Source organism: Mytilus edulis, chromosome 10 (assembly GCF_963676685.1).
Source record: "Mytilus edulis chromosome 10, xbMytEdul2.2, whole genome shotgun sequence".
NCBI lineage: Eukaryota > Metazoa > Mollusca > Bivalvia > Mytilida > Mytilidae > Mytilus > Mytilus edulis.
In genome coordinates, this window is record NC_092353.1 from 108,864 (window position 1) to 180,952 (window position 72,089).

General features: G+C 35.8%; 4 protein-coding genes and 2 long non-coding RNA genes across 6 annotated transcripts; 2 read left to right on the top strand and 4 right to left on the bottom strand.

Annotated features, from left to right (window-relative positions):
• Window positions 1-6,346: 6,346 nt before the first annotated feature.
• On the bottom strand, window positions 6,347-7,327 carry LOC139492303 (uncharacterized). The gene is made up of 3 exons (XR_011656782.1): window positions 7,244-7,327; window positions 6,724-6,768; window positions 6,347-6,386 (listed from the first exon to the last, which is right to left on the bottom strand). It is a non-coding gene; the product is annotated as an uncharacterized lncRNA (long non-coding RNA).
• A 6,161-nt stretch (window positions 7,328-13,488) lies between these two features.
• Window positions 13,489-15,207, bottom strand: LOC139492304 (uncharacterized). The gene is made up of 3 exons (XR_011656783.1): window positions 15,048-15,207; window positions 14,372-14,493; window positions 13,489-13,571 (listed from the first exon to the last, which is right to left on the bottom strand). It is a non-coding gene; the product is annotated as an uncharacterized lncRNA (long non-coding RNA).
• Window positions 15,208-36,516: 21,309 nt separating this feature from the next.
• On the bottom strand, window positions 36,517-38,941 carry LOC139492128 (piggyBac transposable element-derived protein 4-like). The gene is made up of 5 exons (XM_071280266.1): window positions 38,921-38,941; window positions 38,473-38,690; window positions 37,706-37,987; window positions 37,253-37,434; window positions 36,517-36,861 (listed from the first exon to the last, which is right to left on the bottom strand). The coding sequence occupies exons 1-5, from the start codon at window positions 38,939-38,941 to the stop codon at window positions 36,527-36,529; spliced, it is 1,038 nt and encodes a 345-aa protein (XP_071136367.1). The 3' UTR covers window positions 36,517-36,526.
• LOC139492129 (piggyBac transposable element-derived protein 4-like) lies at window positions 38,811-39,968 on the bottom strand. Its single transcript, XM_071280267.1, has 2 exons — window positions 39,688-39,968; window positions 38,811-39,342 (listed from the first exon to the last, which is right to left on the bottom strand). The coding sequence occupies exons 1-2, from the start codon at window positions 39,966-39,968 to the stop codon at window positions 38,994-38,996; spliced, it is 630 nt and encodes a 209-aa protein (XP_071136368.1). The 3' UTR covers window positions 38,811-38,993.
• Window positions 39,969-47,020: 7,052 nt separating this feature from the next.
• On the top strand, window positions 47,021-48,161 carry LOC139492130 (uncharacterized). The gene is made up of 3 exons (XM_071280268.1): window positions 47,021-47,151; window positions 47,413-47,839; window positions 47,998-48,161. The coding sequence occupies exons 1-3, from the start codon at window positions 47,149-47,151 to the stop codon at window positions 48,159-48,161; spliced, it is 594 nt and encodes a 197-aa protein (XP_071136369.1). The 5' UTR covers window positions 47,021-47,148.
• An 81-nt stretch (window positions 48,162-48,242) lies between these two features.
• LOC139492131 (uncharacterized) lies at window positions 48,243-53,589 on the top strand. Its single transcript, XM_071280269.1, has 12 exons — window positions 48,243-48,462; window positions 48,628-48,870; window positions 49,129-49,215; window positions 49,335-49,412; window positions 49,631-49,935; window positions 50,116-50,433; window positions 50,732-50,874; window positions 51,186-51,621; window positions 51,762-51,935; window positions 52,071-52,328; window positions 52,436-52,558; window positions 52,776-53,589. The coding sequence occupies exons 1-12, from the start codon at window positions 48,243-48,245 to the stop codon at window positions 52,869-52,871; spliced, it is 2,481 nt and encodes an 826-aa protein (XP_071136370.1). The 3' UTR covers window positions 52,872-53,589.
• Window positions 53,590-72,089: the final 18,500 nt, after the last annotated feature.

A 72,089-nucleotide genomic window follows, 5' to 3' on the forward strand; every position in this document is an offset into this window, starting at 1 on the left:
ATTTGAAGGTGACGTGACTTCTAATCCAAATGACCAAACAAATATGTGTTTATACACCCGACGTGTGTTTCTACGAGTGACGTGTGATTGGTGTTATTTTCGTCCGGTACTTTAAAGGTATTAAAATTTGTATAAGAAATGAACGAAACATCCCAGAACAAGGTGATAAACCCAGTGGTTGTAAATAATAATCGATAAAAAAGACATTTGGTGTGGACACATGTTCAAGGATGTGACTTCCTATAAATGTTTAATGTAATTTGTATCGTATTCTTACCAGTTATACTGGTGAAGGGTCGGGTAAAAAGGGTGATTAAGTAATTCTCTTAAAACCCGTAAGATATAGAGTGTAGAATTGTACCTTTCCACTAGTCTTTTATTGATGTCCTCTTTGAGAGACTTGCCCATATTTTTGATTTTGTTCACTAGTGTCAGGAGCTGGATGGGCGTATATTGTATATGCCGCATGAAGGTAGGCCTTCATGCTCTCTGGTTGGATTCTGAAAAAATGAAACATTTATATGAATTAATTCAAAAAAACCCACATAGAATGAATATATCTTTAATGCGTACCAACAAATAACAGCACTACCCCCTAGTACAGGGGATATGTACACTTGTTAGATCAATTGTACTGTATTTTTGTTATGTTCTAATTCTTTGCAATCAATAGTTATTACAGGTACCTGATTAATAATTTAATACGCCAGCCGCGCGTTTCGTCTACATAAGAGTCGTCAGTGACGATGAAATCAAAATAGTTATCCCACGAAAACATGTAGTTGAAGTTGAAGATCAGCCAGGACTTAAAAATGACACACAGTGGTGGCCAATACGGGTAAGATTATCTATTCCTCGGATAAAATGTGATTTAAGTGTAATATGATTTGTACATTTACTGTTGAAATTGCTTATATAAGGATAATTACTTTTTAGCCTGTAGCTGCTGGTCAATGAGACCATTGGCTTCACCAATCCTTTCCAAAGCATCAATAGCTCCTTTGGACAAGGTGTCCATGAAAAAGTGGATGGCACAGGTGTGCGATTGGGTGGTCCCAAGCGACTTTTTCGATCCCGTAGATCGATCAGAGAGAGATTTTCTGAATAAAAGAAAAATATAATCAGATATTATGGTCACCTGTTACAATACAACTTCAGAGGAATTTAATAACTTTCAGTGCTATAAGGTTTACCAGGTACAGGTGTGAAAGAACCCAATGTTGGGTCATTTGAACACTAATGCACACAATACAGATAGAAACACTGTGTAATAGTATTTCAGTTAATATCTTAATCATACCAGTACATATGAGTTCTGCATGTCTATTTTAGGGTTCAATAGTGATGATATTCGGTAGGTTCATACGATGTCGGTGATGATTAATATGTTAATGATATCAGTAAATAGCAGTCATGCATGTATATTTCACTATCAAATCGTAAATAAGGATGTCCATGCAACAATATGTATTACTTACTGTCTCTCCTGTCCTCTGTTTAGTGTGGGCGGCTCTCTTCAGGTGCTGTTTCTCGGTCACCACTTCCATCACTTCCACCAACTCCACATCATCAACAACCTGTGCAGGTGCAGGTGCAGGTGCAGGCACAGTTTTGAATGAGAATGTGGTCTGTTTCAATTTCTTTTGGGTCATTAAAAAAGTATAAATAACACTGATATGTAGTTCAACAGAACAAAAACAAATATTTATACGCAACAATAGGTACATGCAAGATACGATGTGTGTCATATGGCAACATTCCTTTCTGGAGATGTTTGTATTCATTTTGTGACGATGTTGTTTTTTTTTATTTTCCTTTGGTTCATTTTCGTTATATTTACATATCATACTTTCTTTGTGATTCCCTTCAGTGATTATGGTCATTACAAGTTGTTAGGACTGTTTGCTATTTATAATATATCTAGCTGTTATACAAGTGTGGGGTTACAAACAAAATAACTGTTTTAGTTCTGGAAATTTACGCTCGTATCCAACGTTTGAACGTTTGGTTTGTCTATTATGGATGTCGCCACCCTTTTTAGCTCACCTGTCCCGAAGGGACAAGTGAGCTTATGCCATCACTTGGCGTCCGTCGTCGTCCGTCGTCTGTCGTCGTCGTAAATTATTTCAAGAATCTTCTCCTCTGAAACTACTGGGCCAAATACTTTCAAACTTTAACTGAATGTTCCTTAGGGTATCTAATTTATAAATTGTATCCGAAGTTTTGATCTATCAACAAACATGGTCGCCATTGCTAAAAATAGAATATAGGGGTCAAATGCAGTTTTTGGCTTATAACTCAAAAACCAAAGCATTTAGAGCAAATCTGACATGGGGTAATATTGTTTATCAGGTCAAGATCTATCTGCCCTGAAACTTTCAGATGAATCAGACAACCCGTTGTTGGGTTGCTGCCCCTGAATTGGTAATTTTAAGGAAATTTTGCCGTTTTTGGTTATTATCTTGAATATTATTATAGATAGAGATAAACTGTAAACAGGAATTATGTTCAGCAAAGTAAGATTTACAAATAAGTCAACATGACGGAAATGGTCAGTTGACCCCTTTAGGAGTTATTGCCCTTTATAGTCAATTTTTAACCATTTTTCGTAAATCTTAGTAATCTTTTACAAAAATCTTCTCCTCTGAAACTACTGGGCCAAATACTTCCAAACTTTAATTGAATGTTCCTTAGGGTATCTAGTTTGTAAATTGTATCCGAAGTTATGATCTATTAACAAACATGGTCGCCATTGCTAAAAATAGAACATAGGGGTCAAATGCAGTTTTTGGCTTATAACTCAAAAACCAAAGCATTTAGAGCAAATCTGACATGGGGTAATATTGTATATCAGGTCAAGATCTATCTGCCCTGAAATTTTCAGATGAATCAGACAACCCGTTGTTGGGTTGCTGCCCCTGAATTGGTAATTTTAAGGAAATTTTGCTGTTTTTGGTTATTATCTTGAATATTATTATAGATAGAGATAAACTGTAAACAGGAATAATGTTCAGCAACGTAAGATTTACAAATAAGTCAACATGACGGAAATGGTCAGTTGACCCCTTTAGGAGTTATTGCCCTTTATAGTCAATTTTTAACCATTTTTCGTAAATCTTAGTAATCTTTTACAAAAATCTTCTCCTCTGAAACTACTGGGCCAAATACTTCCAAACTTTAATTGAATGTTCCTTAGGGTATCTAGTTTGTAAATTGTATCCGAAGTTATGATCTATTAACAAACATGGTCGCCATTGCTAAAAATAGAACATAGGGGTCAAATGCAGTTTTTGGCTTATAACTCAAAAACCAAAGCATTTAGAGCAAATCTGACATGGGGTAATATTGTATATCAGGTCAAGATCTATCTGCCCTGAAATTTTCAGATGAATCAGACAACCCGTTGTTGGGTTGCTGCCCCTGAATTGGTAATTTTAAGGAAATTTTGCTGTTTTTGGTTATTATCTTGAATATTATTATAGATAGAGATAAACTGTAAACAGGAATAATGTTCAGCAACGTAAGATTTACAAATAAGTCAACATGACGGAAATGGTCAGTTGACCCCTTTAGGAGTTATTGCCCTTTATAGTCAATTTTTAACCATTTTTCGTAAATCTTAGTAATCTTTTACAAAAATCTTCTCCTCTGAAACTACTGGGCCAAATACTTTCAAACTTTAACTGAATGTTCCTTAGGGTATCTAGTTTGTAAATTGTATCCGAAGTTATGATCTATCAACAAGCATGGTCGCCATTGCTAAAAATAGAACATAGGGGTCAAATGCAGTTTTTGGCTTATAACTCAAAAACCAAAGCATTTAGAGCAAATCTGACATGGGGGTAATATTGTTTATCAGGTCAAGATCTATCTGCCCTGAAATTTTCAGATGAATCAGACAACCCGTTGTTGGGTTGCTGCCCCTGAATTGGTAATTTTAAGGAAATTTTGCTGTTTTTGGTTATTATCTTGAATATTATTATAGATAGAGATAAACTGTAAACAGGAATAATGTTCAGCAACGTAAGATTTACAAATAAGTCAACATGACGGAAATGGTCAGTTGACCCCTTTAGGAGTTATTGCCCTTTATAGTCAATTTTTAACCATTTTTCGTAAATCTTAGTAATCTTTTACAAAAATCTTCTCCTCTGAAACTACTGGGCCAAATACTTTCAAACTTTAACTGAATGTTCCTTAGGGTATCTAGTTTGTAAATTGTATCCGAAGTTATGATCTATCAACAAACATGGTCGCCATTGCTGAAAATAGAACATAGGGGTCAAATGCAGTTTTTGGCTTATAACTCAAAAACCAAAGCATTTAGAGCAAATCTGACGTTGGGTAATATTGTTTATCAGGTCAAGATCTATCTGCCCTGAAATTTTCAGATGAATCAGACAACCTGTTGTTGGGTTACTGCCCCTGAATTGGTAATTTTAAAGAAATTTTGCTGTTTTTGGTTATTATCTTGAATATTATTATAGATAGAGATAAACTGTAAACAGCAATAATGTTCAGTAAAGTAAGATTTACAAATAAGTCAACATGACGGAAATGGTCAGTTGACCCCTTTAGGAGTTATTGCCATTTATAGTCAATTTTTAACCATTTTTCGTAAATCTTAGTAATATTTTACAAAAATCTTCTCCTCTGAAACTACTGGGCCAAATACTTTCAAACTTTAACTGAATGTTCCTTAGGGTATCTAGTTTGTAAATTGTATCCGAAGTTATGATCTATCAACAAACATGGTCGCCATTGCTAAAAATAGAACATAGGGGTCAAATGCAGTTTTTGGCTTATAACTCAAAAACCAAAGCATTTAGAGCAAATCTGACGTTGGGTAATATTGTTTATCAGGTCAAGATCTATCTGCCCTGAAATTTTCAGATGAATCAGACCACCTGTTGTTGGGTTCTGCCCCTGAATTGATAATTTTAAGGAAATTTTGCTGTTTTTGTTTATTATCTTGAATACATGTATAATTATAGATAGCAATAAACTGTAAACAGCAATAATGTTCAGCAAAGTAAGATCTTCAATTAAGTCAATTTGACCAAAATTGTCAATTGACCCCTTAAGGAGTTATTGCCCTTTAAAGACTTTTTTCACAATTTGTTCATCATGTTGACTTACTTTAAAAAATCTTCTCCTTTGAAACTGCTGTATCAATTTTAGCCAAACTTAGGCTAAATGAGTTTCAGAGTATCTAGTATAAATTTTATATTTTATTTCCTTGTATGTCAAGAAACATAGCTCCTATGGCTAAAATAAAACATAGGAGAAAATGATTATTTTTTTTGGCTTTTGAAGAAAATAGGACGATCCAAAAAACATTTAAATAAATTGAAAAGCCAAAATAATCATTGATGAGAGATTTAACCAAAAGAATTAAGGTGAGCGATTCAGGCTCTTGAGAGCCTCTTGTTTTATTTGTTCATGTTGTGTTTTTAGTTTTCTTTTCGGTCTTTCTGTTATATACGTTTATTCATTCTTACCTGGGAAGGGCGCTGTGACAGCTTTGAAGGGCTCTGTGACGACTGCTTTGAAGGGCGCTTGGAACGGCGGGAGGACCGCTGTGGAGGGCGCTGGGTTATATCCTCCCGCCGATCCTCCTTCAATTGGCGAAGGTGCTACTTTGTCACCAGGAATTCGTCCCCGGATGCTGTAAAAAAAATAGTTTACATTAGTCACAGTTCATGCTCTGTGAGATGAATATGCATATACGTATTTTATGTTCATTTGTGTTGTACATCATTTACTATCATTTATTCCAGTGAAGCAAAATAAGTGGTAATTCATGATATTCTGGTATTTACCGAGTGTCAATAGTGATAAGAAAACATGTGTTTATGCTTCAAAGGAATATGGTGTCGTCCTTTTATCATGGTTATGGCACTGGGTCTACAACACCCATTTCATAATTCCTTTTATGATGGACTAATCAGTAGTTTGCGAAAGTATTCATCCTTTTCAGATTCAGCATTACTACTGTTTCAGACAGTATGGTCATTAGTATTAGCGCAGGTGCCGACATCTCCTCATTTGCAGAGGAAAGAATTAAGGTGTTTACTTACAAAGTATCTCTATTCGGTCGTCGTCCTCGGAATCCAAATGAACTGAAAAATATAAAATGATGCTCTGTCATAATGCACTTTCAACACTGTGCACAACTTTAAATTTTACTATCACCACACTGTTACCATAGTCTTTATATGAATTTAAAAAGGATTGGTATTAATTGTACTATCACCACACTGTTATTATCGTCGCTATATGAATTTAAAAAGGATTGGTATAGTTATATGTATGATTGCATTTTCATTACGATGTAATATTATATTTACCTATTCTGTCCGAGTCCGGAATTGGGAGGGTTGGTCCTGAAGAAGAAAATGTGTTTTTTTTTTATTATTAATAACCTGAGTCATAAGAAGCATCACTAAACATTATGTACATGATGTATCACCGTTGCAAAATCTCTCTCTATTGGAAAGAACATGACAAACGTTTGTGATCATTGCCCATCCTTTTAATTTGTTTTGAATTTGATATTATAGTTTATGTATGAGTGAATTGATAACACATGAGTTAATCATTGTATTTTATGAAAATCCACAACATCAATTGCTCTTTATTGCACCTGAATTTTCGGTATTTCAATGCCAGTTTCATGACCAATACACCTATCGATAATTGTTTAGCGCATAATTTACTTACTAGTCCTTTGGAACCTTGACGGCCGTATTAGCACCTGCTCTTTTCCTGTTAACATAGAAAAAGGTTAGTTTAATTTAAAGTAGATGATGACGTTTCGTTGAAATTTAACCGTATATGTATCAAATTGGCGGATATCATTAAATTGTAGTTGATATAATATTGAGGTTTTGGTGATCTTTAAATTCCTCTACTACACCAACAATAAGTCCTTTGTGACCAGCTACCCTTTTTGTAGTCTCGATTTGTTGAAAATACTCTTCCACTTTAACACATAATTGATCAATAATGACCCAAATAAAGGCAACAGGAGTATACCGCTGTTCGAAAGTCATAAATCGGTTGAGAGTCCAAACATTCAGATGCGGGTTACAAATTAAAATTGAGGGAAACGCATCAGATATAGGAGTAGAACAACGACACAAAAGAAACACAACATTAAAATGTAACACACACAGAATAGACAATGGCCATTTTCATTACTGGGTACAGGACATGTTAAGAAGAATTGTTGTTTACTCACTTTTCAAAGACTTATCCGAGCTATGATGGTGTAGCTCGGCTGTAACCACTACTGTGTTGTTGTTGGTGGTGTTGGCCTTCTCATCTATTCAATAAAGATATTTGAAAGTTTTCATTTATATATATATATATATATGTTTATTATGAATATGACGGAAAAGTACAACAACCCAAAACTAATACGTTTTTCACACGCTAGACGGTTGGTGTAAATGCAATATTCAATTGATCGGTCTTTCCCCAGCGTTGATAGTAGATTGAGAAAACATGTGATCGTATACATGTAATAAAAGGCAACACCAATTTGCACACACCTGCTATTAGAGTTTCGCGTTTTTTTTAGCTCATTTAGGAATTGACATAAACTTACCAATATGACACTCCGTTGTGTCTTCTGCCGCAGGCGTTGGCAGGGTCTTATCCTCTGCAATTAATAGTTTAATAGTTTATTTCAAACCAAAAGCAATACAGCTTATAGGTATATCATAAATATGTACATGTATATCATAACAGAACATTTTAAATACAATAGGAGGCAAGACTACATAGTATAAATCATTCAGAAGATTGTCATGAAAATTTTATATCTGTGGCGTATTTCAGATATTTTCCTAAATTAGATAATTCCGAAACATTCTTTGTTGACAATAATTGAACTAATTTAAAAACAGATGCATTTGTATAATAATACCTTTTTATATACATTTTTCTAATATTTTCATATTTTGGACATTTTAAAATAAAATGAAACTCATCCTCGATGTCACCCTGGTTACATAAGATACATAATCTTTCATTTTTTGCTTTTTTAATGAATCTACCATATTCAATATTCAATTTGTGAGAACACAGTCTATACTTAGTTAAAAATCTAATACATTGTGGACTTAAATTTTTTGTCAAATAAAACTGCAATTGAACATTATCCACAAGGTGTTTATAGATAGTACATTTTGATGATGAATCGAAAAACATATTTCTTTCTTGAAGAAAATGGTCAATAAGCCTTTGTTTGAATAAAATAATCAATGCTTCTTCGCATACAACATTCTGTGCATACCACACATGTCCAAAACCTAGGCTAAGTAACATACATTTAACATTATTAACCCATGATGACTTATTTCCTGATTCACACTCATCATACATATCATTATATATAGCATTAAGAATACAATTTCTCGTCCGTAATAGACGAATCCAATATTTTAATATTTTTACTTTCCGAGATATCAATAAAGGAAATCTTCCCAACTCAGAATAAACCATTGCGGTAGCAGTGGATTTTTTAACAGTCAAAATATTTTTACAAAATTCTATATGAAGTTTTTCTATATCAGATGCATTATGAAAACCCCATATTTCACTTCCATATAATAAAACAGGTGATACATAGACATCAAATAAATACAATTTTGTTTGTACATTTAAACACATATGTTTTATTTTACCATATAACATTGATAAACATTTTCTGCCTTTGGCAGCAATATTTAACTGAGTTTGATTAAACTTTGCATTGTAATATAACATAACACCCAGATACAAATAATGATCAGCAACTTCTATAATTTCGCCATTATAAAACCATTTTTCATCGCTTCGTAATTTACCACCGTTTCTGAAAACAACCACCTTAGTTTTGCTTGTGTTTACAATAAGTTTCCACTTTTTACAATAATTATGTAGTGAATTCAACATATTTTGCAACCCATCAATAGTTTCGGAAAATATAACAGTGTCATCTGCATACATCAATAAAAACAATGAAAGTTCTTTTATGTCTACTGGTAGACATAAGCTATTAATAAACTCATTTTCAAAATCATTTAAAAACATTGAAAATAGTATAGGTGATAATGGTTCCCCTTGCAATACTCCTTTTTCTACAGAAAATATGTCAGAAAATTCACCTTTAAATTTTACACAGCTCATAGAATTATCATATAAAGATTTAATAATTGAAAAAAGTTTACCACTTATACCACATTTTGCAAGCTTATAATATAAAAAATTTCTATTCAAGTTGTCAAAAGCACTTTTATAGTCTATAAAACAACAATAAAGTTTTTTCTTCAATCCCAAATATTTAGTAATAATTGATTGTAAGGCAAAAATAGCATCAGTTGTGCCATGACCGGGTCGAAACCCAAACTGAGCATCAGTTAAAATGTCATTTTCGTTAGCCCACAATGTAAGCCTTTCATTAATAATAGTAGTAAAAAGTTTGCAGAAACAACTGCTTAGTGTTATACCTCTATAATTATCAGTAACATTTACATTATTTTTTTTATGCACAGGAATAAGTATTCCTTTACACCACTGTTTCGGCATATATCCAGTTTCAAAAATTACATTAAACAATTGCACAATTAAAGGTACGAGAATGTCTTTAAAATGTATAAAATACTCATTTAACAAATTGTCAGCACCTGGCGATTTGTTACATTTTAACTTCAACAAAATTTTACATACTTCTTCTTGAGTAATAGACGCATCAAGTTCGTTATACACACATTCTTGGTTATCAGCTTCAACATCATCGGTTATATTAGAACTGGTTTCAGCAGTTAGGTTTTTGAAATGATTATAAAAATCTGACGACTTTAAATTACAATTAGTGTTCTTCTTTCCTTTTTTGAATACATCAAAAAACTGTTTCGGATTATGTTTTCGCCAATAGTCAATTTGGTTTCCTTCATATCTCAAGTAGTTTCGTTTAACGCGATTTTCATACGATTTGTAGTTCTTTTTTGACTCGATCAGAATTTGGCGATTCAAATTATTTCTGTTCCTATTGAAACGCCTAATATTACAATGATATATATAATACAGTTCTTTGCATCTATCGTCGAACCATGGTTTATTTGGCAGTGAGTTTTTATTGCTTTTAATGTTCGTAGCATTCCTTTTAATACAATAACGTTTTTCACAAAATGGTTTGAAGACAGTATTCAATGTTTCAGTAAGTTTTATAACAGTATTCTCAATACTTTGTTCTGTACACACCATTTGCTCAACGTTACTGCTCATTGTGTCCATATGACTAATCAAACTAGTTTTCATTTCCGTAATTTTGTCCGGATCCCATCTGTATGTGCTGTGAAAAATATTATCATCACTTGAATTAAATGTTTGTATACCAGTATCGGCTATTTCAAGCGTTAAACGAACCGGTGCATGATCAGACCACATATTAAAGTCCATAACAGCAAATTCATTTACAAGATATAAATAGTTTTTATGTATCAATGCATAATCAATAACACTAGATCCCAAATGGTTATAAAACGTTAATTTTCCTATTTTGTCACTAATTGATCGACCATTACATACCCGGAGTCCAGTAGATTGGCAAAGACGTAATAGTTTCCTTCCGAAATTGTTTACTGTTTTATCCTCAGAAAATCGAACCTGTTCTTCGTCATCACTATCATAGCTGATAAAATTATCAATGGTATTTTTAACCGTGATGTTAAGTTCATCGTTTTGTATAAAATCTGGTTTAATACCTATTCGACTGTTCCAATCACCAATAGCAGCAACAGGGCCTAAACTGCTGTAACTTGCGATGTCTTCAGTAAGACAGTCATAAATATCAACATCATATTTGTCATAAAAAATGTTATTTTCATGGGGTACATATACAAAACATATATAAACATCATTGCTTTTATCAAAAAATAAAGTTTTGTCCACCTTTACCCATATAACAGTATCATGAGAAACTTTCAATATTTCTATATGCTTTTGCAATGATTTGTTGTACAAGAGGACCATTCCACCACCTTTACCTTTTTTTCTTGGATAACAATTGATTAAAAATTTATTACCAAAAATTTCATCATTTATATCAGTATTTTCATCAATCCAACATTCAGATAAGAAAACAATATCATTCTTTACAAAATTTTGAACAAAATCTGCATTTTCAAGCTTATTTTTTAATGATCTATTTACATTCCATGAGACAATATTAAGCTTATGCCTAACCTCCTTTGAATCCTATGATTCAACAATCCCTTTTGGTTTGTACAAAACATTGTTTATATAGAGTTTATTATAAACCATTCTAACAGTGTGTCCCTCCTCTTTATTTTTCTTGAAAATAGGATACAGTTTTTTTCCTTTCAGCAATAATTTCCGGTGGGTATTGTACATTTATATAGAAATGTGTACCCTTTAAATTTGGAGCCATAAACCTCACTTTCTCTCTTTGTTTATACTCGGAAAATTTGGCAATTATAGGTCGCGGTTTTTTGTTTAATGAGCCTGTGCGGTGAACACGGTCAAATTTGATTACATCCGCATCCTCTTGAGACATCTTTAAATCATTCACAAAAAATTCTCGAAGAGTCGCTTCCGTTTTGTCTGTAGTCTCATTTTGAAATTCATTTATACCCACAAATACCAAATTATCCTTCATGGATCTGGCCTGTATGTCAACGATGTCATTCTTAAGCTTATGATTTTCCTGCCTTATTAATTTGCAGCTATCCTCAACTTCAGATACAACGAATTTTATACCATCTACATCTTCCGAGACTTGTTGAACCTCTTGTTTAACCGTATCCATAAAAGTTTTCATACCGAGCATGTTACCCTCCATATTTGACATTTTTGTTTCAAGAGTTAAAACTGACTTTTCAATGGTTTCTAATTTGTTCATTTTCAATTCCATTCGGTCCAAACGGTTACACATATCTTGAAGAAGAAATTCAATATTACTATTCATTGCAATAGGTTGTGTATATGCTGCTCCGGGTTTACTTGTACAAGAAGGAGGGGGGAAGCCCCCTTGTGGTGAACATGGAATATAGCTGTTATTACCACCACCTTGTGGCATTTGCTGTGGCATTTGCTGAAACATTTGCTGTGACATTTGCTGTGGCAGTTGTTGTACGGGTGGAGGTGGATGATGCATGGAATACATAGTTTTTTTATTAGCAGGTGTGGACGTTTTGGGTTTGGGTGGTTTTACTGCTTTAGTTGCGGATTGTGATTCGTCTGAAGTTATTGTGGACTCGACCTCTTCTAATTTACGTTTGGCTGCCTTCTTTGCTGCTTTATTTTTCTTTTTCATGGTTCATTCTAGAGTTTCCGTATAGATCCTCAGTTTTGTCCTTTAGAGTAGGTAGACAGTTAATTACGGCTAGTTCACAATGGTAAGTAAATACAGGTGAGTTTGTTTATGTTTATGTATGACGTATGGGCTGATTTGATTTCATTTGATTTATGCACACAAATGTTTGATTATGATAATAGTCAACAACAAAGATATATTTACTTTCTTCCAGTACTAGTAGACTGCACGTTTCATTTCAAAGTTCTTATCGTCGACAATTGTCCATAGTATTGTTTTAACGTATAGCATTTGGCGAAAGCTCACCTCCAATTTTAACACGTCTTGCTAGTCCAGCGGCCATATTAATGTATTAATGCAATTAAATACATATGTCTGTTATTATTAAAATATTAATAAATAATACAAATCTACAATTAAAGCCGTGACGTGATCGTATACATATACAGTGATAACAATTTTTGGGCAGAGACAAGGCTATAAAATGTCATTGACTTAACGTGATCTGTGAGTGTATCTGGCTGCTCCTCAGGAGGAGTATTGTCTGCAATTAAAAATATCTTAGTGTTATCATTGACCTGTTGATGATTTAAGGAAAAGCGGTGATCCGTTGTCATTTGCAACGACAGATGATTTGCATGAATCGACAATTGTATTGAAATGTGTTAATCTACAGTTGAGAGAAGGATGTGTGAAACTGTGATTGTAGACCTATAATAAAGTGATAACACCTTCTTAGCTGATGCATGGAATGACAGCTATCACGTACGTGAACAGTTTATATGAGGGAGTACGACAGCTCATTGAAAATAAAAATGTCATTGACTTACCAACATTTGTGTGCCTGTGGCCTTCTCCCATCTCGTCTGGCTGCTCCTCAGGAGGAGTATTGTCTGCAATTAAAAATATTTTAGTGTTATAATTGACCTGTTGATGATTTCTATACAGATACATAGGAAAAGCGGTGATCCGTTGTCATTTGCAACGACAGATGATTTGCATGAATCGACAATTGTATTGAAATGTGTTAATCTACAGTTGAGAGAAGGGTGTGTGAAACTGTGATTGTATACATATAATAAAGTGATAACACCTTCTTGGCAGATGCATGGAATGACAGCTATCGCGTACGTGAACAGTTTATATGAGGGAGTACGACAGTTCATTGAAAATAAAAGTCTCATTGACTTACCAACAACAGTGGCCTTCTGTCTGTCCTGTGTTGACGGGGTCATCTGGCTCATGTCTGAAATAAAGATATGTCCATAAATAAAGGCAACAGTAGTATACCGCTGTTCAAAACTCATAAATCCAGGGACAAAAAACAAAATCGGGGTAACAAACTAAAACCGAGGGAAACGCATTAAATATAAGAGGAGAACAACGACATAACACCGAAACGTAACACACACAGAAACGGACCAAGCATCAGACAAAACACCACGAGAATAACAAATTTAACATGAAAACCAAATACATGAATTAGGGATAGACAAGTACCGTGCCACGTCTGATCTCAATATCTCAAAAATAAGAGAAAACACAAACGACTCAACGTTAAAATGCAACACACACAGAAACGAACAATAATATAACAATGGCCATCTTCCTGACTTGGTACAGGACACTTTTAAAGGGGAATAAAAGTGGTGGGTTGAACCTGGTTTTGTGGCATGCCAAACCTCGCACTTTAATGGCAAAGTTAAATATAACATTGAAATGACAACATAATATTACAGGACTACAAGACAAATAAATAGGAGAACATATTAGACAAAGAAAAACATGATTAATAGATAACAAAAAGCATCAGGTTTAAAATTCAATACGCCAAAAACGCGCCTTGTCCACCCAGGACTTACAAGTGACGCCCAGATATAAAAGATCGAAAGAGAAAAAAAGTACAAAGTTGTACAGCACTGGAGATAAAAAGTTGAAATGAGTTGAGGAGTAATAGCCAAAAAATACAAGAGTCCCGAAGTGACGCGTCAGTGTACTGTGTGTGAGGAGGTTTTGGGATGAATTGATGTAGTGTTGTTAACTTACCGAAATCCCAGACTGGATCCGACCAAGCCTTTGAGGTGGAGGCCTTTTGGGTGGAGGATAAGAGCCAGTTGTTTTTTTTAGCCAGTTATATGGTGTCGTCCGTCTTGATGAATCTGGTTCTTCTGTAATAGTAAACCCCTTCATTTACATGAAAACTTTAACATGTACAGTTAATGTTAGTCTAATGTTGTCATTGATAGGAAACGTGTGTTACTTGACGTTATGCAAACATAATAAAAGGGGTGTTGATCTACAGTTGACAGAAGGAGGTTTGAACCTGTGATCGCATACATATAAGACTCTGATAACACCTTTTCGGCACCTACATGGATTGACAGTTTCGCGTACGCGAACAGTGTCTATGAGGGAGTTCATTGACTGAGCAAGATCAGTGTGAAATGTTGCTTATTTATACAGATACAAAGGGAAAGCGTTAACCCGTTGTCATTTGCGACGACAGACTACTGCCATGAATCGAGAGTTGTATTGGAATGTGCTGGTCTACACTTGACAGAAGGATGTTGAAATGAGTGATAGCATACAATTAATAAAATTATAACACATAAAGATATGTGCATGCTATTATTGATAAAAATACAAGAGTCCCCAAATCACGCGTCAGTGTACTGTGTGTGATGAGGTTATGGGGTTAATGGATGTAGTGTCATTAATTTACCGACTGGATCCTTTGAGGTGTAGGTCTGTGAGGTGGAGGCCTTTGAGGTCGACCAGGGTCTATACAACTCCTCGGCGGTGTAGGCCTGTGAGTTGGAGGGCTTTTATGTTGAGGCTAACAGCCAGTTTTTTGGTGTCGTGCGTCTTGATGATGCATATGGTTGTTCTGTAATAGTAAACCACTTAATTTACATGAAAACTTTAACATGTACAGTTAATGTTAGTCAAATGTTGTCATTGATAGGAAACGTGTGTTTCTTGCCGTTATGTAAAAATAATGAAAGGGGTGTTGATCTACAGTTGAGACAAGGAGGTTTGAACTTGTGATCGCATACATATAATACAGTGATAATACTTTTTCGGCACCTACATGGATTGACAGTTTCGCGTCGGGGAATAGTGTAAATCAGGGAGTAAGACGGTTCATCCTAAAAATTCTCATTGACTTACCAACATCAGTAGCCTCCTGTGTGTCCTGCGTAATGGGGCTCATGTCTGCAATAAAGATATGTCCATGTTATGATTGATGAGCTGAGGAGTAATGCTCACTATGTACTTTTTTAAAGACACTTAAACTATGGGGTCACCAAAGGTTCTCAACACCTAAATAAAGTAATTCGAAAAATTAATCAGAAATAACACGATATTTTGATTTATATCAATTATATAAATCAAAACACAAAGGTTAAATGTCTATCGTATGTACGTCGTGAACAGTGGTCGTTACAGACAAACGTTCACGTAAATTGTCCCAGTCAATGGATGATTTTAATGTGTCAATCAATGGCCACAGCTACACTGTTTTGAATTTCATTCTATGAAATAGTGTCCTCTCCTATTTAATAACATGTTTAAAAGTGACCTTAGTACTTAATCATGATATTGAATCAAATATTGTATGCTTTTACAGACTGCAGTTGATCAAGGTGAACCTAGGAAGGAGTTTTTCGCAATAGCTTTGTTGGCCATAAAAGAGAAATATTTTGACAAAGGACGGAAAAATCGTTGATACATTGTAGTTTTTGTTAAACTGCATCTTTTGTCGCAGAAAGAGTGACATAGGGATAGTGATCAGGTGGCATGTTTTATTTGACCATGACCTCATTGTAACGGTTAAGTTATTGGTTTTTTTTTGTCTAATTTTCTAATACTTTTATTGATAAACAATATTTGGATTATGAAATGATTGTAAGATCATGAAGATGGATACTTTTAATTCAGAAATTATTGTAATGTTTGGTTTTTTTTATTGCGAAAAATGCAAAGGGGGTTATAATTGCAATGAACTAAACTCGTGTTTTGATTTTTTTTGTATATGAATTAAACAGCCTTAACATGAATTTTGTTAATACCGCAAAAATAATAATGGCATTTTAGTATAAAAAGGCAAAACCCTAATTATAAATGCAGGCAAATTCCCATAATTTCTCAACTTTCATTGTATGTCTGTGTGGCAATAATCATCTGACCAGAACCACATTTTCATGGTTCATTGGTCAATCTATTGTTTTCCTGGTTAAGTTTGTTTCTGAGATACTGAATTCAAAAGGTCAACTATAATATTTGAAGCATATAAAGATTGTAAGGTATACATTTGTACATGTCTGTCTTGCAGGATTTATAGGACCTTGACCTCATTTTCATGATTTATTATTCAATATTGAGAGTAAACAATACTTGAATTCAAGGGGGAAAAATTCCTAATTTTTTTACTCAAATCTTTAATAATATGGTCTTGAAACTGAACTTCAGATTGCTTTACTCTAACCGGACCGACATGAATTCAGGAAGGATAACACATTTGATCAAAATCATATACTGATACACTGGAACAGAGCACCAAGAGTATTTCTTCACCATAAATTCAAAAACCAAGGCCATCAGTTACATGTTGTACATAATAAGGATTCGGTCCCAAAGTCTTGAATCTAAAATATTTAAAAACTGCAGCATGTTCATGATGTACATACAAATGATTTTTGTTGACAATTTCCAAAAGATTTACTTATCATTCTAATGGCAAATGTGAACATGTACCATAGGCGGATACATACTAAATTACCCCCTCCCCCTTTTTCGTGGGAAACATTAAAAATTTTGGATGATTATATAGAGGGAATCACTGAAGCATGACTGTGACTGGAGCCTCCTCCTTATGAAAAGTTCTGGATCCGCCACTGGGTACTGGGGTAGCACCGACACATGGATTGGAGGACCTTACAGTTTTCTTTGGCTTGTATACATATTAAAAGTAATAACAATATATAAAAAAAATGTACATATACTATGTTATGTAATAGTCACTGCATCAATATCTTATCTACATGTACACAGTAGTACTACAATTTACATATACAAGTATACTATATGCTTTTTCTTTTAAAATTTGTTGTATGTATTTTCTGTTCTCTTAGGGTTTAGTACACTACAGAATGGCACAGTTCCAAAATTTCTTGAAGAAAGCAGCTTGGATAGGTTATTTTCAAACAATAAAGCAGAAGAGTCCATTTGTATACTAAATCTAAGGAATAGCTTAGATTGTCTTTGCTTAATCAAGAAAGTCACCCAATTTACTATAAGTAGGTATGAGTATTATATATTGTACAACGGGGCTTTATTCTGTTTATTTTCGACCTAGTCATTATTTTGGGTATATGTACCCGGTATCGTAATCCATCTTATTGCCCGTTAATATAGGGAACTATAGCTATATAATTTTGCACCATAAGCTCACTGTATGTACAACGAACTCTGTATAATGTTCACATGTACATTTATACGATTAAACATGTGAACAGATGTCTATAGCTCGATCTTGTGTGAAACTTTATGTATTATAATATACTAGAACAAACCCGTGATATCGCGGGTCCGTGACTGAATTAAAGTATATAACTATGCGCAAGCTTTATTTTAGTATTAGTATTGTCATCTGATAAAGTCATGCCGATTATAAGATACACAGTTTTCTCTGCTTTCAAATCTTTCTGTTTGAACCCGTCGAACTGGAACTTATCAATTATTGGTAATATTAATTATTTGGAAAACAAAAGGTCCTGGAATGGAGTATTTTTTAATCAACAGCATTGTCCTATATTAGTTATAAATAAAGTTGAATTCTTTGATTCACTGTTTTACGTCATGCCCGCTAACAAATTGAAAACTGTACCTATACGCCTTATTTTTAGTCCAGATTTTTAGTATTCGTATTGTTATCTTAGAAAGTCTTACTGATTAAATGATTAAATTTAGTAGTGTCAACCCTGTGATTATGACCCGTGTATATAGCATATTAATCCTACATACACCGTTTGATGGTACGCCTGTCAGATGTGGAACGTACAGATAAGGTAATAGGTAACAGGTGAATATACTATTGGTATCGGTATCGGACTCGGACTCGACCCGGAACTTCTTAATTATTGGCAATATTAATTACGTGGAAAACAAAAGGGCCTGGAGTGGTGTAATTTTTAATCTACACCTTTGTACTATATTAGTTATATATAAAGTTGAATTCTTTGATTCGTCGTTTTTACGTGATGACGGCTGACAAATTGGACCTCGTAGTTTTAGTATTATAGATGATATATTTAAAGGTTCACAATTATAAATTCCAATACCAAACGCTACTTAATTCTAGCTATATAAAACACTTTGTTACTTCAAGCTACTACTCCAATATAACTGACCAATACATAAAGTTTCTCACAAGATCGAGCTATAGACATCTGTTCTTAATTTAGATTATATATTGCTTAATGGTCTTAGATTATTTTGATAAACTTGTAAATGTTATTGCAGTTCTACTTTGCAATTCATATACCGTATAAAGTATCACATAAATCAAGATGAAAGATCATTAAACTGATTAAGAACTGACCATCAACTCTTTGATGAAATTGACCACGCCACATCTGAACCACTTCAAATTCACTTGAAGTAGATTCCCATTCTGGATAGCACATAAGTCATTAAAGTCATAGTTTTAGTTTATTGTTTAATAGATAGATACTTTATTCTCTAGAAACTAAATACAATATTACAGAGAAACATCTAATGATCTATAATCGGCTGTTTTCTGCTCTTTGGTCGTGTTGTTGTCTCTTTGATACATTCCCCATTTCCATTTGCTAACTTTATCTGTTAGTTTTTCCGTCCGTTGTCACAATTAAATTAAATTTGTTTATACTCCATAGAAAAGGTTAAGACACTTCCCTACGGTAACCCTTTACTACCTGACAGAAACAGGTAATAATGTTGCACAAAATACCCATATTTTAACTCCATGCACAACTTACCCCGGTTCCAGCCCCAGACTTCCGTTCCTCATTCCAATATTACCATACCCTTGTCAACCCTTCACTCCAGTTCCTGCCCCTTCCCCTCATTCCTCATTCCAATGTTACCATACTTTTGTCCACCCCTCACCCCGGTTTCTGCAACTGCCCCTCGTTCCTCATACAAATGTTACCACACTTTTGTCCAACTCTAACCCCGGTTCCTGCCCCTGGCCCTTGTTTGTTCCTCATTCAAATGTTTTAATATCTTTGTACACCTTCACCCCGGTTCCTGCCTCCGACTCCGATTCCCTATTCCAATGTTTTAATACCTTTGTCCACCCTTCACCTCGGTTCCTATACCCGACTCCAACTCCCCATTCCAATGTTTTAATACCTTTGTCCACGCCTAACAGAAATATTTCAAGTAATACATAGAGATGTCTACTGCATCTGTCATTATATTGTAGAAAACCTCATTTGGAACAAACTCAGAGGAAGGACATTTTATGAAATAGTAGCTTTTTGTCTCTTTCATCGATGTAAAAATGTATTTTAAGCATTTGAACTAAATGTACACAAATTTAGTGTGTTTCCAAATACACAGCCAGCTGTTTGAAAGTAATGGCTTTGTGTGGATTATTTTTTTGTTTTTTTTTCAATTCAATTCAATTCAATTCAAAGTTTTATTTAGAGTCGATATTCAATAAACTACACAACACAAGTTCTAGTGAGCTTTTCAAATCGACTTAATAACAAAATACAATACACACACACACACACACACAATACAATACACACATACAAAAGTCATGAAAGCAACACAATTTTAAACATATAATGCATAGTAAGATACCATAATGACATATATAAGTTAAAAGCATATAGTACACTTAAAATATAGCACAAGTTAATAATAAGATTGCACAAATCAAATAGTCACACAGAAAATAAAAGTAAAATAAAACAGGCATTAACACTATATGCATGCACTGCACTGGCTTGAGCTGTTACTTGGATCCCATGTTTGTACCAATTTTTTGAATTGGTCGAAAGATGTTTCCACTCGACAATGGTTCGGTAGCTCATTCCAGATTTGTGCAGCATTATAGCGAAACGATCTTAAGCCATATTTAGTAGTTCGAACTCTTGGGAGTACTGCTGTTTCCTGTGATCTTAAATCATACTTGTTAATTTTTATATCAATCAAATCATGAAGGTAGCTCGGACTTTTTTGGTGAATTATTTTAAATGTTTCCATTGCAATTGTTTTTATTCTTCTTATTTTTAAAGATGGTAATTTAGATTTTTCTAGCAATTTTTCGTAAGGAATATCATAATCTTCATAGATGAATCTTAGAGCTCTTTCTTGAATTTTTTCCATTTTAAAAGAATTTTTTTCACTACAGTAGTGTCAAATTACTGGACAATAGTTAAAGTTCGAAAGTATGAAAGAGTAGTATGCTGTTAACCTACCTAGCCTGTTTAAATATTTACCCATACGTTTTAGAATATTTAGTTGTCTTGATGCCTTTTAACATATTTCAGAAATATGATTGTTAAAATTTAAGTCGGAATCTATAGTTATAACAAGAAGTTTAACATTTTCTTCACAAGAAATTTTATTTCCATTTAAATTAAATATCAAATTATGTTTATTTGTTTTTTTCCCAATGGCTATAGCCTGGAATTTGTCAGGATTAGCCTTCATTAAATTTATAGAAAACCAGTTTATTAGATTTAAACTATCAGTTTCTAAACTTTCAACAACTTTATCTAAATTATGATCACTGTATGATACAGTGTTGTCATCAGCATAATTATAAATGGTGTTTTTTTTGTACAAAATGAAATATGTCATTTATGAAGACATTGAAAAGAACTGGACCAAGAATTGACCCTTGTGGTACGCCTTTAAACATACGATCCCATTCGCTGTAAGAACTTCCAATTTTAATTCGTTGTTTTCTGTTTTCTAAATAACTTTTTAATAATTTTAGAGAATTTTTAGACAGACCGTATGCTTCTAATTTAAGTAAAAGTAAATCATGAGGTAAACAATCAAATGCTTTAGATAGATCTATCAAAATTGCAGCAATAAATTTGTTCTCGTCCAGAGCTTTTTTCCAGTCTTCTATTATTTTAATAAGTGCAGTTTGGCAACCAAAACCTGACCTAAATGCCGAAAGAAGAGGATGAAAATGTTTATTTAAGAATTCCATTAGTTGGTCATGAATAGCTCTTTCATAAATTTTAGAAATACATGGCAACACACTTACAGGTCTATAATTTTCTTTATCAAGAGAGTTATTCTTTTTAAAAAGTGGGGAAACCTGAGCAGCTTTAAGATTATCAGGAAAAATTGAGCTTTCAATTGATTTATTAACTAAAACTTTAATAGGATTTGCTATTACTGGCTGTGCCAATTTTATAATTTTTGGTGAAATATTGTCATATCCAGTGGCTTTTCTTATATTTAACCTATTTATTTGTTTATTCACAAACTCTTCTGTTACAGGTTTAAAATTCAACTCATTTTAATCATTTTTATTTTCTTCAATTTTTATTATACTTGGATGATTTCTGTCTATTTTAATGTTTTTATCTCCTATATCTTTAGCCACATTTATGAAAAATTTATTGAAAATTTCTGATACCTCTTTAGGATCACTAAGAATTTTATCATTTTCATATAAAATTATGTTATTGTTTGATTTAATATTTTTATTTGATAGAAATGGTTTAATAGTGGAATAAAATGTTGTTGACTTTGGACCACCAGCAGTTCTTTCATAAAAATATGTTTTAATTGAGCTCTTTTTTATTTTTGTCACAGTATTTCTCTGTTTTCTGTACAACTCCCAGTTGGCATCACTTTTATTTTTAAGAAATCTGTTATGGTACATTCTTTTTTTGTAGATTGCACTTCTTAGATCTTTATTCATAAAGGGTGCAGGTGCTACTATTGATCTTCTTTTTTTCATTGGTATATGCTTGTCAATGATGTTAACAAATTCAGATTGAAAATTTGAATACGCTTCATTGACATCATCAACTGACAGCAAATTATCAAAATTTACACAATTTAGTTCATGTACAAATTTTTCCTGGTCAAAACTTTTAAAACTCCTGTAATTTATAAATTCCTTTTTAATTTTAGGCACAAAACCTTTTAACTGAAACGAAATTATGTTGTGATAATCACTGAGCCCACAATTAAAATTAGATATATTTTGACAAAAATTTGGTTTGTTTGTCAGGATAACATCAAGTAAAGTTGGTAATGCATTTTTTTGTAAAACATGTAGCTTTTTTAACTACGTTTGTAAAATCAAAAACATCACACATATTTATTAGAGGTATACATTTTTCTGCATCTAAACAATTGTAATTTAGATCACCAATAATAATAACATTGTCATATTTTTCAGATATTTTATCAAATGTTTTATTAAAGTCTTCAATAAATAAATTATCATTGAGGGATGGGGGTCTGTAAAGACCACATATCAGCCACTTTCTGTATTTAAAGTTTATTTCAGTAAAAATTGATTCGATTGTTTTACATTCAAGTTTGTTCTTTCTGTCACATGCCAAATCTGAGCGGATGTAAACTAGGAGGCCTCCGCCTTTCGCTGTCTGGTCTGCTCTCCATAGGTGGTAATTGTCAATAAAGAACTCGCCGTTTTTAAAGGTTTCATCGAGTTTGGTTTCTGCTACAATTATCATGTCAACTAGGTTGTCATTTAACAAATCTTTTATAGAAGAGAATTTATTTCTAAAACTGTTGATGTTAAGATATGCACAGTGAAAGTTATTGGGGTGTTTGATTCGTACACCTTTCAGCTCGTTTTAGCATTAAAAAAGTTGAACGTTAGATAAAACCCAAGATTAAAAAAAGATTAAAAAAGTATGGAGTGCTGTGCAGTATCCCAAAATAAACGCGAGTTTTTTGTTTGTATGATGTTTTTGTCTCACCTGCGAAGAAAGCAGTATGCGAGACAGAGGTATATCGAATTACAATCCAGCGGCGTAAACTATTCGTATCTATGAATGATGATTTTATTAACCGGATTTTTGTGACAAAAATGTCGGTTAATGATTTGGGGATGTACGGCGGGCGGCCGGGCGGGCGGGCGGCTATCAAATGTTGTCCGTGCATTAACTCATGAACCGTTCAACCAAAGCTTTTAAAATTTTAATATGTTGTTACTGACAACTAAATGAAGGTCAAGTTCAATAATGGCGATTTTGACTTTTACCGTTCAGGAGTAATGGTTCTTGAAAGATTGAAAAATGGAGTTTCCAGTCGTGTCCGTGCATTTACGCATGAACTGTTCTACCAAAGCTTCCCAAATTTTAATATGTTGTTACCAATGACAAAATGGAGGTCAAGTTCAATAATGACGATTTTGACTTTTACGGTTCAGGAGTTATGGTTCTTGAAAGTTTGAAAAATGGAGTTTCCAGTCGTGTCCATGCATTTACGCATGAACTGTTCTACCAAAGCTTCCCAAATTTTAATATATTGTTACTGATGACAAAATGGAGGTCAAGTTCAATAATGACGATTTTGACTTTTACAGTTCAGGAGTTATGGTTCTTGAAAAATTGAAAAATGGTGTTTCCAGTCGTGTCCGTGCATTTTCTCATAAACCATTCAACCAAAGCTTTTGAAATTTTTATATGTTGTTACTGATGACAAAATAGAGGTCAAGTTCAATAATGACGATTTTGACTTTTACCGTTCAGGAGTTATGGTTCTTGAAAGATCGTAAAATGGTGTTTCCATTCACGTTGTTGCATTTACTAATGAACCATTCAATCTAAGCTTTTCAAATTTTAATATGTTGATACTGACTACAAAATGGAGGTCAAATTTGATATTGACCATTTTCACTTTCAGCATTCATCAGTTATGGTTCTTGTGATATTGCCAGGACACATGGAGGTCAAATTTGATATTGACCATTTTCACTTTCAGCATTCATCAGTTATGGTTCTTGTGATATTGCCAGGACACAAATAAATGTTAATAAATCCGGTTTGCTGTCGTTGTGACAGCCTCTTGTTTAAAGCTTTATTTGGCAGAAGGTTGATGACTTGAAATCTATTAGGAAGTTTACGTCTATAATGTCTATTGTCCATTACCTCATTTTCAGTTATGACGAGGCACCTGGGGGAAATTTTCACGATAATTTTTCTATTAGGACAATTGCAAGTATTTAAGCTGCTAACCATAGGACGTATCATTCACAGGAAATAACAAGTTTTGTTTGGGAGAACATTATTTGTATGTCGTTTTAGCAGAAAAGGAATTTTCTACGAGGATCATCGCGATATATTTTCGTGGTTCACACTGCCGATTGGAAGGGGACGATAAATTGTTGACTCGTGTTACGAAAGAGAGAGCAATATCTCTTTTACGTCAAAGATACCCTTGTAAAGTTCGAAAAAGAGCAGACCAGCGCCGCTATAAGTAGGAAAATCGCGTACAGACCGCAATGTGTTTGTCATTTTGAAATTCCTAAAAATGCGACATGCTTGGCCTGTTATGTCTGCCAGTGAGATTGATGACGCTTAATGGAATGTAATCAAGGAAATGGAGGCCGGGAGAGGAATTTTTAGAAGTTCTTAAAAAAAATTAATTTTTAAAACTTGTTGATTATGTACTATTCTATATTCTTTATAATTTCTTTCTTGATTACAGACATACAGTTGATAAAATAGATACTATAGTGACCAAATATTTTTCATTCTTGAAAAATCCAAAGAAAAGCTTATTTCAAAGTCCTGTGGACAGTGTCAGGAGAAGGATTTGCCAGGATTTTCAACAACTTTGGAATGTATAACAATATCAAACGCAATGCTAAGTTAGATATAGTTCTCCTTAAATGAGTTTTGAAGGCTAATTCCATTAGCCAAAACAATTAATTTAATTGCTATATAATTTATTGGTTTATTTAGTCGGCAGAATAGACTCGAGTTTAAACAAGCCTTGAACGTTAGTCTGTACTAAAGTGTGGAGACTGTGTGTTTTGTGAATGTGCAATGTTTCTGTGAATATGTACACACTTAATATAAAAACACTATTTGTTCTAAACTCAATGTGTAGTTAAAGTCTGACTTAATTTACCAAAATTTGGAAATGTTTGTCATCATTAAGCACATGTTTAAAGACTCCGAAAGGGAATAGGAAAGTTGGTTGGTCACCTGTTAAACGTACCCCTGTTAAGAGTCCTCCTAAGAAGAAAAGCTGGTGTCAGGAGCTAACATTTTTAATGGTTATACTTGTTTTATGAATATTTGATATTTTTCTATATAATACAATTGATTAATGATTGGTTATCGTCCTTCAAATTGATGAGCATGGAAAGGGTATGTGAAAACGTCACCTATCACAATCGGAATCTGAGGAAATATTAGTCGACAATAAAAAGATGAAGTGTTCGAGTTCACCACCCACATCTATGCCTACACCAGCTGACGATAATATTCAACTAAGTGTCATTATGAACATGATAAACAAGTTATCATATAATTTCAATAGTGTAGCCACTAGGTTAGAGAACCGAATGTGTGAAATCGAGGGAAATGTCGAAAAACGTCATACTGTAAAATTCAACACAGTCATACACGACAGAGTCCAAAAAGAAGTATGTCAGTTAAAAGCTCAAATGTCAACAGAAGTTAAGAAAATTAGAGAAAAAATTATGTCACTAGAAAAATCATAATTATGCTGAAGTGCTTTCGTCAGGTACCCCAAAAAGCAAAAATTCTAGTAGTGAGGTTGACTGACATCATTTAAATGTTAATGTTAAAAATCTACCCTTCAATAAACAGGAAGAAAATGATAATTCGATACTATTATCAAAAGATACTGGTCTTTTGAAGGATGGCCTAAAACTTGCAAATATTGGAATTAAATCTGTGATTAGAAAACCTAGTAGATCAGACAATAGACCGGGTATCGTAGTAATTTCGGTTGAAAATCTTATTCATAAAAAGACAGTGATGAAAGAAAAGAGATCGTTAAAGACTTCGTCCAAGTATTCAAATGTTTTTATTGAAAACGATTTACCGTTACAGCAAAGGATAATAAATAGTAACAATCATTTATTTTTAAAGGCCTTTGGCAAATAAAACGACTACACAATTTAATCAGGACGTGTGATTAGGAAACAAGAAAGTGTAAACAGTGATTACAATTCGTCTCGGACCAATGACCAACGTGGTCAGTCTACACACAGCCGTACACATAATTATTCACAACAGGTCAATCGACACGGGGAATACACAAATGAAATGCTGAGTTTTGGAGCCGGTAACAGACGTGGACGAGGTTTTAAGCCATCACGTGGTAAACAATACTAGTTATCCTGCGGGTTTTGGAACATAAACTGGTGGAGTAAATATGTAAATAGTGATACAAATAGTTTGCTTGCTGCATGTATTGCGAAACGTAATTTGCATATATAAGGGCTAGCTGAAACTCATCTGAGTGGACAAGCCGGTATTGTCGTCAATGGCTACACATGGATAGGAAATAACCGTAAACAATTACACGTGCGTGCTAGAGCAGGCACAGGAGGCGTTGCTTTATTGGTGCGAAATGATGTTTTATCAGATTATAATGTTACTAAAATAAACGATTTAGTTGATGGAATTATATGGATACGCTTTTCCGAAAGAAATAACACAGAATCTTAATTGTTTTTATATTTGTGTGGTTTATCTACCGCCAGAAAATTCTGCACGGTCAGTAAACATTCATGAATTTTTAGATTCGCTTACATCAGATATCTATACAATTCCAAATATATGGTAGTCCTTTTTACTTATGTGGAGACTGGAACAGTCGGGTTGCAGATATACCGGATTTTATAACGGGAATTGATAATTTACCTGAGAGACAAGTTATAGATTTTACTCGCAACACGTACGGAGATATTTTGTGTGACTTTCTTAGTAATGTTAACTGTTGCATCTTAAATGGAAGGAACTATTTACATAATGATTTTACATATGTTTCAACAAGAGGGGCATCAGTCGTTGATTATTGCATTGTACCATATGAGAAATTAACCATGTTTGACATTTTTGAGGGTATTAGAGCTCAACAATTAATTGATGGTATATTTAAAATTGGGGAGTATGAACCTAAACATATACCTGACCATTCATTATTATGCTGGACTTTTAGTTCACAAGTTTGTTTGAATGACAAAGGAGCATCCGGCGACAAGTTACATACAGAACCGAATAAAAGTACTAAATTTGACACTCGCAATATACCTGGATAGCAGATGTTGAAATAGTTGGAAAATTAAATCAGTTTATACAGAGCTTAGAATTATCAGGAATTAACCAGAAAGAACTGGACGATAAATATATTGAATGGTCACAATTATTCATGACGAAATGAACTTAAAACTTACTAGACGAAAGGTGCTTCACTTGATTGGTCTTAATAATAAACGTAGGAAATGGAAAAAAAAACCTGGTGGAACGATAACCTCACTACGCTCTGGAATGAAGTATGCGAAGCCGAACGTAAATGGAATAGTCGCCATAACCAGGATAAGGAGAACTTGCGTCATATATTTACAAACAAACGTAAACTTTTTGATAAAAAAATGTCAACAGACAAAAAAGCAATATTGGTACCGAAGTCAAGATAAACTTTTGAATATACAAAGAAGGGACCCTCGGGAGTTTTGGAATAACATTGGCAAGATTGGTGTCGGTAGTGAAAGACAGAAGACCATACCCATGGAAGTTGTACTAGAAGATGGTTCAATTTGCTCTGACACTTACATCATATAAATAAATTGAAAACTTCTTATGAAAATCTTTTGAATTGTGATGCTGTAACTAATGTAAATGATAATATGTCAAATAATATTTTGAATGTTGATTTAGATTGCGAAGTTAGTATTGATGAAGTGTTAAAAGTATTAACTCAAGCTAAAAATGGCAAAGCGCCAGGGATCGATTTGATACCTGTAGAATTGTTTAAAAATAATTTGTTATTACATGTTTTGCATAAATTATTTAATATATGTTTTAAATTTGGTAAAATTCCGTCTGCATGGTGTAAAGGGATTATCATACCTATCCCAAAGTGTTCTACATCGGATCCCAGTGATCCATTGTCTTATCGGGGAATAACTTTGGCACCTTGTGCCTATAAATTATATTGTAGTATTTAAACAACAGATTGGTAAATTGGTTAGATCATAGAGATATTTTACATGATGAACAAAATGGGTTTCGTAAAAGTAGAAGTACTATTGATCATTTAAGCACAATTACGTCAATTATTGAGACAAGGAAATTGAAAAAATTGTCAACTTTTGCTGTCTTTGTAGATTTTAAGAAAGCTTATGATACAGTGAACAGGAGTTTATTATTTAAAGATTTAAATGATCTTGGAATTAGTTCAAAATTTTTCAATACTATCAAAACAATTTACTCTCAGGTTGAATATAAATAAACTCATCATAGATACCAGGACTAAATTTAGTATATACGCCAGACGCGCGTTTCGTCTACAAAAGACTCATCAGTGACGCTCGAATCCAAAAAAGTAAAAAAGACCAAATTAAGTACGAAGTTGAAGAGCATTGAGGACCAAAATTCCTAAAAGTTTTGCCAAATACAGCTAAGGTAATCTATGCCTGAGGTAGAAAAGCCTTAGTATTTCAAAAAATTTAAAAAATTGTAAACAGTAAATTTATAAGTATAACCATATCAATGACAATTCATGTCAGCACAAAAAGTGCGGACTACTGGGCTTGTGATACCCTCGGGGAAATAAATCTCCACCTGCAGTGGCATCGACCCAGTGGTTGTAAATAAACTCATCATAATATGTCTTACAAGTGGTGAGACTCAAATAAAATATTGAATCTGAACCTGAATCTGTACAATGTTAGACAGATTTAATTTCATATATAAGGTCTATAACAGCAATGTCTCATAATAATAAAATTCTTTATTTAACGAAGGTAACACATTTAACACTTACATGTTAATCTTCCATGAGGCCTTCAAAAACTATTAATACAAATAGAAAACAGAAAAAAATACATACAAAATAAAATGCATTATACAGTTAAATATAGCAGCTTAAATATTGAATAAGTACATATGCATTCAGTAAAAGAAGAAAAAATACATTAGTTTCGTGCATCTTTATTCTGTTCAGTTAGAAAATAGTTTGAACAGTTGGTCTTAAATGTATCTAAATTATCTATTTCTTTAATATTATTTGGTAAATTATTCCAGGTAATAAGACCAGGATATTTAAATGTTTTTTTTTTAAATCAGAATTAGGTCTTGGTACATGAAGAAGTCCTGATGTTGTCGACCTCAGACAATAATTATAAAGATCAGCACAAGCAGTAAGTTTAATAGATAGATAATCAGGCGCTAGACCATTCATACATTTAAACATTAACACAGCTTGAAAATAGTGTATCCTCGTAAATATAGTCATCCATGCAAGTTTTTTAAACATTACTGTTGATGGAAAATCAAAAGAAACAGATAAAACTAATCTTGCAGCACGTTTTTGGAGCTTATGTATCCTCTCCAGATTAATGTGTGTGGTGTAGCGATTTTAGTTTAACAGTATATTTATTATTATGTAAGATGTTTTTCTTTTAAATACTTAAGGGTTAAATAACATTTCTACAGGGCAATGCCCAGTAGTTTTATTTATTTGAACGGTTTCTATATTATTTAAATTCACCGCCCGGTATCTTAAGAACCGCCCGGTACCCCATCTTTGGAACCGCCGGGGTACCGTCCGGTATCCCCATCTTTGAAACTGTCAGGGTACCGCCCGGTAGCCAATCTTTAGAACCGTTGAGGTACCGCCCGGTATCTATAGAACCGCCCGGTACCCCATCTTTGGAACCGTCGTGGTACCGCCTGTAAATATGTATATAAGGGGATGCGAGAGAGATCAGAGTGGGATAGAAAGAGTAAGAGATAGAATTGAGATTGTTAGTTAGAAGTGTTGAGAGTAATATTGTGTTAGTGAATTAGGATTATTGTTCAACTGTTTTATTATGTCAAACTCATATATATTTAACAGATTACATAGTGATTTGATTCGAAACTTTGTGTTGTGGTTTGTTTTCTTTGTGCCATTTGAATATGGATTTCACGTAATTTACGCTACCAAAATAACACATCGAAAACACGAATCCATACAAAAACGACAACGCTACAGTGGTAAGACCCCATACTGTACAACAGTAGTCAATAATGGGTAATATATAGCTATTTTAAAAAGAATAAGACCCTTTAATGGTAAATAACGTTTCAACCTTTTTAACAAATATATTCTGGTTGAAATAGTTTCGCATATTTTATCAATTTTGAATTGACCATGATAGGTTTTTATCAATATGAATTCCGAGAAGTTTTTCAACTTCAACATTATCTAAAGCGATATTATCTTGTGATAAAACACATAAACATTCATTACAGTTTACCAGTTTTCTGTCTGATCCAACAAGCATACATTTTGATTTCTTGCTATTTATCGTCATATCATTTTCTTTACACCATTTAATAACATTGTCTAAGTCTTTATTTAAACATATATTTAAATTTACAATAGATTTAGATGATAAATGTAAAGTTGTATCATCAGCATATAGATCAGATTCTGTATATTCTAAGGTTAATGGTAAGTCATTTATATAAATTAGGAACAATAAAGGTCCAAGTATAGAACCTTGAGGAACTCCAAAAGTTATGATTCAGTGGTTCCTAACTTAACTTTTTGCATTCTATGAGAGAGGTACGATGAAAACCATTTTACAGAGTGGTCATCGCATTTGTATAATTTGAGTTTTGATAAAAGTATATTGTGATTTACCGTATCAAAAGCCTTCTTAAAATCTAAAAAGAGAATAGCGGTAAAATTTCCATTGTCCAATTCTTCTAACCATTTATCAATTATTTTAATGAGTGCTGTATGACAAGAATTTTTTTCTCTAAATCCAGACTACTGTTGTATTAATAATTTGTGTGTGGTTAAGAATAAATATAGTTGTTTAAAGACAGTGTTTTCAAATAAATTGGACACAGTTGGTAAAATTGAAATGGGTCTATAATTGTTTGGGTCTGTTTTATCCCCTCCTTTAAATATGGGAGCAACTTTAGCAGATTTTAATATATTAGGAAATATTCCTGTACCTAAACTAAGGTTTATTATGTGAGCAAGGGGGCTTGCTACAATCGACCTTGATAGTTTTAAAATTCTTGGTTTAACTTCATCAGTTACAGTTGATTTAGTTATGTCTAGATTCTTTAGACCTTGTAGAACCTGGTCATTTGTGACAGTATATAATGAGAATTTAGTATCATCAATTATTTTTGAATTGACATAGTTATTAATTTTCTCAGATTTAAAACTTTTGTGAGGATTTGATATAAGCTTCTCATCTACTGTGCTAAAATGATCATTTAAGCAGTTAGCAATATCATTTTTGTTTATAAGTACTTTTCCTTCGTGTGTTAAAATGTCAATTTCCTGTTTTGTTGTTGAATTCATATCCTTCAAATGCCTCCAAAGAATTTTACAGTTTTTATCGTTATCTATTGCATCCATAAAATATTTTGCTTTTGCATAACTGATTTATTCACTAGTTTTGTTCCTATATTTTTTTATAATTTTCAGTGTCTTTCTTTTTGTGAAAATAATCTCTTTGGAATTTTGATTTACCGATTTCATTAGTATACCATTCAGGTTGACATTTATTTTTTACACGTCTAGTAACAACAGGTGCATGTTTATCTAATACATTGACAAGTAAGTAATACCACATGTCCATTGCTTCGTTTGGATCATTGATTTCCTGTATTATATCGAATGGTTGATTTGACAAATCTTGTAAAAACATATCATCATTAAATGTTTTGAAGTTTCTGTATTTGATCTCAAAATGTGAATCTGGTTTGTCTTTGCAAATTTGTTTACAGTACAGCTAACAGGATAATGATCACCTGGGGCGTATGATGGTACTATTACATTGATAAGACTTGTAGGATTTGTACTGTAAATATGATCAATTAAAGTGACACTAGTAGAAGTAACTCTAGTAGGGTCAACCACCATTTGATGAAGACCATATGTTGTAATATAAGTTGACCATTTAGAAGGAAGAGGCTTCAAAAAATCAATATTAAAGTCGCCCATAAGCAATATATTATCATTTATAGATAAGCCTGTTACAACCTCATTTTCAAAATAAGTATACCAAGAGGTTTGGCTATTAGGTGGTCTGTATACAAAACATAATAAAAATGATTCTTTGTGTTTTGGAAAAATCTTAAACCAGACAGTTTCTATGTTTTCATTCTGTAATAATGTCATTCTTTCATATTTAATATCATTATCAAAGTAAACTATCCATCCCCCACCTTTTTTATTTTCTCTATCTTTTCTTTCATTGCTATACCCTGGGATATTAATCTCATTTGAATCCCGCTTACCTTTTTTAGTATTTAAAAACGCCTCAGACATATAATTAATTACCAGTTTCCTTAGGAAATATCAAATACATATATGTATATCGAGTCACTGAGATTCACACTTAACATGCTTCAGTAGGATCATTTTTAAAAGATTTGAAGAACAACATTGTTTTAGTTATTGTCCCAGGACAGGACTAATAAAATATGCCCCCCCCCCCCCCCCCCCCAAAAAAAAAATATGTGCGACGCAAGTGTAAAGCAAAATTATATCCGGGTGAAATTTGATCCGGAGGAAAAAATGTCACAGTAGTTGTTGTCCCTATATATATATCTATTCATTTATAGAAAAAATTATCGTTTATTATCATAAATCGACCGTTTTATCTGTTTGTAATCTATAAATAGGCAAATCGATGAAATATTGACCGTTCTTTCTGTTTGTAATCTATTAAAATGTAGACCCTAATTTCTGTTTGTAATCTTTTTATAGGTACAGCAAATAGGTATACTCTGTAATCTATTTATAGGTACAGCAAATAGGTATACTCTGTAATCTATTTATAGGTAAATAGGTATACTCTGTGTTTAAAAAGAAAGTAACTATTCAAAATCATATATGATATACAAATGCTAAGCAAAAATATTTGAAACAAAAAACTCACCAAAACGGACATTAAAAGGAGAGGTTGTCTACGCCTGTAAATATAATTAGTATTTCAAAAGATTTGTGTTCTCTTTTGCTCCATTTTTTTTTTTTATTAATTTGCTTATTTTGTGCCATCCTTGATATTTGGCGTCTTGATTTTGTTGATCATTTTTATCTTTTTACATTGGTATTTTGTTTTAAAAAAATGTAAAAGGGTTCTAGTTGATATTATGAATGATTCCCAAGATAAACCTTCTAGCGTACAGTTGTCTGTTTAAAAAATCATCCGAATACCAAATTTTACACCGATGCGTACCAAAAACGAAGCAGTTTTTGGACATTCTTGTTGCTCAAATGTAGTGAAAATTTTATTAAAAAAATAATTTTCCCCAGTCACCTTTACCAAATTTAGACTTGGAGCTGTAACAAATTTTACACCTTTCATTTTCATTGCATCTTGATGAAACATCAAACGTATTATTTAGGACATTTAATTATAGTATATTCAGCAACCAATTTAAATTATATATTTTAATATAAATTATTATAACATATGATATATTCAAGCTTGAGATATAGTAGCTTCTTTATGTTTTTTTATAATCTATTAATAGATCAATCGGTATACTATGCAGAACAATGTTATTTAGCCAAGAAGTAAATGGGGAGAATCATTTAAGATATATCAATATTTGGCAAAATGTATTTGAACCAAGAAATCATTAGAACGTACACAAAAGGGGACTTCTTTTCTACGCCTAAATAAATGAGATATGTTAATAAGATATCTGTTCTGCTTTACCCCATGATATATATTTTTATTTGCTTATTCGGTGCCCTCCCTGGTATTAAGCGTCCGAATTTGATTATCAACTTTATCTATTAACATTGTTGTTTGTTGCAAAAAAAAGATAGAAAAGGTACTGGTCGATATTATAGATGTTTCTTTGGATAATTTTTCTCTCGGACAGTTGTCAGATTAAAATTCACCTGAATACCACATTTTAATTCCCTGTCATTTATTTATCATCTCAGAAAAAAATTATATCTGTGCATTAACCTCACTTTCAGTTATAGTGTTGTTATTATTTTTGGCCGCCGTGGCTATATTTCCGGCTCCGGCAAAATAGAATCTAAACTGCTATTTTGCTGGCTCCAGCAAAATAGCAATCTATATTGAGTTTGGCTATTTTGCCGGTCTAAATTAGGATTTTCAGAATACAAGAATAGAAAAAATATAGAAAAAAATAAACTTTAGTTAAAATATCTCTAAACAAATATGTCTTCTTCATAACTTTAGACAGAACTAGTAAAATTGATACTCTCAACGTATTAAGAAGTCTCTTAAACTATATGTATTTTTTAAAACACATTTACAAATCATATATATTAAAAATAAATTATATCATATTCTAAGGTTATGGTTCTAAAACAAATCAACAAGCTCAAAATGTTTAAAAATGTAACAAAACCAGTGCCTTGCTTTTGGTGCATTATTTAGACTTGCACACGAAAGATGCTGCCACTGAAGACATGAACTGCACATGACACTGGTTTCTTTTGCGTCTGCATCGCTTTTGCAAAAATTGCAGATATATAAATTTAATTCATCTTTAATACAATAAATGCTTTCGATCGATTTCCAAGCTTCTTTTGTGCAATATTTCTCTATTAATCTTATATTTACTAGTTTGTCTAAACATAAAGTTGAAACCATTTCAGGGCGAGTTTCTACGTGTTCCTCTTCTATCACAAGACCGTCATCAACCGCTGACTTTGCTATTTCTTTTCCAACAAACCATTCTAATACAATCACATCAGTCTCCTTGGACGCTTTTTGATCAAAAGTAATACATTTTGTCTTTCGTGCCTGCTATTTAGGTAATCCTTTTACAGTTTGTGTAATTCCCTTTGGTCTCCCGCGCTTTTTCATTGTAGGTGGTAAAGCTATACTCGAAATCGTTTCAGCAGAGTTCAATTAGTTATGTTTGAGTTTAATGTCATCTCTCTCTGGTTCGATTTCACCACTTTCACTACAGTGACTATCGGTAATACTTTCCACTTATTCAGTCAGTTCTAAAACTTCGCTTTGTGATTCCAGTTGATCAGAATGATGTTTCCACTTCAAGAACTTCCACCACTAAACAATGCTTTCCATCATTTCAATGTTTTAATATATTTTGTAAAGTGGATGTTTTGTTTAAATAATCGTTTCCTGTTGCTTTCGAAAACAAAGTTGCAATCTGCTGGGCATGAAGCTGTGTTTGTCTGTATTTCTCACTTTGTGACAATTTACGGCTACGTTTTGGAGTGCTAATAATAGAAGATCGTGATTTTAATTCTTCGGAGGGAAATGAACAAAAAAGTCTATGAGATCTAGTACATGTGCCTAAGTTTCATCTCTGGTATATTCCATTCATCTGAAACAAGTCTTCATTGTTGACATCTCAAAGTTTGTGTCTACATGGGAGAAACATACTTTTGAAGAATGTGCATGTACAAACGAATTCCACTACACTTGTCCCTCTTTAAGTTTACTCTCCGCCTGTCCAGTTCTCTTACTTTTTCAATACGACATCGCTACAGTTTGAAGTTTGTTTCAATACATACCTAAGTGCGTACGGCGTTAATTAACCCTTTCGGTGCCGAATTCAAATTCCCGACGTTAGAAACGTCACCATAAAGATTTCACCGAGTGACGTTCTACAGCCAAATAAAAATAAAATATCGCCGCCGTCGTTGTGAAAACGTCAAAAGTTTATACAAAAACTCAAAAGATCAAAACGAAGTCGTTCGTTGACAGAATTTCATGAAATGAGGACCAACAAACACAGAAATGTTTTAAAAATATTTCTTCGCTTTGAAATAATCATAAATCTTTTTTGTTTTTCTTTTAACTTTTAGAGAACACAAAAGAATTTTCAGCGGAAAAAAAAATAGAAAAAAAAATTCTTGACTTTTTTTAACTCATTTGTTTAATACAACATGAAATCTTTTTAAAAGATCCTTTATTATTGCACTGTATTTTACATGCATAATATTTCAAAATTCAACTGTTTACTCTTCCTGTCCATATGAATGAAACTCTCTGAAACATCGACCAACACAAAGACCCACGCCACATACAGAACACCATGTTGATATACGGGATTTCCTGTACTTGTTATAACCTGAACACTTAACACATTTTCGCCTCTTGCCATCAGGAATAACATCAAGAAAATGCATCCGTATTGCATTTGCAATAGGAATGTTGTCTGGTCTTCTCCCCCTCCTTCTGTTGCCTCCTCTAAAATCCCCGATCAAACCACGAACTACTGCGTTTTGAAATTTCACATGGTCTAATTTCCTCTGGACAAGAAAACAGTTTCTGTAGCATATATATGCATTTACTGAAAAAGTATTAAGTGCAAGTTTATTTGTTTCAGTTAGTGCAAATCTATTATATACATATATATAAATAAGAAGATGTGGTATAAGTGCCAAAGAGAGAACTCTCCATCCAAGTCAGTGTATAAAAAGTTAACAATTATAGGTCAAAGTACGGCCTTCAACACGGAGCATTAGCTCACACCAAACAGTAAGCTACATTGTATATACTTGTAATTAGATAAGAAATGATAACGGGAACGAGTGAAAAAAATCATACGCGGTACTTATATCAACTTATCCTTGTTCTAGGCAATGCATGAAATATTTGCAACTGAACTTAGCACATAGTCTTTTAGTTAGGCTTTGAATTGACAACTAAAAAAGCTTGCAAATGTTTAAGATGAGACATACCTGTAGCTGTAGTAAGAAGGTTGAAGAGAATTTTTCTCCAGAGTTTTACACCTTTAAATTGTGGCTCAAATTTAAGCAAAAGCTGATCCCCAAGATCGACACCGCCCATGGTCTGGTTGTATTTGTGGACAACACTTGGAGCAGACACAACTCTACCTTTACTATTAGCTTTTCGCACAGTTCTGAAAAGTATATTAAGTAAGACTTGTTTTATTGTATGTTTACTTTGGTGATATTATAATTTTATTAGCCATGACTGTTACTTCAAGCTTGTACTTTATTGTATAGTTAATTTTGACATTGTGTAAGAAAGTATTTCATATATTCCACGATGTAAGTATTTTTTTGACAACGTTGTATTTTAATAACTTTTTATTTTAAAAGTCAAGTATTGTCAAATTATATAGGAATTGGCCTATCGGACAAAGCTGGGTTGAAAAACAAGAAACTTACCGTGCATTTTCACTTGTTGTCAGGAAAGTCACATTTCTCCGATCTACGTACAAAATAGCCAAAAGATCTCTCTGTGATTTAACAACAACACTTCCTTTGGGGAGCCGAGCTGTTTTAAAACTTGCAGGTAATCCCTTCCGTCTTGCTATTACAGTTCCTGTTGCATACGTTCCCCGGTTCCTTAGGTCGTTCATCAGTTTAGGTGATGAAAACCAATTATCCATAGTTACATGATGGTTTTTGCCAAAATGAGGACGTACTAAATCCATTACCGATTTATATCTATAAAAAAAATTGATTGATTGATTGAGTGTTTGTCCAGTCACAAATATTGCATGTATAATCAGGACGAAAAAAAATAAAAGGAAAACCGACAATAACAAAATGAAACGATTAGATAGAAATAGGTAAGAATTAGAACTTTTTATCAAGTCAAAATGTTAAATATGCGTGTCTTATATTCGGCCTTACTTGATTATAAGGAGTAACCATTTCTTAATTAACAGCGTCATTAAGTTATACCTTGTATAAACCTGGAGATGTGCGTAAATTTTGGTCTACTTTCATGGATTGTCATATTCATTCGCAATACAGTCGCCATCGATTTACAGAAACAATCATGTTAATTTGAGTCAATTAAAGTAATATTTTTCGTGTTCTTTTCCGATAAGGTATTTTCATAAAAATTATCTCGCCGATAATATTTTGGCATTTTCGCTAAACCTAAAAATCCAGAGTTACATGTTCCACCCCCTTTTTTCACTTACCCTTGTCCATTGGGATGGCGTTCTGTATTTCGTTTCCCTTTGTACACATTTATCTGATGGGTATAACCTGTTCTGGATTCAGCTAAGACGAACAACTTTGCTCCCCATCTGTGTGCCTTCTTGTTTGAAATGTATTGTTTCAAAACATGACGCCCTTTGAAACCAACTATTCTCTCATCCACGACTATGTTTTGAGATAGTCTGAAAATCCGTAAAATCTATTTACAACAAGTCTTGTCTCAATTAAAAAAAAAATACATTAAAAAATAATATGTAAGATTTTAGAATTTCATAATGAACGACATAACCAGATTGTACAATTTTTATTACATTGATTTTTTTTACTCTTATCTTTCCCGAAACAAGAGGTACCAGTGTTAAATCAATGACAGTTAGTATGCAGTGGAAAATATGATTAGGACAAAATTCGTCTCAGTTCCAGCAATACATTTATGTTTATTTTTAACATGGAAACATGACCGCGTAATGGCTTGTGTATATTTCTATATTTGAGTTGACATTTACCTATAATTAAGTTCGAACACTTCATTGAAGAATTCAACAACTGGATTTATCTTGTGGAGGGGGTCGTATCCTGGCTGACCTCTTGGAACTGCTGTTGTATTGTCGCTGCAATGCAGATATCTCAGTATTGCCTGAAATCTATTTCTGGACATCACATCTCTGAAATTTGGGGTTTCAGAGATACCAGACGCTTCCCAATAGCTTTCAATGGAGGTTTTCTTTACGATACCCATCGCGAGAACAAGACCAATAAAGGCTCTCATCTCAGCATAGCTAACTGGTGACCATTCGTTTGATCTGGCATGTCTTGTTGGATTCTCTGTAGTTTGGCACTGGTTGGCATACCTGTTGACAAAACCAGTTATATGTTATTGGATATACAGGATTACTGGTGTTTTTGTTGGATGAAGGGGGGGGGGGGGGGGGGGGGGGGGGGAGGGTAGCAAGAACTTTTAAATTAATATTGTGAAAAAATGTCTCTGCTATCTTTTGGAGCGTTATTTACATCTAAATTACTTTTGAGCACCAAAACAGTAACGTTAGTCATGAATAGAAAATACAGTTTACTAATTATTACAATACTTTGAAAATTGATTTGTAGACCGCAATTATATTACGGAAACATATAAATATACATTCAAAGAAAATTAAGACCGTTATAATTTGAAACATATAAAACCAATAATGTACCTATTTGTTTCATCTACAATGCGATCAATCAAGTCATCATCTTCTGTTTTCAAAAATTTATCAAAGTAATCCACCGGTGAAAAATTGGCTTCAAATCCACACGGCCCAATCCGTTCCTCGAAATCACGATTAACGTCTAGCTCAAACGTTTCTTTGTCTACCACAGAAAACCAAGGGTTAGGCTGTCTTGCAGCATTGTCTGGCATTTCAACATCAGCATCGTCAGAATCTTCGTCGCCCGAAGTTACTATGTCTGTAATGTCACCGTCACTGTCTTCCATAGCCAAGTCGGGAACAGTACAGACGATCTTTTGACATTTATGACGTCATATATACTTAACGTATTACGTCATAATGAATTCAAAACAACAATGTATATATTATACAAGAATATCAAAAGCATAAAAGACAAAAAGAAATAAAATATGATTGTTTTATTAAAACCAATTAAACGACATATATGTCGCATCGGCAGTCAACCCCCAAACGACATATTTGTCGCTTCGGCAGTCAACCCCCAAACGACATATATGTCGCTTTGGCACCGAAAGGCTTAATTAACAGTTCTTGGTATTTGTATTCGGCAGATTCCGTATCAGACGCATTAACCGGTTTCTTCAGAAACATGCCAACAGTTTTATGATCTCGTTCTGTTCTTAATGATTTTATGGCGATCAGAATACTTCCTGTGAATTCTGGGCAGGTTTGGATGGATAGTCAGTACGGACTTCACTTTATCATTAATACTTTCGATTATGTTATTTGTTTTATTTCAAAGGTTGGCTCCATCTTTAAGTCCGTAAACCTATTCTGACCTTATAATATGCCAGTTTCTGTTGAAATAGGAGACTACGGTACCGTTCAGATGTCAATTTTTCATAACAAGATTTATATTATTCCTTCGATCTTCAGTAAGATATTTTCTGTACAGTTTCTAATTAAGGAGCTGATTTTTTTACCCGGGAGTGATACCAAGTTTTTCAGGTGTTATCTCTCTCCTGAAATTGCATAGCACATGACTGTGAATAACTGGAGATTAGCATCAGGCATCGCTTTTAAAACTCAATACATTCCGTTCGGACATATCTTTATTAGTTAATATAACTTTTAAAAACATTTTCCCATGAAGTCTTATGTATTTTTAAACAGTTCCATGATGGATACGACAAATCTTGATCCTCCTCAGTTAACAGAAACAATACAACAATTTCAATCTGCCCATTATCATCAACTGTAATTATGAAATAAAGTGACAGTCGCAGATTGTTTGTCTTGTATGTCGCATCAATAAGTTTAATTTCGGGAAACTGTTCGAAAGTTGACTTTATAGCTTCATCTTGAAAGAAGATTGCTTTCAGGTTTTTGTCACCATCCGTGACATATTCGACAACAGCACCCAATCATTAAGTTGACTTGGTCTATCTTTGTCTATTTTCTTTATGCCTGAATGTATATCGTACACATCTTTCAAAACAACTTTCTTTTCATTTTTCTGCATTACAAAGTTCTGTAGCATCTTTTTGTTAGCGTTTACTTTGAGCATGTTTTCTACATCTTGTCTTTCTTCGGAAGATAGAATGATGTCTCTGTTTTGGCAAGTACTTGAAACAAATTTCATTGATTTCATGATTATGTTCATTGTTGTATTTCGACACTGTTAGCTGTTGTCCATCTGGAGTCGTACACATGCAGTTGAATGAACAAAAGACAGTTCTGCTTGAATGTAGCCTGGTAAGGACGTTGACCTGCAAGAAGATAGACCATCTTAAAAAAGGTTGTTGGATAGGGTTCTTAAATAGTTTATTCGTTATTCGATAATAAGCGAGAATAACACATTTAACACTTATTTGCTTTTTAGTTTTGCAATTTTACGCACTACACCAAAACGTACTTGTTAGTGCAAAGTATACACAAAGTTAGGGTAACTTCGATTGAAAGATGTTGAATGTTGCTATTCGACTCAAATATTTTGAAATTTATTTAGTTACAAGAAAAAACAGAGATGAATGTACATGTATAAAAAAATCAGGATTGGTATCTTCCACGTATATATACACAGATACAGATGAAATGATGAAATAACTAGACTTATCAGTAGATGAAGTTTTGTGTGCCTCCATGAACACAGCAATACTTAATAGGACCATAGAGTAGCCTATTGTTTAATTTTTGTTTGGTGCTCTGGTTTTCATGAATTTGATTGTCCTCGAATCCCGCTTCCATAGTTGAACATAGTTATCTTTTTCAAACTCCTTTAAAACCTGCTGTATGTCTTCATATGAGTCGAACTTATCATTTAATTTAAGTTTTTCGTCTTCTATCTTCGAACGTTTAACAGAAATTAACGTATGTACATGTAATTTAATGATTGCAGATCACCAAAAGTTAATGTACCAGACCATGAAGTCAAAGTAAAGACTAAAAACTTATTGACATTTAGCCCTATATCCGATTTGTATATACATAATTTCATACAAATATTTTTTATTTCTAATAGTCGGATTAAAAGTCTGAAATAGGACCTGCAAAATAGCAAAACTCTATATAGATTGCTATTTTCCGGAGCCGGCAAAATAGCCATTGCCTTTTTTTTCTGAGACAAGTGTTTGGGACCATCCACAAGAACTTGTGGTCATCCGATATTCAGTACTTCAGTATTTGATTAAGGTTCATGGACGAGAGCGGTTTCGAGTTGGTCACTGCAAACAGGAATTATGGTCACTCACAGAAAGGGGAAAAGTGTATCAAAATTGAGAGATTTATTCCAGGTACAAATTTAACTTTATACTTTTTGATTTGTCTTGACTGCGTTTTATATTATTTTGTCAACGTTCCATCAAGTTCAGAAGGTAACCTTAATTTTCGGAACAAGGCAAGTTTAACACAGGACTGTTTTGGCCGAGCTGTCAAAAGATTTCAATACCCCCTTAACATAACATTGTCCATATTCTGAGTTAGAGCTGATGAAGTTTTCTATAATTTTGATATAATCTGTCCCAAAAGTAGTACAACACACTGTAAAAATATTATTCAGAAAGCGCAGATGGATATTTTTTTAATTTTCATTTATTGTCTAAAAGAAATGCACTAGGAAATAACTATGGTCTCGGACCCAATTCATAATTTTTTTCTCGCTAAAATATAATACGTTGATATATACACGAGTAGGATGGTGACAAGGGAACATCACCATCTAAAAATGGATAGGAAATGAAAAATTATCTTTTTTTATCATTAATTTTTGTATTAAGCCGTTAATGATAAAGATATCAAGATCGAGTAAAGTGCAGTGGTCATTGTTAGTATTAGCTTTATCTTAAGTAAGTTTAGCAGGATAAATTTCTCTAGTATACATACTGAAGTCGTCATTATTGAGACCCAGTATTGGATCCAAATATCTAAAAGTATGTTTTTGTATCAGATGTTGTTTCGATGGGTCTTTGTTGATTTTAGTCATAAATTATAACTCATATCAATACAAAAACAGGTCCGCGATAAGTGGTGCACAGGTAGTCCCTATTGGAATTCCGATAACTTGACGATAAACGGAATCTCCAAAGTGAACAAAAGTGTTATCTAGTAAAAATTCAGGGGCAGATATTGTATCAAAGCATGTCCATTTGACATAGTTCTTTTGTTTGTTGCTGCTAGAAAATGACCTAAAAGAATTGGAACATATGTATTCGCATTCTGACTTTTTAAATGTCCATTTAAGTAGGTGTGTGAATTTTTTCTTAATAAGAATATAAGGCAAAGAGGTATATAGGGTAAAAAAATCAAAACTTTGAACAGATTCAAAATCACCAATATATGCCAGCAATTTATCATTGTACTTCCAACGAGTTTTTGACACTGCAAAAGCTTACGTTACTAGATTGTGTCTTGAATGGAAAGATGTCTCCTTTGGCACTCATACCTCGTCGTCGTATTTCTAACTTAATAGGTAATATTGCACCCACTATGATCCAAAGGATTTATATAATCGGACATATTGCACATGCGTCAATAAGACAGCAGCCGAACGATAAAAATACCTCTGACGGACTATGCTGTTGTCTGTTCTATGGTTGGGTTGTTGTCTCTTTGGCACATTCCCTATTTCCATTCTCAATTTTATTTTTCGAGTGATGAAACTATACAAAATATGTTAAGCTAGTTTGCCGTTCGAGCTTTTATAACACTTATTTTTAGCATACTGAATATTATGATGTTCAGATCCTGATAAAAAGTTTACACATTCAGTACATATAGAAGTGTTTCTGTGCCAGTTTTCGAGTTTTTCGAGGCAAAAATGTTTTTGGAATGACATTGTTTATGTTTAAAAGAGATTACAACACTTGACAGTGATCACTTCATCCGAAATTTCACGGTTTCACACCGTGAAATTATTGCACAGGTACAGCACATAACAATGGGAAAAAAACCTGTTTAACTACTTTTACTTAAAGTCCTGTAAGCTAATGTTACGCATAAAACTTAGAAACTCGCAGAAACTTAGTCTGTTCACGGACGGGAAAACTGGAAAGAAGCATCGGTAGCTCTCGATTTCGGGAACAGTTCACGATCGGATAGCATGGTGTATCGGGTGCAGTGTCAACTCTCTCGGCGATCCCCGTATATCCTGAACTACAAGGGCTAGGCCCCTGTACACGTGCGACAAGCGACGCCCACGGTGAGTAGAACAACCCCTTCTCTCTTCTACTACCTTCTCTGTGGCGACCTGGTGGCCATTCCAAGGGCCTTTCAATATCTCTGTGGCGACTTGTGGTGCAATAGACGCCACAGTGCCATTCCAAGCGCCAAACATTATCTCGGTGGCGACTTGAAGTGGTGCTTATAACGGTGTCAGTTATTAAAACATGTAGGCCTATATATAGCTAGCGGGCTACCGCGGGTAAAGGTAACGTGGACGGCCTGCTAGCGGGCTACCACGGGTCTCGGCCGCGGGGAATGTAACGCGGTCGGCCTGCCAGCGGGGTACCGCGGGTAAAGGTACGTGGACGGCCAGCTTCACCCGCGGTAGCCCGCTAGCAGGCCGACCACGTCCCTTCCATCGCAAGATCTTTTAGCGGGCTACCGCGGCCTCTTGCGACGAGCAGGGGAAAAGAGTTTAATTGTGAAAATGTTACACATAATTTTTTTGACTGTATCTGCCCTCTTCCTGACGACCCTATAAATAATTACCAACATATTTTAGATGGACCGGACGGGTAATTCAATTGCGAACAAAATGAGCCCTTACTTTAAGAAATATCTTTAAAACTGGGAAAGTTACAAGTGTTTTTATGAGAAAGGTTGGAGTCTGATAGTCACGTGACACCATTTTAGTATATATAGGCAGCTAAAACTAGGCTTAAACACACTATTTGTGAACAACCTTTGTTTATCGTTAGTACTGTGAAGATGAGCCATCAAGCATCATATGTGGAAAGAATGGTGGAGGATGGCAATAGAGTGGACAGGGGGCGTCCGCTGGTGAGTAAATAGGATTTTTTTCGCGACATGGGGTACCTGTGAAAAGGTTACCCATCATACATACCCCACAGGGTACTTCGGTTGTGAAAATGTTACACAAAAAAAAATTTACGCACAGGTTCGAGCTTCAAAGGAAGCACGATATCGAAATGGATATTTGTTGCCTTTTTGGGGGGGACGCCTGTAAAAAGCACTTAGATACCTCGGTAAAAAAAATTTACAAGGGTGAAATTTTCATCGGGAAGCCGCACGTTAGACGCGGACAGGCTACCGCGGGTCTCTCGACCATCGAGGCCGTCTAACTATACCCTCGGTAAAAAAAATTTACAAGGGTGAAATTTTCATCGGGAAGCCGCACGTTAGACGCGGACAGGCTACCGCGGGTCTCTCGACTATCCAGGCCGGCAAACTATACCCTCGGTAAACTTTTTTTACGATGGTGAAATTTTCATCGGGAAGCCGCACGTTAAATGCGGACAGGCTACCGCGGGTCTCTCGACCATCGAGGCCGTCTAACTATACCCTCGGTAAATAAAGGCAACAGTAGTATACCGCTGTTCAAAACTCATAAATCCATGGACAAAAAACAAAATCGGGATAACAAAACTAAAACCGAGGGAAACGCATTAAATATAAGAGGAGAACAACGACATAACACTAAAATGTAACACATATAGACAAAATCCCACGAGAATAACAAATATAACATATATATATAACATCAAAACCAAATACATGAATTTGGGATTAGACAAGTACCGTGACACGTCTTATCGCAATGTGAATTTACACTCAAAAATAAGAGAAAACAAACGACACAACGTTATAATGTAATACACACAGAAACGAACTATAATATAACAATGACCATATTCCTGACTTGGTACAGGGCATTTTTAAAGGAAAAATGGTGGGTTGAACCTGGTTTTGTGGCATGCCAAACCTCGCAAAATAAAAATATTTTACAAGGGTGAAATTTTCATCGGGAAGCCGCACGTTAGACGCAGGCAAGCTACTGCGGGTCTCTCGACCATCCAGGCCGGCAAACTATACCCTCGGTAAAAAAAATTTACGAGGGTGAAATTTTCATCGGGAAGCCGCACGTTAGATGCGGACAGGCTACCGCGGGTCTCTCGACCATCGAGGCCGTCTAACTATACCCTCGGTAAAAAAAATTTTACAAGGGTGAAATTTTATCGGGAAGCCGCACGTTAGAGGCGGACAGGCTACCGCGGGTCTCTCGACCATCGAGGCCGTCAAACTATACCCTCGGTAAAAAAAATTTACAAGGATGAAATTTTCATCGGGAAGCCGCACGTTAGACGCGGACAGGCTACCGCGGGTCTTTCGACCATCGAGGCCGTCTAACTATACCCTCGGTAAAAAATTTTTTACAAGGGTGAAATTTTTATCGGGAAGCCGCACGTTAGAGGCGGACAGGCTACCGCGGGTCTCTCGACCATCGAGGCCGTCAAACTATACCCTCGGTAAAAAAAATTTACAAGGGTGAAATTTTCATCGGGAAGCCGCACGTTAGACGCGGACAGGCTACCGCGGGTCTCTCGACCATCGAGGCCGTCAAACTATACCCTCGGTAAAAAAAATTTACGAGGGTGAAATTTTCATCGGGAGATCTTTTAGCTTGCTACTGCGGCCTCTTGCGACGACCAGGGAAAAAATGTCATCAGTGAATATTTCACATTTAAATGAATCATTCAGTGAAAATGTTACACATAACGTTTATATTGCAGATAATAGAGGACCCCTCCACAGGACTAACGAGTGGGACAGGCCCGAAGCACATCATCTTTCAAGATGGTGTGCCGAAGGTAGTGGTGCGGGATGTACCCGTAGCCAATATCCAGAGGTCCGGATGCGAGTGGCGGCCGACTAAGATGCCCATGTCAGCTGAGGACCTGGGGGATCCCGACCACGGAGAAGCCCACGGGGAAGCCCACGTTTGAGCCGGAGCTGACAACAAGCAGGATGGTGAGTAGGGTTATAAGTATCGATCTGTTACTTGTTGAAATCGGTCCACACTTTTGAAAATCAGCGAAAATGTTACACATAACGTTTACATTTCATTTCATCGAGGATCCGCGGAAGACGTTTTAGCGGGCGGCCGCGGGTAGTACGATTAGCCGGGGAAAAAATAATTTCAGCGGGGAGAAATTTCTATGTCCGAGGATTTTTCATCGAGAGGCAGCGGGCGGATATTCTCCAATCTTACACATAACATTTACATTGCAGGTTTTAATGGAAGAATCTAGCAGGGTGATCATTAAGGATCACCATGAGACCAGTAGGGTGGCCCGGAAGTACACCATTCTTCGGGATGGTGTGTGGAAGGAGCTGAAGTGGGTTTCCCCCGGAGTGAACATCCCACTGCCTAGTGAGCCTTGGTGGCTGGCCCGCGTCCAGAACGCCAGAAGGATGGACCAGCAGAGGATTGGACAGGAGGCAGCGTGGTGGGCACGGCAGGACAGGACCCGCTGCGTATCAGGCATTCTAGCGGGTATGCCTAGCAGGTTTGTCCTTAATAAAAGTGTGGGACGGCCTGTTAGGAGCCTGTTTCTGGGGAAGAGGCAGTTGCGGGCAGGACTGGGACGGGCAAGCCTGAGAGTCGGCGGTTCAGCCAACCGCGTCCAGGCTTGGACAGACAGTTACCTTTCTATAGGTGGGTACCTTTACGACCTATGTAAAATCTTTACTTTCAAGTCTTCATGGGGAACTACTGTGCTATGTATTCACACATTATTTTTTTTTCAGGTAATGCAAACTTCATAGCTATATAGAGAACTGTTGTGCAATGTATTCACACATTATATATTTCAGGTAACTACGCGGGAGCCGGCCAGAGGATGGAGGTCCCTATTGACCTCAAGGTGGAGGTTGACGCTGGCACGGCCGACCCCGTCTTGTTCCAGGCGGTCATTATTGACCCGATAGTGCCCAAGACAGAGCCTGTCACCGGTGAGTACCTTGTATTTAGATATTAGCCAACACTGTCAATCATTATCACTGTTAAGTACGTGAACATGCCTTGCTAATCTTTCCTTTCATTTTTTACAGAAGAGGACATGGTGGAGGAGGAGACCAGGGTCACACCGACCCCAACGCGGAAGGAGGAGACCAGGGTCATGGCGACCCCAACGCGGAAGGAGGAGACCAGGGTCACACCGACCCCAACGCGGAAGGAGGAGACCAGGGTCACACCGACCCCAACGCGGAAGGAGGAGACCAGGACCAGCCAGCTGAGGGACGCGGTACAGGAGGCGTACCTTGAGGACTCTGACTCTGGTAGGTACATTGTATTTAGATATCGGCCCCAATGTTTCCTGCCTGATATCTTTTATGCGTAGCATTTTCACGGGCTATGCCTGTGGTTTATGGGTAGCATTTTTACAGTTTCTTCGGCTGTGCATGTTTTCATCGTGTATAATTTTCTGATACTTATTCTTACAGGATTGCAGGACTTGGACCTGGAATGGTCCAAGCTGGACGAGAAGGAAGAGAGGAAGGATGTATCCTTCCTTGGGAACCTGCTGGCGCAGCAGAGCAAGATGTTGAAGGGTTTCAAGAAGTCGCCGGCGCCAGCAGCTTGCCCAGCCCCGAAGGTTCGCCAGTTTAGGGGGGAGAGGAGATCGTCCAGGAGGAAGTCTATGGTGTTTTTCCCAGAGGCAGCTGACATCGTACAGGAGAAGCAGGGTATGTAATTGTGATAATGCTACGCATAATGGTGAATACTGTATTTGTTTTTTGTTTTTTGTTTTTTTTTTCTGTTCTATATGATTGTGATAATGCTACGCGTAATTGTGATAATGCTACGCATAATGGTGAATACTGTATTTGTTTTTTGTTTTTTTTTCTGTTCTATATGATTGTGATAATGCTACGCGTAATTGTGATAATGCTACGCATAATGGTGAATACTGTAGATGTACATGGCAAATATTTTTTTTACAGAGTCAACAGACATGTCATCAGGGGAGGACTCCTGTGACCAGTATGTCCCGCCACCCAGCGCTGATGACTACTCATCGGACGATAGCGGTAAGTTTATCATTAGACATCGAAGTGACGGGCATGAAAATATATCAAATTATGAAAATATATTTTTAGGTGTGAAAATGTTACAAGTAATATTGAAAGTTGACTATTTCCTTTTACAGCGGTAGAAAGTCCTTCGGACGAGGAGGCACCTACTGCCAAGAAGAGGAAGGAGGTTTCAAATGAGAAGGACCTGTTAGGTAAGTTTAACAATCGTTAACTTGACTTACTGTGAACGCGGTTGTCACATTTGTAGGACGGATTAGATTTGAAAATTAACTGAATGTGAAAAAAAAAATTAGCGAGAGCCGCGGGTTAACGGCTGGAGACAGAGGGAAGCCGCAGAAAAAAACAAGGCGGCCCGAGAAAAAACAAATTTTGTGAATGTTACTTATAAATGTTCGCACTTTTCTTGCAGATTCTTCGGCCAAGGGGTTTGTCGCCCGCACTATTGCGGAGTTTGAGGCCAGTTCCGCTGGAACTGATGTTCCAGCTGTTGCTGCTGACGTGCCAGCGGAGGAGTCGGAGTCTGACACTGATGAAGCTGATGACCCACAGCCAGCTGACGAGCCAGTTCGTAGAACCGAGGTTCCAGCTGTTGCTGCTGACGTGCCAGCGGAGGAGTCAGGGTCTGACACTGAAGCTGATGACCCACAGCCAGCTGACGAGCCAGTTCGTAGAAGGACGAGGAGAGCCGCCACGAAGGTGTATAAGGGTGACACGGTGAGTTTTATGTTAATATATTTTTTATTATATACTATATATACCCTTAAGGGCTATCAGTGTAAAACATATCGAACCCCTCAAGAAACTTTATTCGGTGGACGGACTTGTGTATTTTTCTGACAATTGCTACCCGTCATGTGAAAATGTTACACATAAATGTTTTTGTTTTATTTTCAGAAACGACCACGCAGGGAGTGCCAAATTGAAGGGTGTACTGCTGCGGTGGTCAACCTGAGACGTCACATGACGGTGTGTCACCCTGACGCCGAGGCGGTGCCTGTGAAGACGAAGGGCAGACCCCGCGACCAAGGCAACACGACCTACGGTGGCCGTCTTGAGTGTGGTCTGTGCGGGTCAAATACGATCCGCATGGATGTGCACCTTAAGACGGTGCACAAGCTGGAGAAGGACAGCGAAGAGTTCCGCGAGGCCATCCAGGGAGCAGTGCCTTACGAGGAAGGCACCCAGGCTCAGCAGGAACTACAACAGGCACTAGTAGACTACGGGTGAGTTTGTATTTTGGTACCTTTGATTGCGTTTTTAGAGAAAAAAAAATACATTGAAATATGACGTGGTATGATTGTCAGTGGGAAAGAATTGGGGTACGGCCGGCCTTTTACGTCCTCGCTGACGACCCAAGACTTGTAAGTATACATGTGAAAATGTTACGCATACGTGAAACTTGTGAGTATACATGTGAAAGTGTTACGCATACGTGAAACTTTTAAGTATACATGTGAAAATGTTGCGCATAAGAAATGCATATATATACAAATGTTGTTTTCCCTTTCAGAAAGACGATGACCGACAGAGCGTGTGGGATAGCCCGCAAGGCTACCACCACACAGAGCCACTTGACGGCTGTGAAGTTTTGGTTGCCCACAGGGCTGACGAGGCAGGCGCTCCTGGATCTGGAGAAGATCGGGACCTTGGACGGTAAGGTCAACCGCCACCTCCAAGAAGACAGGTAAGTCAATCATACCCTGTAAGCCTTCACGTTGTGTTTGGGGGAATGTTGCACGCCATGTGAACATGTTACGCATACGTGAAACTTGTAAGTATACATGTGAAAATGTTACGCATACGTGAAACTTGTAAGTATACATGTGAAAATGTTACGCATACGTGAAACTTTGCAAGTATACATGTGAAAGTGTTACGCATACGTGAAACTTGTAAGTATACGTGTGAAAATGTTACGCATACGTAATGCAGTGTCAGTTATTTCCTCTTTTTCTTTTTCAGAGTGAAGCCTGCTACCCTGCGGGTATACCTCCACAGCTTGGCTGGGTTCCTGCAGTTCCTTGCAGGAAAGGGTACTTGGCTCCGCCATCTGCGTCTCCTTGCAGACCAGCTCACCACGCTCTCCGAGACAATGAAGACGGTGAGCAAGAGCCTGAAGGAAGATGTCCTCATCGCCAAGGTGGCGAGGACATTCTGGATCTGGAGCCAGCGCAGATAGCCAAGTACCTGGACGGACAACGACCCACCAGAGCCAGGACAGTGATCGAGAAGGCAGAGAGAGGAGAGCAGCTGTCCAGGGCAGAGAAGATGGACGCCCGGAACATCTTATGTCTCCAGTTACTCTTGAGTAACGCCAAGAGGGCTGGGGACATAACCCACTTGAGGCGGGCTGATGTCCTGGCGGCTGTAGCAGTAGATGGGACTGATATCGAGATCGAGGTAAATCACAATAAATTATAAGTTATCGGTATTAAGTGTTAAGTAATTATATTACTGTGTATCGTATTAATATCAATCTCTCTCTTACAGGTGATTAAGTATTACTGTCTATCGTATTAATATCAATCCCTCTCTTACAGGTGTTCGAGCACAAGGAGGCGCGCTCTGGCAAGATCTGCCATGTGAGGATAGCTGCTGACCTCCTTGGACTCCTGCAGGTGTACGCGACACACCTGAGCCTACCAGTCAACCCACCAGAGAAGCCCCAGCCTTACTTGTTCCTGACGGGCAAGGGAGAATTCCTTACGCCCTCGGTACGTATATTTACATAAGACATACATTATGTGTTTGAACATTGTAAATGACGGTGTTTTTATTTCGCGGTCTGCTATCGGTCGTATTATGTATTATTCGTTGAGGTCATAATGTCAGTGTGATTTTTATTACAGGCAATGAGTAAGCTGGTCCAGACAGAATGGGATAGATTCTGCGAGGGAGAGGGGATGAAGAAGACAACCCTAACCGCCAGTCGGAACAGGAAGGTGGCGGTTAGCACCCTCAGAGAGAGCGGGGCCACCCGGGAGGAAGCCATTGAGCTGGCCAAGCACATGGCGCACAATGTAGCGACTGCCGACAAGTACTACGACCAGTCCCGGCGAGTGGAGAGCCGTCATGCTGTCCTGGACAAACTTGGACAGGCCTTCAAGGTAAATTAGCTTACTAGTCGCAACAAATATATTATTCCCGTGAAAATGATTCTTTTTTTGTGAAAATGTTACTTAATGTTATTTTAAATTTCACTATAAAATTTCAGGATGCAGCAGCAAAAGGACAACAGCAGGACGAGCCGATGGCCGGAGGCAGCGGTGTGGTCCCCTCTCGGGCGGAGAGAGAGCAGAATCTAGAGGAGCTGGTTGTAGAGAGGAGTAAGGTAGAGGTAAGTACTTTAATTAGTAAACTCAGTCAGTCGGACCTTCGATAAAACACACAAGATCGGGCAGAAAATTATACACGATGAAAACATACGCAGCCGAAGAAACTGTGAAAATGCTACCCATAAACCACAGGCATAGCCCGTGAAAATGCTACGCATAAAAGATATAAGGGGGGAAACATTATCAATGCCTTGGCTAAAGGTATCTTTATTTTTGCAGACGGGAAGGCCAGCTGAGGACACGAGACAGAAGAAGTTGAAGAAGAAGGCACCGAAGGAGAGAATTAGTAAATGGAATGAGGGACTGACGGACTGAGATTTTTTTTTTATTCGTGATAGAAACACCGACCAGTGATAGAGACACCGACCAATAGGGAGTGGGAACGGGGATTTTTTTTTTATTAGTGATAGAGACACCGACCAATAGGGAGTGGGTTAGGGGATTTTTTTTTTTTATTCGTGATAGAGACGCCGACCAATAGGGAGTGGGTTAGGGGATTTTTTTTTTTATTCGTGATAGAGACACCGACCAATTAGGAGTGGGTTAGGGGATTTTTTTTTTCGTGATAGAGACACCGACCACGTGTATATCTGTTGTATATATCTGTATATAGTATTACTTATTTATTCTGCATGTATAGAGTTAGGGATAGGCCTATGAGTGGGGGTTATCGTGTTCTACCATGCAGCGAGTGCCATGTTGAAGAGTGCACTGCTGTGGTGGTACTTCACGGTGATGCTACGCATAAGCCTATCCCTATCCCTGTTAAAGGCGGGCAGGGTGGACCGGGGTATCTTTTGCTTGTATATATCTTGTACATTGTCGTTGCCTTGTGTATATATCTGTATATAGTTTTACTTATTTATTCTGCATGTATATGGTTAGAGATAGGCCTATGAGTGGGGGTTATCATGTTCTACCATGCAGCGAGTGCCATGTCCAAGACCGCACTGCTGTGGTGGTACTTCACGGTAATGCTACGCATAAGCCTATCCCTATCCCTGTTAAAGGCGGGCAGGGTGGGCAGGGTGGACCGGGGGGACCGGGGTATCTTTTGCTTGTATATATCTTGTACATTGTCGTTGCCTTGTGTATATATCTGTATATAGTTTTACTTATTTATTCTGCATGTATAGGGTTAGAGAAAGGCCTATGAGTGGGGGTTACCGTGTACTACCATGCAACGAGTGCCATGTCCAAGAGCGCACTGCTGTGGTGGTACCTCACGGTGATGCTTCGCATAAGCTTATCTCATAGCCAATGGGACAACTGTCGGCTGTTTGCTTGGGTCCTGACACCGCAAAGGGTTAACCATGGGGTTTTTCCATATTATTGTTTCCTCTATTTTTCAGATATAAAGCAATGACAACGTACATAATAAAGGTTCTAGGAAGCAGGAAGGACTGGAATAGGCTGCTGGAGAGCAGCCGGATATCCACAGCAGAAATCAACTTAACGAAACAGGAATTGAAGCTGGCCACCTTAGAAAGGACAAAAGAGATGGTGGAAATGGAAATGATAGAGGGTCGGGGTGTTGAGTTCATCCTCATCCACCCCTATCCCTCTCCTGAAGAAGAGACTCGAATGAGGGAGGAGAAGAAGAGACTCGAATGAGGGAGGAGAAGACGAGGAAAAGTGAAGAAAAGAAAGAGAAGAAATTGCTGCACCGCAAAAGAAGGGAGGCAGAGAGGCGGCTTCGAGGCAGGCCAGATCGCTCTGGCTCTGCCTGAACCTCATTGTATAGCATGTACCGGACATTTTACATGACTCTACCAATTACTTGTGATTTTGTTTTCTTTTTAAGTTTATATTTTTTTACCAGTGTAGGTTTCTTTGTTTATTATATGTATTTACATTTTTATTGTTGTGTTGTTTTATTTTATATATGATATGTTTTTATTATAAATAAAAAAAAAATCTTTTTTTTTTGTTACACATAACAAACAAAAGAGTTACAGGTATATATTATAAAATCATCTCCAGTAGTAATACAGTGAAATCGGTATTACAAAACAAATTATAAAATCATCTCCAGTAGTAATACAGTGAAATCGGTATTACAAAACAAATTATAAAATTATATACAATATCTCTTAAGCAGACACAGTCCAGTCGTCAAGAGGGAAGTGGTCAGTGTCCCCAAGAGGTTTGTAATTTAGCATGCTTTGTTTAAATGTAAATGTCAATAGCACAACTGCAGATCAACACATTTCAATACAAGTCTGGCAAGTAATCTGTCGTTGCAAATGACAACGGGTCACCGCTTTCCCTTTGTGTCTGTATAAATCATCAACATGTCAATTATACCACGAACATATTTTTAATTGCAGACACGACTGAGGAAGAGGTGGTTGATGTTGTGGTGGCACCCAATGTACAGCCTGTTGTCGCCCATGGAAACCTCGAGACGGCAACGGTCAAACAATCAAAGTATGTTGCCCATGTAGGTATTGACCAGGCCATGGGCAAACATTCAAAGTCCGGTGCACAGGCTGATGGTATGTCTTACCCTGTAGGTGGCGGGGTTGATAATCGCAGGGTTAATATCAGCGACAGGGCAGCTGAAAAAAGGCTCGGCATGACTGGGCAATCGCAATAGGACATAGTACTGCTGGCAAGGTAAGGGACAGTTCCCATCGAGTGGAAGATCAGCGCTTCAGACATGCCAACTGTGCAACCAGACAAAGCCCGGCCATATGTGGCGTCACTCGCAACGGGTTTGTCGGCTTTGTTAAGCGAGATTGACGAACTTCTCATGCAATAAAAAAAACCGTGGCGCCGTACCTGCTCCAGCCTTAGTATGCCCGTACTGCAGAATAGAGCAAACCAGATTGAAGCGCCATCTGCAAATGGTACACAACTTGACCGATCCAATTTTGATTAAAGTTCGCTTTACACTCGTTCGATGGACCTATTCAACTCGGTCATGACAGGTTTCCAAGCTTTCCTGTCAAATAGAGGTGGCTACGTGTACCAGACAAGCATAGTCAAGGATTTTGATGCAGAAAGTGAAGACGATATTATCATTCATCGTCAAGCCAAGCGCGTTCAATTTTAGCACCTTAAGGGAACTGCAAGGTGCGGAAATAAAGATGGCATTCTTGAGCAGGTAGCAACCTACAAACACAGTTCGTCGGGAGCGCTATTATTATTCTATCGTCTTCTTTACAAAAATATCACTGACGTGTCTCTGTACTTATACATCCCGTCATTGCTGTGTTGTTTGCGATATTTTGCATATTTGCTTTGTCCGTGGTACCTCAACTTTCTTTGTTACATGTAACGTGACTCAATACTTAACAATTCCGCTATTAGTCCGAGAACACAATTATTTCGTAGTGCATTTTTTATAGAACATAAATGAAAATTAAAAAAATCCCACCTGCGCTTTCTCAAAGAAACTTTTACAGTGTGTTGTACTACTTTTGGGACAAATTATATCAAAATTATAGAAAACTTCATCGGCTCTAACTCAAAATATGGACAATTTAATGTTTAGGGCGTCTTGAAATCTTTTGACAGCTTCCGAAGTGCTAATTTTCAACCTTTTTCAGTTGGACCAAATCACTACTTTCCTTTAAAATTCTGGACCCAATTTTTTTTACAGTGTAATTTCATCCCCCTATTTGCAATTTGAGGCATTAAACATGGAGAAATAAATTTGGAAGGGGTATACAAATTAATGGCAAGTAACCCACTGTCAACACTAGGGACTATATTCGTGAACAACGAAAATCAAGGGACGACAATTGAACAACGAAAATCAAGGGACGACAATTGTGGTCTCGGACCTAATATTGTTCTATTATTAAATTTTGGTCTTTCATATTACCTAATGATTTTTCCTGTATGCCCTTCTTTTGTGTTTCTCTTAAACATCATGACATTTTTCAGAAGAAATACACAATAAGCATGTAGACAACCGGCAGGATGGAAAGGTTAACTTCTTATTTACGTTCTTTCAAAGATGTATGGCTAAAGACTGAAGAGTTCAGGGCACATAAACTTTGAAAATATCCGCACAGCCCTATATTTTAACCTTTGAAAAAAATTGTAGTGCATACGCACTTATTATTCTACAATAAAGATTTTTTTCACATCTTTATAGTAAAAGTGATTCAGTTTTGGCCGTAAAAGCAGATCAAATGGTAAATTAGAGAAATCAAATTACATTGTCAATATTTACAGAAATGCAACCTCAAGACTAATATTTTGAAGCTTTGGCCGACAAAATTAATGTATATCTCGAACTGTGCCGTTTACATTCACAGGTCATACGCACGATTCACTTTGGCCTCAATGTTGATATAGCCAATTCATACTTCCAGTCGTTAACGAGTGAATTTTACATGCATAGATAATATTCAAACTGGACTCTACGTTCGAGTCAAAGTTGATCTAGCCAATTCAAACTTTCAGTCGTTTATGAGCGGATTTGACTTACATAAATAAAATCCACAACAAGGGAAAGCGATAGGCGAGGATGGTAGGTTAGAAATATTTAATTCTTAAAGTTGAATTGCGTTTAGTTTTTGTTCGTCCTGTCATTCAAACACAATATGACATTAATCTGCCAAAGTACAACACAAAGACGGGATGTGTAAGTACAGAACCACGTCATATGTGTAACAAAGAAACATTAAAAAGCATACGTTTGTCAACCACAAAGCAAAACATGCAAGACAAGAAATGGAACAAGTTTTAAAATAGCACAATGACTCGATACATAAGCACCGCCTCATGAATACAGGAAAATCACAAACCGTCTTTGTTACATATTTGTTTGGTTTTTTAATGATCAAGATTGTAAAACAATGTTGATTGCTGTATATTTGACATTTTTATCTACTAGAATTATGTCGTTGTTTTGTTCACGCATCGTTGTCAATATGTAGTAAATTTAATGCAACTGTTATACAAATGCAATGTAAAGCAACCTTAAAACCAGGTTCAATCAGCCATTTTCTACATTAGAAAATGCCTGTACCAAGTGAGGAATATGACAGTTGTTATCCATTCGTTTGATGTGATTCGGAGCTTTTAATTTAGCCATTTGATTTGGGACTTTCTGTTTTGAATTTTCCTCGGCGTTCAGTATATCTTATATGTTACTTGGTTAGTGAGTGAAATATAATCATAATATTGCACTTATCGTGTGAGGGAATATTCGCGACTGGTTGTGAGAATAATAACCCATGTATTTAATTAGCAGGACTTATTACCTATCAAGAAGTATACATTTTCAATACATAAACTTACCTCAAATTGAAGGAAGTATCGAATATCACTATAATATAATTATAAAGTTTAGCGCTATCATTTACAGATCGGAAGGCATGCTTTGAACCAAACATTTCTCAAGTTGTTCATTTATAAATAGATGAATTATTGAGAAAGTTAAGTTAACTCTGATGTCTTTCTGTTGTTTCATCTTAATAGATTGATTAGACTGCTGGTGTGTAAACATCCAGTGGCAAATATGTCGTGCATGTTTAGGACGAGTGCATGCATTTTTACGGTCTAGTCAAAGAGACCATCTGGGATGACGATCGGTGAAATTTTGATTGCTACAGAAAAATAAGATTTTACTATTTTGCAACTGGTTAGCTACGGACTCATCAAAGAATTGTTGAAAGTATTCTATCAAAGAATTGTTGAAAGTATTCTTTAAATCAATTTAAACACAGGCATCGGATTTAACGTCCGAGTTCTGACCAGGCGCCTCACTTTGTCAACGTTTTACTGCTGGTAAGAAGACAAATGACCATACCTGTATGGCCTTAGGGGCACATATCTCAAGAGTTGCGGTTGATGTATTATCCGTTACTCTGCACATAGCCAGTACCCAGTAAGTCGTATTGAACACCGAGAAATAGATGTATTATCCGTTACTCTGCACATAGCCAGTACCCAGTAAGTCGTATTGAACACCGAGAAATAATTAAGCGACACGTTTTTTTTAAGGTCGTGTATTGCCTTTATTCTTGTCGACGCCTGCCTATAAATGTCTGCATAAAGTCAATACAAACACATTTCAACAGACAGTCTCCAGACAACTAAGGAATATTTAATATTGTAATAAGTTAAAAGTTCTTGTTATGCAATAATATTCATCGCGGCAGCTTTTAACATTTGACAATGGTTTTGTGTTATTAAAGTACTCCATCCCACGTGTTGTAGTCAATACTTCAACCTGAGTTTTTCCTACCAATCAAATTAGAGCATTTTTTTTTTCATTAATCTTGAAATCTATACAATTTTGAAGTTAGTTCATCAAACTTTTACATTTTCGACACTTATGTTTAAAAGGCAAGTGTTATGTATTTTACGAAAATTCAGGACGCGAAATGTTAAAAATTTTAAAAGTCAAATCACAAAATTTCTAGGAGGAAAATTCGAATAGTCCTCAATCAAGGGTAACATCAAATAATAAAACACATCAAACGAACGGAAAAAAACTGTCACATTCTCGACTTGGCACAGGCATTTTCAAAAGTAGATAATAAAATTAACGGTACCAATTTTCTTGCACCAGATGCGCATTTCGACAATACATGTCTCTTCAGTGATGCTCGTGGCCAAAATATTTGAAATCCAAAGCTTATATAAAAGATGAAGAGCTATAATCCAAAAGGTCCAAAAAGTATAGCTAAATCCGTGAAAGGAATCAGAGCTTTGCATGAGGGAGATACATTCCTTAATTTATAATAATTTCTAATATTTTGTAACAGCAAATTTTAACAACACAAAAAATCCGTATTTTCATGCCAGTACCGAAGTACTGGCTACTGGGCTGGTGATACCCTCGGGGACTAATAGTCCACCAGCAGAGGCATCGACCCAGTGGTAGTAATAAAATTAACGGTACCAATTTTCTTGCACCAGATGCGCATTTCGACAATACATGTAGATAAAGGTGGACTGAACCTTATTTTAGTGTATAGATCATGTAATGGAGGCCACCCCGGATAACGATCCTGGATAAATCGACTTACACGGGAAAATGAGAGTGTTGTAATCCGAGCATATACTTAATAATACAAGAACAATATAGGAAACTCACCAGGGTTTATTAAGGTGATACAGCAATTCATACAAAAAATACAGTTGCAATATAAATAATCGTTGCAATCATTAAATGTCAATATACGATCAATGCATGTCAGGTTATAGGTGAAGAGTTCGAATGTTGCGTTCTGGGTACTACGTCACTGATTAATTTTATGGTACATATAAAACATGGACTGATTCAGTACTATATATTGGTGTTCAGCACTCTATTGAATAGAGAAAGTAACTTATCCTTGCTACAAGCCGCCTACAGTTGTTGCAAGGGTTCATAAAGGTAGATTCATTAATAAGTTTCTATTTAAACGGACGTGGCTCCGTACTTGTCCATGACGCCCGGCATAACGGAGAACCACTTTGAAGATTTCTGCCGTTCGGAGGTCTACCATTTGTGACCATATTTCGACTTCCAAGACACTCGTTAGGGTCTTTATTTTTTGAATTGGAGACTTGCCTTGCAATTCAAAGCAACAAAAAAAAAATAAAAGTATGATAAATCCTCTGCATGCATTTAAAGCTCCCTCCAATCATTTGAAATATCAATGCCACGCCAGTAAACCAGTGTCAAAGTGGGTGGTATGTTTGGTTATTGAGGATGTAAAGATACGCATATCATTGTTCCTGACCCAAGACCTCTAGTCTGTTTTGTTGACTGTCTTAATCTGTCTAACCTGTAATTCTGTCTACATAGTCTACTCTGACGGATTTTTTTTTCATTAAATCAATTTTGTATGATATGTTCCGTATTAATCTACAGTTCTGTATTATTTTTCTTCTAAAACCACCTTAATTTGAACATAAAAATCATTTGTTTCAAGAAAAGCTCTGTTATGTTGAGGTATCCAACTTTTAAAGACAGCTTGTTATGCTTATAACTTCTTAGTTCACACAATCAATTGGGTCATAAGATTAATAAATTGATGTAAATGAAGAAATATTCCGGATTTTTTTCTGAATTTAGTATCGTACTAGAAATTGATGTCAGAATTATAATTAGAGTTCGACCATACCTTTAAAAACTTGTTAATTATGAGATCAGGACCTCCAATTTTTCCCTGTTTAACTTCTTTATGCTGTCTTTGATTTTGTATCAGTTTTATCACTTTCACCTAAAGTGAGTTTTAAAAAGAAAAAAGAAAAGATAACGACAACGTCATGGCTAAAAATAAAACAGACAAACAATAATACACATGATGCAACATAGAAAAACCAAACAATAAGCAGAGGCGGATTTAGGGGGGGGGGGGCGCGGGCCCCCCCCTTTTTGGGAAAAAATTTGGTTGCTTATATAGGGAATCACTGGAGCGGGCCGGGCCCCCTCTTAGGTCAGTCAGTGGGCCCCCACTTATGAAAATTTCTGGATCCGCCACTGATAAGCAACACGAACCCCACGAATAGTCTAATTCGGTAGGTCACATTCATGAAAGGAAAGAAGGGGATTGTAGTTACGATGTAAGGACCATATCCGATATCATTTGGGAAACTGTTATTCTATAACGGTCATTTGGGAAACTGTTATTCTATAACGGTCAACCAACTCGTGATGGCGTTTGTAAATTTACGAAGGGATGATTGAGAGCATCTTCCTCTGTGAATAAACTATTCCACAAATTACTGAGACTGCAAAGATCAGACGGAAACCGATTTACCTAGATGCTACGAAGAGGTGATTATAAAACAAAGGCTTATAATAAAAAATTACACATGTCCATTACATTATTTTTTTACATAAGTCATTACATTATCTGATTAGATAAATCAGGAATCTAATGTTCAGTATTTCTCGTTAAAAGTTTGTTGATTTACTTTACAAGTTTTTCTAGTGGTGTTTATAGTTTAGAACGTTGGTTTCCCCCTTTAAATTGTTTTAAACTAGTTATTTTTGGGGAACAACATAGTTTGATGGGAGCCAAGGCTCCATATCGAAGACTGTACTTTGACTTATTACGGTTTACTTTTACAAATTGTTACATGGAGCATCGTCGCACTTATTCCACATCTTCTTATATCTGTATGATGTACATGTGTATTTGAGACTTGACTATCTATTCCATCCAATGCAATAATCATGATGATGTACCCACTGATAGTCCATGAGGAACTTTACTTAAGACTGGACTATCTATTCCATCCAATGCAATAATCATGATGATGTACCCACTGATAGTCCATGAGGAACTTTACTTAAGAAGCAAGTGTGGTTTTATTGTTATATGATAGTAGTTTTGATATTTGTAATAAGAACCAATGCCAGGGCTAACATGACGTTAAAGGTAAAGTAAACAGTAGTTAGGCTGAAATGGCACACATTTTAACCAATCAGCAAAAACATGCTTCGTCAGAATCTGGAAAACATTGGGACTTGAACCTTATTATGAGTACATAACTCTACAAGTAAAACACCAAAAGGCAACTTAAGAAATGACCACTCCTGCGGTCGTCAAAATAATGAAAACCTTCATGCACAATGAAAACCAAATCCCCTATAACTATTAAAACCAACAACATCATAATGCTTACAATTGGTGATCCAATCGAAATAAGATTTAACCAACTTATCAGTAAACTTGGACGATAATTCTGTTATAGATTTGACGGAGAAAAAATAACTAGAAAGTACAGTACATTGTTCTCTCACTAAATAATACAAAATTTGGTAACTATGTTGAACGAATCTATCCCATCGAAATAGAGATATAGGATACTATAGATACAGTTTAGTCTGCCTCATTTCATCTTAACTTACATCAAGAAATTGACAATGAGGATTGGTTGAAGAAAAAAACTTAACGACTTAGAAAGGATTTCAGCTTCCCAATTATGAACTTTCCATTTCTATGTAGCAACATCACAGCAGTGTCCGCATATGGGGTATATATCTCCCAACTGATAAGATATGTTCGACCATGATATTGCTGCTTCCATGGAAGCTCAAGAAACTAAAGTTTAAAATGGTGAAGTTGAAATCATCCCTTCGTAAATTTGTACGGAGCCATACGAGTTGGTTGACCGTTATGGAATAACCGTTTCACAGATGTTATCAGATACTCACCCGTAACTACAATACCCTTCCCTGTTCACGAATGTGACCTACCGGATTTGTAATATCATAAATAAAGGCAACAGTAGTATACCGCTGTTCAAACTCATAAATCCATGGACAAAAAACAAAATCGGGGTAACAAACTAAAACTGAGGGAAACGCATTAAATATAAGAGGAGAACAACGATACAACACTACAATGTAACACACACAGAAACGACCAAGCATCAGACAAAATCCCACGAGAATAACAAATATAAGCAACAGGACGGGTGCCACATGTTACACATGATTTGCTTACCTTCTGGAGCACCTGAAATCACTCAGAATTTTTAGTGGGGTTCGCGTTCTTAACTTTTTGTTTTCTATGTTTTGTCTTCTGTACTATTATTTTTCTGTTTTGTAATTTACACTTTTAAAAGTATTGCTATTAATGTTAATGATACATGAAATTAGCACACATCTCAAGAAACAGACAAAATAAAATTTTCTTCCCATGTTTGAAACAGAAAAAATCAGATTTTCTTCTCTTGTCCTATGTTTGAAACTCATTTTTAAGTGTTAACTTAAAAAAAAAAAAAACATATATTTATATATTATTTCGATAGCTAAACGAAGTTGGAAAATATACATTACACATGCAGACTTCTAATACGTTCAGGTATTTCACATCCAATTTTTTTACGGAAATATTCTTTATAAAGCACAAAGGTGTCGGTATTCATCTCAGAAACTTACAAAACCTTTGAAGAGACTTATTAAGAAGGGATATAATTACGATACTGTTGTCAGGTCATTAAAGATTGCCTATGTTGGCGTTAATATTGAGTCACTGATAAGGTCTTTGCATCGGAACTAAACACATTTATTCTAAAAACAGTTGTTGGCATGACACGGGTTATGTTCTTCTCATATATGTTATGATGGTATGATACTAAACCCCTAACGGGAAGGATTGTGCCTGATGTTCATATGATGAAATCATAATCTTTCAGTCAGTTTAATTGAAGTCTGGAGCTGGCATGTCAGTTAACTGCTAGTAGTCTGTTGTTATTTATGTATTATTGTCATTTTGTTTATTTTCTTTGGTTACATCTTCTGACATCAGACTCGGACTTCTCTTGAACTGAATTTTAATAAGCGTATTGTTATACGTTTACTTTTCTACATTGGTTAGAGGTATAGGGGAAGGGTTGAGATTTCACAAACATGTTTAACCCCGCCGCATTTTTGCGAATGTCCTAAATCAGGAGCCTCTAGCCTTTGTTAGTCTTGTATTATTTTAATTTTAGTTTCTTGTGTACAATTTGGAAATTAGTATGGCGTTCATTATCACTGGACTAGTATATAGTTGTTCAGGGGCCAGCTGAAGGACGCCTCCGGGTGCGGGAATTTCTCGCTACATTGAAGACCTGTTGGTGACCCTCTGCTGTTGTTTTTTATTTGGTCGGGTTGTTGTCTCTTTGACACATTCCCCATTTCCATTCTCAATTTTATTACACATGAATGAATTACAAACTAAGTAAACTTATATTGCCCATTGGAATATCAATGATTTAAATGAAGATAAATTTCAGGATGATTTGTTTATTGAAAATGTTTGTCAATATGATATATAGATATAAGATGTGACATGAGTGCCAAAGAGACCAAGCCAAAATTTTTAAAAGTAAACCATTATAGGTAGGTTTTCAACACCGTGCCTTGGCCTACACCGAACAGCAAGCTATAAAGGTCCCCAAAAATGTCTTAGTGTAAAACTGTTCAAACGGGAAAACCAACGGTCCAATCTATATTAAAAGAATTAAAAAAAAAACAGAAACCCCTTTGAACCACATCAACAAACGACAACTACTGAACATCAAATTCCTGACTTAGGACAGTTGCAAAAATTTGAAGCGGGTTTACAGTTTTTATGGTATCAAACCTTCAACCTTACGTGAAACAATAGTGTATCATAGAACGACACTCCAAAAATATCAAATGAAATGACTGAACATAATCAAAACACATTGTGTATCATCATGGTTCATGTTGTGTTGTTCTTTGGTTTATAGGCCACACCAATTTAAATTCTTGTTTTACGGATTTTTGGACTCCAAAAATTGGGGCGAGCGAGCGATTTGAAAATTTTAATAAAAACATATTTTATTTGCACATTTTTGAGGCGAAGCTTGAAAAGTAAAGGCGAGCGATTATATTTTTTTTTTTGTAAACATAAAATAGTAGGTTTTGACAGTATTAAAACTTGATTTATCACTTGCACTTTGACATTTCTTTAATTTATGAAGTATTTTTCCCTGTTCACCAATAAATAATTGAATAATAAGATTTGGTATATGTATGTGTGCCAATTAACGAGACAATTCTCCATTCAAGTCATAATCAGGTTGGGAACAATGATCCCTCAATTTTATAAATATCTTTTTTTGAGGGGTCAGTATAAGTTACAATATATTTTTTGTAAATAAAACTTAGTACAAAAGAGCTTATTTTCCCAAAGAACTATACATCTATCTCGTATTAAATGGTCAAAACATGTAATAAACCTGGGCTTAGGCCATGTTAACATATTTACTCAAAAAAAGTGGACCCCTCTTTAAGAATAGTAATGTTGCTTAAAATATGATGTATTTCTCCTCTTTTTAATAGTAATTTTTTTTCGAGTTTTTCAAAGGATTTGTATAGTAACACTATGCAAATCCTTGGTATTTCTTTTTTATAACAGTAAAATGACCCCATATGTGCCCTGTCTGAGGGAGGATTGTTCCCAACCTGATAATAACAAATACAGGTCATAGTACGTACGGCAGGGCTTTGACCCAGACCAAACAGCAAGCTATAAGGGACCACAAAATTATAAGTGTACACAATTCGAACAGGAAAACCAACGATCTAATTTATATAGATACAAACGGGAAAATACCAAATAATATTTATGAACATCAACGAACGATATCTAACTGCTGAACGACAGGCCCCTAAATCAATCAGGACAGGTGCATAAACATGCAGAGGGTATGGATAGTTTTGTATCGCCAGCATGCAGTTGAAGGCATTTCTTTCAGAAGTTCTTTGAAGTTTATTACTAACAACGAACATATTTTGACAGGGAATATAAGTAAGGGGGAAGGAAATCAAGGTTTTGTTCTGTACAGGTAATTTCTTCTGTTATATATATTTATACGGAGCACTCCCATTTGGGATAAATGGGTTTCATGCTGAATTAAATATTATCACAGACATTGACACAGTGTACTTGGATGCTTATATGTTTAAAATCGTTATAAATACAGGTTAGACTGTGATTATAAAAACAAGTGAAAATATCTTTTCATAAAATTTACAAAAGAACGGTGCGGGAAATGGACACGATTACATTTCCGGATGCGGGCGGGTCCGTCGAACAAGGAATTCAATTGGTGTGGCCATATTTGTTGATATTGATGGTGCTCTGTACTTATACATCCCGTCGTTGTGTTGTTTGCTTTGTCAGTACGAATTTTTAGTTTATTTGATGTGCGTGGCTCTGTGCTTGGACATCGCGCTTTTGTGATGTTCAATTGTGGTTAGTGCGTTCTGGTCCTTCTTGTTTATATCCCTATATAAATCTTGACGTCTTTTTATACAAGTATGTGATAAAATTAAGCGAAGCCAGTGGTGATGAATCAATGATATTTTCCACACAGTTTTGCTATCTGCAAATTAAGTTTTACCCTTGTCCGTCTGTCCCAAACTTGGTTTCTGTTCTCCAACTATAGTATGCTTCAGCCAAATGCCATGAGACTTGTATAAAATGCTTATCACTCAATAACGGATCAATTTTGAATATAGGTGTCTCACTCTATCCATTCTAGAGTCTCTATACAGGTGGCCAAATTGCTGAGCTTCCGTATTCACATTTGCATTTAAACACAATCCTGTTTACCTAAAAGAGGGACGAAAGTTACCAGAGGGACAGCCACTCATAAATCGAATATGAAATGACAACGCCTGGCTAAAATTGAAAGAAGACAAACAATAGAACACATGACACAAATAGAAAACTAAAGAATAAGCAACACGAACCCCACTTAAATCTAGGGGTGATGTTGGATGCTCCGGAAGGGTAAGCAGATCCGGCACCCGTCGTGTTGCTTATGTGATTACAAAATCCGGTAAATAGTCTAATTCGGTAGGTTGCATTCATGAAAGGGAAGGGGATTGTAGTTTGCGACGTAAGGAACATATCCGATATCATTTGTGAAAAGATTATTCCATATAGGTCAACCAACTTGTGATGGCGTCCGTAAAATTAACGAAGGGATGATTTCAACTTCACCATTTGGAACTCTTGGTTTAAAAGCTTCCTTGTGAGAAGCAACCCTCTATCAAGAAAATCATGATATGAAATATCAGTCCTGGTAACCGTATCTATGATGAGTTTATTATCCAAACGTCTTCTCTTTGTAAATGATTATTGAATGATATATATTCACTATAATCCGGACTTTCATTGAAACAATAGAATGGTCAGACTGATTGCATTTACAGAGACATTTGTTGTTTTTTAAGATCATTTACTTTGGACCGATGATCATTCATTCCTAAATGTGTCTTTGTCGAGGATCAATCCAAAAAGAGTACATTCAATACCGTTCACAATATTGAAAGCAGTGCAAATAAAAGAGGGACGAAAGATACCAAAGGGACAGTCAAACTCATAAATCTAAAACTGACAACGCCATGGCTAAAAATGAAAAAGACAAACAAACAACAGTACACACGACACAACATAGAAAACTAAAGAATAACCAACACGAACCCCCCCCCCCCCCCCCAAAAAAAAAACTAGGGGTGATCTCAGGTGCTCCGGAAGGGTAAGCAGATCCTAAATACTCCTGACTGTGTGTATTGTAACTTTTGGTGGTTGAATTACTTTGAAAGTGGGTATCAATTATTAGTATATCACAGGTTTTACAATTTTTCTCGGTTATATTTGGAATAAATAGAGTAATAGTGGTTGCTGTCCTTGAAATCTAAAATATCTGACAGTTGAACAGTCCTGGACCGAGTATAAACAAATTATCTGAATTTATATAGTACAATGAGGAATCAGAAGACTACACATATCTCATTTTCATTACATCATTTAAGGGACCCTTCATAAAACCGGTGTTGTTGTGTCCTTGACAATATCCGATTGACACCTATTTTTATCCTGGGCGGCTTCTCATCCAGTATACTATTTTTTATTTTAAAGGTTTTCATGACGTTAGACTACCGGACTGGCAGAATCCTCGAGGACATATTGTCCACCAGCAGAGATTCTGGTCCGGTTGTTATAAACAAAGGCAATAGTAGAATGCAGCCGTTCGAAATTCATAAATCGATTGAAAAAACAAATCCGGGTTACAAATTAAAACTGAAGGAAACTCGTCAAATATAAGTGGAAAACTTCTTCACAACACTCAAATGTAACACACACAGAAACAAACTATAATATACATAATAATGGCCATTTTCTTGACTTGGTACAGGACATTTTAAGAACAAAATGTTGGGTTGAACTTGGTTTTTCAACTTGGAATTCATAGACGGCCCCCTGATTCCCTGTCTAGGTGTTCTAACCACATCTGAATTTCTTGGATGGTTTACCCAGTCCTCTACCCAGCTGTGTCTCAATCTACAAATGGATTTACATTTGCTCAACTAACTGATGACGTTTCTCAGTGCTTGGACAGCAGCATAACTTTCTTTTGGTGCTTCCTTAGTCGCCAATCTCCTGTATTCTTCTTGAAGACACTGAACCAGTACATGTTTGCCTCTGACGTAACGTTTGTATCAATTTTGGACCTACATCAGCGTTTTTATCATCCATGTGGTGTGGCACTTCAGTTCACCGATCCGTGATAACCTCTTTTGATATGAGAAACACCGCAGACAAACAATAGATAGGCGTTCTCCATGTGTTTCCCTACTCTCGAAATGTCTTTATTTTTTTGGTCAGGGAATTGCTGTTGACGAATTCAACTTTCGTCTAGGTTCAGTGGTCTGATTCTGAAAGATATAGATTAAAACCGGATTGTATGTTAGGGTGTTTACATGGTATTTAATTTTAGCATGGAACAGTATATCTATTTCCTGTGTCAGCTTATGAAGTTAAAGTTTTCAATTGGTTACTAGTATATCTATAAATAAATAACTTCTTATACAGTCTCTTATAGTTAGGAATGTTTTTTTAAGGTAGGCACTCATGGTTTGTTATTTTGGTCCTGGTCTCTCTTAGCAATTTCTGTGGCTGGTATCCTTAGTGGTTTCTTCGCGGTAGCAATTATTTCCCCTTAATTGTATACTTATTTCTTCTATAATATTCATTATAAATATAACTCATGGAAAACAAACACAAAATAACGTGTTATATTTTTGATAAAGCAGTTGCAGAAATGTGATGATATAGAGACGCCAAAGTTAATAAAACCATGAGATGAATCTCCCGACCGAGAAATCATATTCAGACGGAATCTAGTGCCGAGTTGCAGCGGAACCGCCGGGGACGACGACGACGAAGCAGGCCAAGGTGACCTACCAATAAGAGACGGATACCGAGGCGTTGCAGAGATGTTTACCGCCAAGAATACCCACTTGTACTAAACCAAAGAGATTTCCCAGACAGAAACCTAAATATCCGTGGCATCAATCCAGATACCGGCAATATTTCCTAGAGGAAGTATAAGTGGAACTACTATTTAACCAGAGCCCTACAATAGAAAGGACAGTTGGAAAGAATATATTTCACACTTTGAAAAACTGTGCAGACCATGGAAGATGGAAAGAATCTTTTGCTTGCTGCTATCCTTCATATAATTTCATCACTAAGCAAGTCAAATACTAGGCCGTATTAAAAATAAATATTTAACACATCCACTGAAAAAGATGCTTCTTACTTATTACATGCACGTACAAAGTGTATTTAACAAACCCCCTCACATGGGACATTAGTACAACATAAGAACAGATTACTCAAATCTTTGAAAACGGCGTCAGATGGATGCAACCAAAAATACAACTAACAGAAACACAATGTGAAAGTGGTAAGGCACTTTTACATCCCAACAAAAAAATAATAATAATTAAGAACAGATATGAGAATACTCGCATCTCTTTCTTTCTTCAACTTGTTCAAAGAAATTATCAGCTACTAAATTAACACATACATCTAAGACTTGACTATCCATCATAACACATCATTAAACATCCAATGAATTTAGTGTAAAGACGTATTGAACATAATACACGATGGTCTTGTTGTATAAATTATAGGTACTGACATAGTTAATCTTTTAAATGACGTGATGTACTCATCATTTAATCAGTCTGTATATTGTTAACCTTTACTGCTCGGTCCATCTTTTGACGTAACTCGGTACTTATACACCCCTCCATTGTGTTATCGAGCTAGTTATATCTGTGCTCGTTGGTTTTTTCTTGGTTCAAAACAGTTTTTTGGTTTAAAAAGAGTAAGCCGGATAATAAATTTTGAAATTTTTATATCTGTTTGTCTTGCTCATACTTTGTTGTCAATATATATATATAGAGAGAGAGACTCAACATAGATACCAGGATTGAACTTTTACACTTTGACAATTTTAAACGACTCGTTAAATTTAACGACAAGTTGAATGATAATGGACTGATTAAATTTAACGCAGTGATTAGTAAAATTTAACGACTCGTTTAATTTAACGACAAGTTGAACAACAGACCCCTGCTATTTTTCGTCAGTCATAATAACCTTCCATCATTACCGGACTAAACAAGCAAATAACACGACGGGTGCCGTACACGGTGCAGGAAATGGTTACCCTTCCGGAGCACTTGATTTCACTCCCGGTTTTTAGTGAAGTTCGTGTTGTTTCTTAATTATTATTTATAACTGTTGATGTAAATATCCTTTGTTTTTTTTTGAGTCTTTGTTTACTCCTTGGTTTTGATTGTTATTGTCTTTTCAGAGAAATAAAGGAACGCTCACTAAATTTATCACATGGCAAAAAAAATGTTGTTAGATCAGGTGTCATGCTAATTACATACAATGGTTAAAATTGGTAGAAGTTGACGTCAGCAATTGATCAGAATATCAACTGAAATAATATGACAGTTGCATATGTAACGAAAATGAATCTGACAGTCATTCATCTGAGGTTTTATACATTCTCCACTGGTCAAAAGACATGATTTTATATTATCAGAAAAGTTTACTCATGAGATAGCATTAAAAGACGATCACATAAAAAAAAGTATTCGATTCATTTATACAATCAACCATTAGTTTTTATTAGCTGGTTTAAATTCTTTCTTTTCTTTTTTTAAGGTAAATCATGTTTTATTCATAGTTTTTCACATTTGTTAGTGGATACATCGAATACCGGTACCTTATCCCGGCCTCGTTAACCGTTAGTAGTATATTATAAATTGTGATAGTACTTGTTATATAAAAAAAAAGAAGATGTGGTATGATTGCAAAAATGACACAGACATTGACAACTATAGGTCACCGTACGGCCTTCAACAATGAGCAAAGCCTATACCGCATAGTCAGCTATAATAGGCCCCGATAAGACAATGTTAAACAATTCAAACGAGAAAACTAACGGCCTTATTTATGTATAAAAAAAAATGAACGAAAAACAAATATGTCACACATAAACAAACGACAACCACTGAATTACAGGCTCCTGACTTGGGACAGGCTCATACATAAATAATGTGGCGGGGTTAAACATGTTAGCGGGATCCCAACATTCCCCCTAACCTGGGACAGTGGTATAACAGTACAACATAAGAACGAACTAAACAAATCAGTTGAAAAAGGCTTAACTCATCAGATGGACAAAAATACAAGTAGACGTGGCCGGGTACTTATACATCCCGACACAAAAAGACGCAATGAACAGATCTGAGAGTACTCGCAGTTATCTGACAGCTGGTTCAAAGCCACTAACAACTAATAAAAAAAATCATACATCTAAGACTAAACTGTCAATCCGTACACTTCCAACATCCAATGGATTTAGTGTAAAGACGTCATAAACAGCCACAGAAAACATGACCTTGTGCAATGCCAAGTTACAGGTATCGACAGATTGTAGATCCATGAATATGTTAGTTTAATTTGTCTGTAATACATACATTTATAAATAATAATATATCCAACTAATTGTTGGTCATTTACAAATAGAAGTATATTACTACATAAGCATATATAATTGCAGATCCTTTCTGCTTCACACCTGAGTTCTACAGTATGAATTTTATTGTTCCAATTGTGAAAGTATTGTCAACATCAGGAAACTCTGCATTACTGGTACATAACCGCACTGTTCATTCCTTTTTCAAATAGGGCATAATACCGGAATACAAATTTGGAATCAGTTCGTTGTTCA

Excerpts from the sequence above, each read along its gene's own strand:
- LOC139492128 (XM_071280266.1), bottom strand. The coding sequence starts at position 38,941 with ATGTTAAAAATAAACATAAAT. Across the intron at positions 37,435-37,705 it reads ACAACAAGTGAAAATGCACG|AACTGTGCGAAAAGCTAATA; the intron begins GTAAGTTTCTTG and ends TATACTTTTCAG. Across the intron at positions 36,862-37,252 it reads CCTTCTTACTACAGCTACAG|TAAATGCATATATATGCTAC; the intron begins GTATGTCTCATC and ends ATACTTTTTCAG.
- LOC139492129 (XM_071280267.1), bottom strand. The coding sequence starts at position 39,968 with ATGGAAGACAGTGACGGTGACATTACAGACATAGTAACTTCGGGCGAC. Across the intron at positions 39,343-39,687 it reads ATTGTAGATGAAACAAATAG|GTATGCCAACCAGTGCCAAA; the intron begins GTACATTATTGG and ends TTTTGTCAACAG.
- LOC139492130 (XM_071280268.1), top strand. Across the intron at positions 47,840-47,997 it reads AGACAGTTACCTTTCTATAG|GTAACTACGCGGGAGCCGGC; the intron begins GTGGGTACCTTT and ends TATATATTTCAG.
- LOC139492131 (XM_071280269.1), top strand. The coding sequence starts at position 48,243 with ATGGTGGAGGAGGAGACCAGGGTCACACCGACCCCAACGCGGAAGGAG. Across the intron at positions 48,871-49,128 it reads CATCGTACAGGAGAAGCAGG|AGTCAACAGACATGTCATCA; the intron begins GTATGTAATTGT and ends TTTTTTTTACAG. Across the intron at positions 52,559-52,775 it reads TAGAGAGGAGTAAGGTAGAG|ACGGGAAGGCCAGCTGAGGA; the intron begins GTAAGTACTTTA and ends TTATTTTTGCAG.